A 72089-nucleotide genomic window follows, 5' to 3' on the forward strand; every position below is an offset into this window, starting at 1 on the left:
GAAGGCAAACGCCTTACCTCCATGCTATCTCTCCGGCTCTTCTCACCATTATCCTATGACTGCTTAATGCTGCCAAATTTGGAGAAGTGAGATGCCTGCATCCCCCCCCCCAAATCCAAAACGAAAAAAACCCCAAAAGGACTGAAGTGGTAGCACAGTGGTAGGGTGTTTGCCTTGCATGCAGCTGACCCATGACAGATCCCTGGCATCCCATATAGTCCCTGAGTCTGCCAGGAGCGATTTCTGAGCACAGAGCCAGGTGTAACTCCTGAGTGCTGCCAGGTGTGACCCCCCAAAAAAGGGGGGGAACAGATTTCTCTTTCTTTATGAATCACAGCAGCCCAGTACCACACCCCAAACCCTCTAAGTTGTCTAGATATACAACTTAACCTTATCAAACTGTCAAGTCACCAAATTTATTTCAGATCTATGAGTCCTAAATTGCAGCTGCATGAGACCTCAACATTTTATAGTAGTGTTAGCCCAGTTAGCACAGGAAATCTAATGAGAAAATAAACTACCAAACAATAAACTCAAAGAGTAACACAGAAGGCTTAACTAGCACCAACCACAACTCAGTAAATACTTAGAAACTGACTCTAGTGAACACCATAGAGAGATATAACAATGATCTCAAATTGATTCTTGTTGATCAAAGTTGGGTTTTTCATTTGTTTTTGGGTCACACCTGGCAGTACTCAAGGGTTACTCCTGGCTCTGTACTCAGAGATCATTTCTATTGGTGCTCAGGAGACTGGAGATGCTATGGGGTGCTGGGGATTGAACTCAGGTCAGCCACATGCAAGACCCTACCCATTGTGCTATTGCTCTGGCCCCTGTTAATCTAAGTTTTGATAACTCCATTTTACTCAATGTTCTAACAGTATGAAATAAATTTATTTGTGCCTACAAGAAGGCAGACTATGTGGTGGTTGGGAAACTAGGGACACTAATCAAGGGAAGGGATACTGGTGGTGGGATTAAATGTCTGAATACTTAATGTCTGAAATGACTATTATGAGCAACTTGTTAAATCATGGCTTTATAATAATTTCAAAAATTGGCTGGGTCAACGTAATAGTTAAAAAAAGGGGGAAGCAACTTGTACATCCCCATGTCCACAGGTAGGACAGAAACCCTAAGGCATTCAATAGACTCTCCATGGGCCTTTGATTAAGTCTGAACCAGGGAATGATAGCAGCTCCCTGCTGATTCTGGATTCCACCAGCGCCCCGATCTCCAGTGCTCTGCCCTTGGGAATTTGGTCAGTGTGTGCCCGAGAACTTTTTCCACAGACAAGTCCTTCTGGGCTACAGGGACACCACAGCAGGGTGTGGCACAGGACAGGCAGGGAGCAAAACCTAGGGAACTCGTAAGAAGTTCAGGAACAGAGGCTTTGTTTTCCAGCAAACCTGGGGTACTTCAAAGCCCCCACTTTATTTCTACCCTGCAGAGACCAGTAGGTGTTCATAGATCCCTTTATTTAAACAATTGTGACAATCATGGTAGTATCCCAATTAGAGAGGCCCTACTCCATCTGTAGACAAAGTTAGAGGTGGATGAGGGAGAAAAGCACTGGAGAGTCATAAGTTAAACAGAGAAGGACAAGAATGCCTGAAGTGAAGCAAACCACTGGCAACAGTGGGGAAGTTTTCTGTTTTGAGTCTTCAGGTCAGGGCAGCTCAGTTAGACAATCCAGATGCCTTTTGGGCAGAGACGAAAAGGTTGTGATGCTGTGGAGTTTGGAAAGGTTGGAGAAGAGTACGGCGCCTCCTTAAGGCAGGTGGGTAGGTGACAGTTGTGGCTTCAGTCAGGTCTCATCAGCACTGGCTCTCCCACGGGTTTTGACCTCGCTCAGACTCAGGCACTACCACGCTGTCTCCTCAGCCTCACAAATCGTGCAAGTGGTGAACATCTGTCTGCTCTATGTCTGCATTTTGGATCAGTTCAAACATAAATTTCACTTGGGTCTCGTAGTTTTGGATGGAGATTTTCTCATTGACGCCATGGATCCTGAGGGAGAGATTTGGGGAAAGAGGAGAAAATACGATACTGTAGTACAAGTGTGACACAAATCATCCGCACCCCACATCTACAGCATTGGACTCCCGCATTCCAGGGGGACGAGAGGGTTTCCTGTGACATTTGGTGTCTTTTTAGGATCATCATTGGCAAAGAACGGGACGGGGGGCTACGGAATTAAAACTCTTGGGGAATTCAAACTTTTACTCTGGAATCTGTTTCTTAATGTAGCCTCTCTTCTTAAGCTAGAGTGTTCAGCTAGACCTATCTCTAAAGTCAGCACCCCTAACCTGCTCCCTTAGAGGGCACAAGAGAATTGGGGCAGGGTAGCTGCTCTGGATACTTAGACGCTTTCTAATTCATCTAGGAACTTCACCACCAGCTCTCATGCCCACAAGTCTGTCTCCCCTTAACATCAAAAAACAACAAACCATCTACCTAACCTCAAAGACAAAAGAAAACCATTAGAGACCTGCTCTCCTCACTCTCCAACCCAACTAAAAAGCTCTGAAATTTGCACTGAAGCTCATGTTCAAATTTTCTTTGTTTTGGGGGTCACACCTGGCAGTATGCAGACTATTCTTTGCTCAGTTCCTAGGGCAGGGGTCTGCAGCCTTTAAGACATAAAGAGCCACTTGGACTCGTTTCGGAAGGAAAAAAAAAACCTGGGAGCAGCAAAGCCATTGCAACATTTAAAACAAATATAGCACTGCATACATTGTCTATCTTTTTTTTTTTGGGGGGATGTCACACCCGGTGGTGCTCAGGGATTACTCCTGGCTGTCTGCTCAGAAATAGCTCCTGGCAGGCACGGGGGATCATATGGGACACCGGGATTTGAACCAACCACCTTTGGTCCTGGATCGGCTGCTTGCAAGGCAAACACCGCTGTGCTATCTCTCCGGGCCCATCTATCTTAATACTATTTACAGGATAGTGAAGTTAGCTATTGATCTGAAGAAAAAAAGAACTTTTTCACTTAACAATAGAAAATATGTTTGTGCAAATTAATAGACAATTAAAATATTTAATATACCTGTTTAATGAGATTTTTGCCACACAGCACGGAGGTAAGTGATACCGCTTCCTGCACCCCTGCTATCGGCCTTGTTGTCAGAGCCAGGGCAAAACTTCAGAAGAGCCTCACACTGCTCTGGAGCTGCCAACCCCTGGCCTAGGGGACCTTACAGTACTGGAGATCACACTTGGGCTTCCTACAGGCAAACCTATGCTACAACTCATTGAGCTATCTCTCCAGTCCTGAATATTTCTGGTTTCATTGGAAACCAGGTTTGGATATGATAAGGAGTAGAATAAGAATGCAAATCACCTCAGGATTAAAACGAGTGAAGAAACCACAAGGAAGTCATACAACAGCTAAATCTGGCTATCATCTTTCAGTTTTCTTTAGTGAATTTTCTTTTTTTGGAGGGGGGGGCACACCTGGCGGCATTCAGGGATTATTACTTCTTGCTTTGCTCTCAGAAATTGCCCCTAGCAGGATCTGAGACTGACTGTATGAGATGTCAGGGATCGAACCCAGGTCTATCCTGGATTGGCAGCATGCAAGGCAAATGGCCCTACTACTGTGTATGTCTCACAGACCCCTTTTTAGTGGGTTTTCTTATGAGTATTTGAAGCATGACCCCATTTTTTACTTCAACATGTACCTGTATCTGAATGGGTGGTATTGAGAATTTTGGAGTCTTCTTTTGGCTACTAAGTGAGTCCCAGTGGGTAAACTTTCCCGAAGGGAGAATTGCATCCAATTGAAACATTTCCATTTCTGGGGAGGGGGAGGACAGACTGTCTTGAAGGTGATTTGGTCAGCACGGTCCCCCTTTAGTTTGTGCTAACTCTGACAGGCCCCATTTTGGGACAGCCAGATGAATTGGCTAGAAAAAAGAGGCCAAATGCATCTCCTCTTTCCCCTTTGCTGTTCAGACTTGTTCTGCTCACTCACCTGTTGAAGGCCTCAGATTGTATGTAGATAGGGGTGAACCTGTAGAGGCTCGTGGTGAGGTTCCTAAAGTGGCGGCTGTCTGTGTTGGCGATACAAATACCTAGAAAGGCAAGATCAAGAGGAACAGGTACTTAAGCAAACTTAAGCCCATGGAGTGGGTGGGAGGGTAGTACACTGAGGGTGGAGAGATTTTTGCAGATCCATTCTGGGTCTGCAGGTGGTTACTCATTCTCAAAACCTTCCTAAGACATCACTCAACCCAAAGCATGGCATTAGTGATATCCAGGGACAGTACCTTCATTTCATGCCTATAGCCAGGTTATTTCTGAAATTGTTATTATTGTTGGGTTTTGGCCACACCCAGCAATGCTCAGGACTTACTCCTGGTTCTTACTCACTCCTGGCATTGCTTGGGAGGCTGTATTGGATGCTGATGATTAAATCCTGGATAGCCATGTGCAGAGCAAGTGCTCTACGTGCTGTACTTATCTCTCTGGCCCTACTTCTGAGATGTAAATATCCAGAAGTGCACATATCACTTCTAGAGTGCCTGAGTTCTATAATCCTAAATCAGAAATATATACTTTCAAGGAATTTTACTGTTATAAAACGCATCCTCTCAAAGAACAACAAAATTTCCTGTCTTTCTCATTCTTTGATGGAGAAAACTTATGACACTTCTTTTAGAGTCAAACTTCAGGTTTTCAAAGTCCTGGAACACCCCCTCTCCTTTCCCATCCTGCAGTAACAGTTCTGGGCACTCTGGGCTGGGGCTGCTCCCAGAAGGAGGTTCTTTGGGAAAAGACAGCACAGCAGCCAGTTCAAGTGTGGTGGAACAACATGATATATTGTCTTGTGGCTGGTTCATTTTCCATGGTTGCTTTTAGATGGCTAGCAGGTTCCTTCATTATTCCTTACCTGGGGGAACTCTTCTGCCCTACTCCCCCCAACCCCCAAAGAACTAAAGCAATAAAGAGATTATCTCAGATGTTCAGTAGGGCCAGTAGAGCTGGGGAAATTTGAGGGCTGAGAAAGAAGACTTGGTCTGTGGGAACCAGAGTCCCTGGATGGTGATGCCTAGCGCTGTTTTGTGGTAGGAGTCTGAGGAAAGCCTTAGGGTGCTGTGCTTCGGGAAGAGAGGTCAAGCTCTAGAGTTAAGGATGACACATTTCTGAGGAAATCTAACTGGAAGGGACCTTGTATGTAGAATGATGGCTGATCCTATGCTGCTGCATAAGACCCCAAAACCTGATTCAAAGTGGGGGATGTAGGGCTGTTTGCAGGCCTCAGTTTGCGGCTGAATTTCTGACAAGTTGGTTACTAGGCTATAGATTCCAGAATTCTTTGCAGATTTGTTTAAATCAAATCTGGGGAGTGGGCCCAGGTAATCTGCATTGTAACTGTTTATGGGGTGATTTTCCACATACAAAGTGAGAACCCTTATTAACATTTGAAAGGTTAGCTGAAGGTGTGGGCAAAGGGGTACAAGGTCCTGTTGTACACAGTGATCTGGGCTGGAAGAGTTGAAGGAATAGATGTGAATTGTACTAGCTGGAGGCATTTCTGAGCTGGGAATTCATAACTGCTGCTGACCTGTAATCTTAGAATGGGCCACTAAGAGTGGGAGAAACTTGGGAGTTGTTCTGTATCTCCTGGGTGGGTGGGTGGATTGGTGGGGAGTCTGGAGGGCTTTGTTTCATGCCTAAATTTCTGGTCCAGGTTAAGCAAGGATCCAGCTTCCACTGATCTAATTGATTGTTTGTCTTCCTTTCCTGTTTGCTTTCTCACTTCCACTCTAAGGGGAAAATACAATTCCACTCCCATCAGGAGGGGGAAGCTGACAGCTGTTTCCAGAATGAACAGCTGGGGTGGGGGAAGGGCTGTGGATGCTGATAGGAAACAGTTTTGGGCCTCCCTCCCCCCAGCCGCAGCTGATGAAATCATTACCTGGGACAATAATGTGAAGTTCCGGGAAGACAGATTGTATGGTCTGGTGAAGCAGCTGGTAACCCAAAGCCTGGTCATCAAAGGGACTGGCAGGCTGGGGGTTAAAGGCCTTCAACACATGTATCTGGACCCGGTCATCATCCACAGTGTTTTTGACAAATTCCAGAACCTTGGGGAGAAGCAGTTGCGGTTCTTATTGATCTGCTAACCAAGTGCCACGTGAATTCAAACAGTTCTGATTTCTCTCAGTGAGGCAGAGACCTGGAGTTAACAAGTGACCTTGGTTTCCATGGAGAAGGAGGAGAGACTGGCTGGCCTGCTTGGAATGCAGTCTACAGCCTGGCACAACATTTATAAGGCTGGTTAGATTAGGAAATGAGGGGCTCTTCTCTTGGGGCTGGGAGGTATGAACTCGGAAGAGTTATGACCTGCAGATTTAAGGCGTGTCAGTGTTCTAACCCTCAGTCCAACTGAGGGTCTCAGTGGTACTGAAAGGCCATGCTTCTTCCCCTCTCTGGGCATCCCTGCTTCCTGTTTGTGACCATCCAAACTGGAGCCCGGAAGATGAGCTCAACATAGGCAGCCAGGAATGTGGGACTTAGTATTCAAGTTTTCTCTTTGCCTCCTTTCCTCAGGAAGGAACCTGAGTAAGCTCCTCGAAAATTCAGTCTGAAATGACTAGAGTTGAACTCAGAAATCCTGGTCCCAAGCAGGATGTTGACCAGACCCTGAGAGGTCACATGAAGCTCAGTGGGAAGCTGCCTTAGGGTGTCTCCCAAGTCCACAGCCACCCAGGGAAAACATCTTACATTGGTCTCCACCAAATTGATAAGCAACTACTTTAGAACTATCTGCTCAAAAACAAAATTGGAGTGGATTGTTGTTCATAGGTGCCATCCAATCACCTAAAGAGGGGAATTTACCTCAAGAACATATCTTCTATAGGGTCGGGGAATAAGAGTTCTTGCTTCTGTTTAAGAAACTACTTCTGGGGCCAGAGAGATAGCATGGAGGTAAGGCGTTTGCCTTTCATGCAGAAGGTCATTGGTTCGAATCCCGGCATCCCATATGGTCCCCTGTGCCTGACATGAGCAATTTCTGAGTGTGGAGCCAGGAGTAACCCCTGAGCACTGCTGGGTGTGATCCAAAAACCACAAAAAACAAAAACAAAAACAAAAACAAAAAAACAACTACTTCTGGGGCCGAAGATATAGTTTAATAGGTAGTGCACTTGCCTTGCATGCAGTTGACCCATGATTGATCCTCAGCATCACACATGGTCCCCAAAGCCTGCCAGGAATTATTTCTAAGTGCAGAGCCAGAAAAAAGCCCTGAGCACTGCTGGGTATGGATGGCCCTCTGCTTTTTGGGGAATAAAAATCAACAACAGAATAAACTACTTATTTTTTTTTTTTTTGTGGTTTTTGGGTCACACCCGGCTGTGCTCAGGGGTTTTTCCTGGCTCTGTGCTCAGAAACTGCTCCTGACAGGCACGGGGGACCATATGGGACGCCGGGATTCGAACCGATGACCTTCTGCATGAAAGGTAAACGCCTTACCTCCATGCCATCTCTCCGGCCCCAGAATAAACTACTTATGAAACAAATCAGTTCTCTGTAGTTGGAGAGAAAGGAATCGGCCTCAGTTCACACTTATCAGAGCTTCTCCCTTCAGTAATTCAATTCCAAGTACTCTAGCAGGAATTTACGTAAAAGCTATATATCCTCTACTCCTGGGGAGATTTCTAAAGTCAGTCTTTATAAGACATGTTGGGACTGTCCCTGTCTTCCCTGCTTCAAATGAAAGAAATCTTGTCCCAGAAAATGAAGGTATGAGATGGCAGGCACCCTTTATGAGATGCACTAAGAACTCAATTTCCCACTGGCTTATTTTTACCTCACTTCTGTATTTCCTATTCGGAGACCATGAAAGGCATATAATAAACGTTGGCATATAATAAACGTTGGCTTCATAGAATTGGGAAGATGAGAATTAGTAAAAGTAATGAAAGTTGTCTCTGTTAAGTAAACTTGTGCAAGGCAAGGGCAGAGCACTGAGTAGCAGAGTGCAGCCTATAGAAAACCTGGGTTCCAGCCCTGGTTCTGCCAACAATTACTGAAAGGTAATTGTTTAGGCTGTGGAGGTAGCTCACAGGGTTGCAGTGCATGCTTTGCACACATGAATGAGGCCTGATTTAGGTCCCAGGATACTACTTGGTTCTTTGAACAGTGCCAAAAGCATCTCCTAAGCATCAGCTTTGTGTTCCCAAAGTCCTCCCCTTCCAAATGTCAGGGATGCAGTTAGTATTTCTACATTGAGTGTCTGACTTCAATGGGTGATAATTAAAAAAAATATTTTCTGGGCCAGAGAGATAGTACTGTGGTAGAGCGTTTGCTTTGCACGCAGCCAACCAAGGACGGACAGTGGTTTGAACCCCAGCATCCCATATGGTTCCCCAAGCCTGCCAGGAGCGATTTCTGAGTGCTGAGCCAGGAGTAACCCCTGAATGCCCCCGAGTGTGACCCAAAACACACAAATTTTTTTCTTTTTTTGGTCATACCAGCCAGTACTCAGGGCTTACTCTTGGATCTGCACTCAGGAATTACTCCTGGCAGTGCGTGGAGGATCATATGGGATGTGGAGATCATACCTGGATTGGCTACATGTAAGGCAAACACCCTGCCACTATACTCTGAACTCACTCTGATGCCTAGGATGGTAATTTCTATTTAGAACCAGAAAGGTGATGCTCATTTAAGATAAATTCCCTAGTAAAGAATTGAGTTTGTATTTAAAGGAAGGATATAAACTGTATAAAACTGTATATAAAAAGTATATAAAATGTACTATATATACTCGAGTATAAGCCAAATTTTGTGACAAAAACCCTGAACTCGGCTTATACTCAGGTCATAGAAGTAATCAAATGCACACAGTCTCCAGTCATCTTCTGCTGTCTGTTGGAGGGGGTGGTGCTTCACCTCAGTCCACAAGTCGCTGCTGAGCTGAAGAGGTAGGCAGCTGAACTGAACTGGATGCCACTGAACTATTTAACTCTAAATATTCAATGGCACATTTAATTAAGTAAAAAACCCATTTAAGCAGCAAAGTCATGTAAATAAATGTTTATAAATCCTGAATCCTTATAATCCGGGGTTTTGGAGTATAGGGATTCAGTATTTTTAACCATTTATTTACAATGCTTTACTGTCTTAAATGATTTATTCACTTTATTAAAGTTGCCATTGAATACTATGGTTTAATGTGGTATGCTAATGGTATACAGTATATCAAACAATCATGTATTGTAAATGTAATCATGTATTTGTTTATATATTTACCGATTCCTCAATTATTGTAATTGTTGTGGGTATATATATATATTTTTGTTTTGTTTTGTTTTGTTGTCACATCCAGCATCGTTCAGGGGCTACTCCTGGCTCTACAATCAGAAATCATCCCCGGCAGGCTCGGGGGACCATGTGGGGTGCCAGGATTTGAACCACCATCCTTCTGTATGCAAGGCAAATGCCCTACTGCTGTGCTATCTCTCCAGACCCCTATATTTTTATTTTTGAAATTTACCATTGGCTGCTGCATTTTCCACCTTAGCTTATACTTGAGTCACTAAGTTTTCCCAGTTTTTAGGGTAAAATTAGGAGATTGGCTTATACTCGTGTATATATAGTAAATATAAACCATAAAAATGATACAAATTCAGAGCACAGCAAGAGGCTTTAAACAAAAATTGACACCAGTGCTGTACTTGGGACAGCCACTGGGGTGAGTTCGTCTAATGGGGCATCTATACGATGATGTGGTCATCAGCACTACTGGGATTATTACTTGTTAAGAGACACATCAGTAATACATACATACATACATACATACATACATACATACATACATATGTAGTTATAGTTATGTTTTGTTGTTGAAGCCAAGAACAGGTATTTAAAAACTGGCAAGGGGTCGGAGACATAGCTCAATGGGTGTTTGCATGTAGGAGGCCAGAATTTGATCCCCAGCACCACCTGGTCTCCTGAGCACCACAGGAAGTAATCCAGTTGGGTCTGCCTCTTCTCCCACAGATCAAAACAATCCCTAAACTGTTAAGACTTTTAGGTAGTAAATTCACTTGCATCTTTTAGAGGCTACTCTTTAGAGAACCCATCAACCTGTGTCCCAGTTCTCCCCAGGCTTTTCTCAGTTCTCACATAAGGCCTTCTCAGAGAGGAGCACAGTCAGTGACTTTCTTTAGGGTGGCCCAGCCTGGCCAATTTGTGATGGATTCTCCCAGAAAATTCTTGATTCACTTGTCTTCTAGAAAACTGACTTGTGCTGGAGAGAGAGCTTTATCAGCCTTCTTTGCATGCAAAGAGACATGCAAAGCACATGCTTTGCATTTGAGAAGGTCTTATTTACTGCCAGCAGCACCCTGAATAGCTACTTCACCCCCCCCCCCACACACACACCAATTGGTGTGATCCAAAACAAATTAAAAAAAAACAAAAAAGGTCAGCTTGAGACAGCTCAAAGAGCTGGAGTGCAGGCTTTGCAGGAGATCTGGGTTTAATTCCTGGCATTTCATGTTCACCAAGCCCTACCACGAATGACCTCTGAGTACCAGGCCAGGAGAAGCTACTGGGCACTACAAGCTGTAGCTCCCTAACCAAAACATTAAAATATTTGTTCATTAAATACAAATGTTTTTTTGACCAGCGGCTTTCTAAGTGGTACTCACAGGGTCCAGGTACAACCAGACCAGAGGGTTCAATGGTAGGGCCCAACAATGTGGTGCTGCTCAGGTCCTGCTCTGCCCAGGACCACCAATGTCACATCCAGCAGTGCTCAAAGTTCCCTCCATGGCTGCACATAAGGATGCTTTGAGGTCCATGTTATTCTGGGGATGGAACCTCAATTGGATGCATGGATCCTTGTACCATCTCCCCAACCACTGACCCCAGTTGTCATTGATTTGGTTATTTGCTTCTTGCTCTCTCCTTCCTCCTTGAACATATGTTACATGTTAAAATATGGGCTGTCCTTTTAATTTCCCTCAAGTACTTAGGGCAGTGCTTTTCAAATAGTGGGGTGCCCCCCAGGGGGGCTGCGAGGCTCTGTAAAGGGGGTCGCGTTTGACTTCTGCAAACACTGTCATAACAAGCTAACATGTCATAACAAGACATGTTTATGTCTCTATGTCTCTGAAACTGAGAGTTGCTGTGTCCTGCTTCAAACCCTGCTTCGAAAAGCTATGCATTACAAAACGTGCTCATTGTAGCCATTAATCCAGACATCACGTCTGATTAAAAAATCGGCTCAAATTATTTTATATATTTTTGTTTTGCAAGTTAAAGTTTTTTTAAAGATATTATTTACAGTCGCGCAGGTGCGCAAAAAATGATTTCTTCTTCCTAGGGAGACATGGCAGAAAATAATTGAGAAGCACTGACCTAGGGGAAGTATGTGTAGCTTATTACACACTTAGTGAATGAATGATGGAAACAACCTTTTGAACAAGTGAATTCCAATTCAGAAGAATTCCAACTTCTTTTTATTATTATTATTATTATTATTATTTTGGTTTTTGGGCCACACCCGGCGGTGCTCAGTGGTTACTCCTGGCTATCTGCTCAGAAATAGCTCCTGGCAGGCACGGGGGACCACATGGGACACTGGGATTCGAACCAACCACCTTTGGTCCTGGATTGGCTGCTTGCAAGGCAAACACCGCTGTGCTATCTCTCCGGGCCCAGAATTCCAACTTCTGAGCAGCACTATATTCTAGAAATCTTTTATGTGGAAGTTATGAGGGATCTCCAACTGGCCTTATTTCTGTACTTCGAAATCCTTTCAGAACCAACCCTGCTTTCCAGAGAGCCCATTAGTTTTTTTGTTTGTTTTTTGTTTTTGGGTCACACCTGGCAGCGCTCAGGAGTTACTCCTGGCTCTGCACTTAGAAATCGCTCCTGGCTGACTGGGGGGACCATATGAGTTGACAGGATTTGAACCACTGTCCATTCTGTGTTGGCCATGTGCAAGGCAAATGCCTTACCACTGTGCTATTGTTCCGGCCCGAGAGCCCATTAGTTTTATGAAGATGGTCACTTGTCATAAATAGGTGCTAGAGGCCTGGCTACATCCATAAGACTCAGAGAACATAATGTACTCCTGCCAGGCCAGCCTCAGTTTCTGAATTTGTGGCCCTCAGACCAGAAGGTATGTCTGTAATGTGCAGGAGTTAGCCACAGAGAAGTGAGCAGGACAAGGGGGCACAGAATGGGGGAGGTTTTCCACTTCATACTGTGGAGGTTGATAGGAAGGCATTAGATAGTGCACCTAGCAGTGAGTAAGGAGGAGGGAGGAGAGCCAGAACTTGGGGAGATGAAAGCCCTGCTGGTGGAAAACAGACCATGGAAAAAGCCTTTAGCTGGGAAAAAAACAGTGGAAAGAAGCTCAATGAGGGGAATTTAATGATTTCCTGGCCCCAAGAGTCCCCAGGGAAAGGACAGAGGTTGGCACTGGATAGAAAGCAGCACAGCCCAGGGCTCACATGAGCCCTAACTCCCCATGAATGCTGGGGACTCTGGCAGGCTATTTCCTTTCTCTGCAATGAGGTGGCCTCAGTCCTTGGGAAGCACTTAGGGGGCAGGTCCACCTAATGTATGGACAACCCCACTCTGCTTAACTGTGCAATGTATTGTTCTGCTTAATTTGTTGGATTGCTTCTTCTGATTTTTTTTTGTTTTGTTTTGTTTTTGGGCCACACCCGGCAGTGCTCAGGGGTTACTCCTGGCTGTCTGCTCAGAAATAGCTCCTGGCAGGCACGGGGGACCATATGGGACACCGGGATTCGAACCAACCACCTTTGGTCCTGGATCGGCTGCTTGCAAGGCAAACACCACTGTGCTATCTCTCCGGGCCCTTCTGATTTTTTTTTTAAAAGATTAGATTTACTTTTCAAATGTGTTTGAACTCAAGGTGAGGTTAAACTAAGCTGAACTTTTGAAAGGTGTCAACCATTGTGCAGCTCTGCTCACTTTCTGAGCTCAAAGGCTTCTTCTTTTTTTTTTTTGGTTTTTGGGCCACATCCAGTGACGCTCAGGGGTTACTCCCTGGCTATGCGCTCAGAAGTCGCTCCTGGCTTGGGGGACCATATGGGACGCCGGGGGATCGAACCGCAGTTCGTCCTAGGCTAGCTCAGGCAAGGCAGGCACCTTACCTCTAGCGCCACCGCCCGGCCCCCAAAAGCTTCTTCTTTAGGGAAGCTGAGCCTGACCTCTATGCAGGCCTGGCTCTTTGTTTCACTGCTATCTTGTGGACATTCAGAGCACACACCATGCCTTTGCAACAACACATTCATCTAAAGTTTCATAGTTTGAAGATCATGGCGGACCAGGCCAGGCTTCATCCTTAACCATCTCTCCTAATTTTTTCAGCCTTCCCACAGAACTGTATTGAATAAAGATTTCAAATATGCTGCTAACACTCTAGTCACTCTCTCGTTCGTATACTATCAGCTTCTCACCCTTCCCACACTTCTCTGTGAATTTATTTTCTTGAATTCACAATTGGGTGAAAGCATCAGCACTTGGCCAACTACTTAGGTTTAAAACCTTGGAGTTCTCCTACCTTCCCTTTACTACACACATAAACCACTGAATCCATCTCTCATGCCTCTGGGGTGGCATCTTTTTCCTATGACCTTAGCTTCCATCCTGTGCTTCACCAAAGCCTGTTGTCTGAGATGCTGCCTATTTTCCTTTCCTGTGACTCCTGCTCTAGCACCCTGCAGGTAGTCATCAGCAACACCGACACAAAAGCATGTCTGGCTCTTGTGGAGCTGACAGTCTCTGCCCCATCTCGTCTGACAGACAAGGATGGACACTCACATTGCAGCTCCTTTCCACCTTCCATCACTTCTCAGCTTAATTTACTCTTTAGCCTGACTCTTAATGCCACACTTCTAACAAAGTTCTTTTTGTCCCTTAAGTTCCTGCTGCATTTTTCTGGAGTTCAAAGAAGACTTTCTTATCCTTTGTTGGTCATGTCAGTCTCCATTTCTGAACTGGTTGTATGGTAATCTGCCCCTCCCTCATTATTAGGAACCTGAATTACAAAGGATAAAATCAGACTCTAAATTAGACTCTAGCTGTGTAATACTTCTTGGAAATGTAACTTTCTGTTTAGATATGCCTTAGGCTCGCCAATTAAAAGATAGTACAGTTATTAACTCATGGGGGAGGGTTATGGGGAATAGAGCAGTACCAAGTACACAGCAAATACCAAATACACAGCAAGCACAGTGTATGTTTGCTGTTACATATTGTCTCTCACCATTAGTATCCAAATTCTCCCTAATCAGAAATCTTGTATTGTAGCCAAGGACCTGGTGCATAAGATACCTTTGAAAAATGAAGGGAAGATCAGAGAGTGGGACAGCACTAGGATTGCAAGTAAACATAGACTCCAGTGATACAGCTGCCTGATACTGAACAAGCTGAACTTTTGAAAGGTGTCAACTGTTGAATACAAGGTACATACCTCTTCGACAGTCTGTGATGGGTGGACCCGCAAGTTGACTGTGGCCTGGGCAACTGAGGGGATGGAATTGACCTGGAGAAACATAAACTCAGGCCTGAGTAAATTTCTCTGAACTGATCCCTATCCAGAAAATGCCAAATACTACTAGTAGGGAAAGAGGAGACTGATTTTGACTTATTACAGATCAGGACTTAGTTCTTTGAGTGAGCAGCTAAGTGGTGATAGGAGTTGGAGGTGTGTCTGTTGTAGGTCAGAGATGCCTCATTTTTCTTGGTCTTGGAGAGAAGTGGCTGTGACATTGTCTTGGCTATCGACTCTTTTCTAGATCACCCTCATCAGCGCTGGTGCTCCTCAGTCCAGTGACTCAGAGCCTCTACAGGCTCCTGTCTTGGTGCATGAGCCTGAACAAACCAAGACAGTGGTGGTTTTCATGTTCAGTAGCAAAATCTGACTATCCTTTGCCTGACCAGGAAAATCTCAGTCTATTGGAGAAGAGACAGGGAACAAGGCTTTTCCCCTCAAAGATCAGTCAAATTCCAGCCACCCCTCTTGCCTTGGACTAGTGTGGGGCAAAGCACCTGTCTGGGGACAGAAGAAATGGACATAGCAACTAGGAAGTCTGAAGACTAGTATTATCTCGTTGCCAGAGAGATAGCACAGTAGTAGGGCATTTGCCTTGCTCAGGAAAGATCTGATTCAATCCCGGCATCCCATATGGTCCCCTGAGCTTGCCAGGAGTGATTTCTGAGCTCAAGAGTCAAGAGTACCCCTGAGCAATGCCAGGTGTGGCCCAAAAACCAATTAATAAATAAATAAGTAAAAAAAAAAAACAAACAAAAAGATTGTTATTATCTCTTTGCTCTTCAAATGTATTTGGTGCCATGGCAGTGTAGAAACTGTTATGAGATTACAAATGGGACAGCACTCTGGACAGAGCAAACATTGTCCAGCAGCAAGCAAGGTACTGGTGACCATTGTAGGCAGCTGGTGAGTGGTCTAGCTGATGTGTGAACACACAGTTATTCTAGGAATGAATCCTGAGCAACAATTTATGGCTTTTCCACCTGCCTCCAAAGCACCAGAGCACTTCACGCTGCACCGTCTTCTAGGTGAGCAGTGACCTCTGAATTGTGCTCATGATTCTGGCAGTGTTGGAATGGTCTTGCCCCACCCTTTTAAATCATTGTGAGCTGAGGTTCATGAATGCAGTATTTGAGCACTAATCCTATAGCTTGTGTCCACTTCTCTTCACCAATGTCCCAAGTTGCACCTCCCACCCTTCAGCTTACCTCAATAGCAGATTCTTTTTCTTTTTTTCATTTAGACACTGTGGTTTGCAATAATGTTACTGACAGAAAGTTTCATGCATATCAATTTACCTCCTTTCAGCAGCCAGTTTTCATCCAGAGTCACTGGTATGGTGGTCCCTTTTCCATCCTACCCCCCCTCCTTCCACCATGATAAGCCTCCTACTAAGGACCAGTTCTCTTTCCCCTGCATGCCCCTTAGAGAGGGCAAGTGTGACTCTGGTTTTGGAGAGAGATGCTCCTTAATGGCCAAACTATTTGGAAATAGATGATTTGACTGAAAGTTATTTCTTGAAATAAAAGTTCATCAAACTTGATTTACTGAAACCTATTTATATAAAAATAAACCTCAAATACAATTTATACTTGATAAACTTGCCTAATATTTAATATTTGGGCAAAATGTCAATGTACATATTATAATTGCATTTGAAACAAAGAATTTATAAATGGCAGTAAGTTTCAGGGTAAAAATAGCATTAAATACTCTATTCATTAAGTTTGGTAGGTAAATCTTTCAAAATATAAGAACAAGTAAATACAAAGACTCTTTGACTTGAATAAAAATGGACGATAAGAATCTGTATTGTGTGTGACTCAGATGCTGTATGCTCAATGAGCATTGCCCATAAAACTGTACAAGAATACTTTTCATATTGGTATATGAATTGGTATACTTTTCATATTGGTATAAGCCCAATGAACCCATGGACAACACCTAAATCACACTGGTACCAAATTTGGTCAGGAAGCTCAAGCCTGAGGCTGCCAGTTCTGAGAGTTCCACTGCTGAAGATACAGGTATTTCAGCACCAGGCATTCTTGTAATTCATATTTTAACCAGAGAAGGAAAGAGGGGATCAGGATATAAAGCCAGAGGATGAAGGGGAAGGGAGTGGGCAGCAAGGGAGAGGCAAAGAAGCAGATAGTGTTACCTTGATTCCTGCATTGAACATGGTGAGTGCTGTGGTAGTCCTGATAAATGCATTGGCTACAGGATTCATCTCTATTACCCTAAAGTAAAAAGATATGTTAGGAAGACTTGTCCAATGAGGAGAAAGAGGGTGGAGAAGTTTCTCAAAACTGAATGAAATGCTCTGCATGAGGGAAGAATGGATATGGATTCAAACCCTGTCTACTTGATCCACCAAACTTGCCAGAGCAACACCCCCTCGAGCATGTTATTACTAGCTGTGCCCCGAAACCAACAAAACTTGACAAGGTAAAGGGGGATGTGGATGAGGTTCAATGGTAGAGTATAGAGGCCTTGTGTGTGCGAATCCTTCTATAAGGGACCCTGTGTCTGAATACTTCTATCTGCTGGCTGGACAGGCCCAATTCTGTAAGAAGGGATGGCTAGGGGTGGGTAGGCACTAGGTAGAGGGTATGAGGAAGAAAAAACAAAACTTTACCTGCTTACAAGGGGCCAAAAAAGCCACAGGTTGTTCAGAATGACATCTATCGGAAAGGGGAACTGAAAGGAAATGAGCCAGGTGAAAGTCAATTCTATGCTGCTGGCCAAGGAGCTCTCCTTAGACCTACCACACCTTACCTCAAGATGAATAGGAACCAGCACTGTAGGGAGTGTGTGTGTGTGTGTGTGTGTGTGTGTGTGTGTATGTGTGTGTGTGCGTGTGTGTGATATGTGTGTGAGAAAGAGAGGGGTCTCAAAGCAACACCAACAGCCCTGGGGGAATGATAGACCCTCAATCTTGACCCAGCCACTGAGAGAACGGGGCTGCAATAGGGCCCTTTCACCACAGAAAAGGTGACTTCTTTGTTTCCCTCTCCCCCAGACTCCCACCCCCTCCTGGCTCAGGAGGATGAAGGACTCTGTCCCACACCTCTTTTGCTAGTAGCTGCAGAGTAGTCTTCAGAGTCTCATCTTTAAACACATTTGGCATTGGTGTCTGCTCCAATCTGGAAGGGAAATGGAGTCATTCAAAGACAGATAAAAATTAGTGACCTGGAAGGAGGAAGCCCTTTGCTTTCCACTAGCTCAATCTTTTGACATCTCATATCAGCAGCAGGGTCCCCTTTACTCTGTCTGTAGGAACCTTCTCCATCTGCCAAGTCCCAAGTCAGTGTACCCCTCACTCACAGCACCTCCCAGTCTCCCCACCAAATCCATGAGGCATGGTCAGCCTGGATTTTTCACAATATAAAGCCTTTATCCACTGCATAAAGCTAGCCCATGGCAGACACATAACCATTAAGCTGAATGAGCAGTGCTTTTCAAATTACTTAGAAACCTTTATTTACCTTTATTTATTACTTAGAAGCCTTTATTTACCTTGCCAGGAAGAGAATTGACACACAATCTACCGTTCATTGCCAACTGGTGATTTCTAAGTTCTGCTCTGGACCTTGTACTGCAGCCGCTCCCTGAGGGCAGAGGGCTCTGCCTGTTCTCCCCCCTGGCAGTATGGCCAGGCGTTCTCACCATGCTGTGTCATGACTCTTGCCTTGGTGGCTCTTGTAGCCCCATCATTTTTTCTCCAGCTTCCAGGAAGGAAAGCACCAGGTCTTCCATGCCATTCTGGCCAGGAGGTACTTACCGGCTGACAGCAGCTGCAAGGATGCCGATGCTAGTCTCATCTGGAGGAGCTGAAGAGTGGCCTGGCATCATGTTTACTTGCAGCATGAGATTGAGTATGCCCTTCTCGGAGACTGCAATCCTGGAGGAGGATTAGAAGGGCTTTGATTTCCTCCTTCCCAGTCTGACCTCATAGGCTCATGTGCCTGGTGGGCCAAGTGGTCAGCTTCATGACTTACAAAGAATCTATGTTCAGGGAGGTGGGAGGGATGGAAGTTGAGAGTTCGAAAGAGATGTAGGTACATGTGTGTTGCCAGCCCTTACAGATGGTGCCAAACACACATGTCACCTGCATCATCCCTTTTGAGATGTGAACCTTCATGCTGGAATGGATACTGGGTCAATGGCTGGTCTCTGCTTTTGGAGAAGCCCGTGCTCTTGCTTGAGTGCATTACTCTCTCTCCTTCTCTCCCTCCCCTTCTTCAGAAATTCCAAATAAAACATAATTCTACTTCAGAAAGAGAGAAGAAAGAAAGAAGGAAGGAAGGTAGGAAGGAAGGAAGGAGTATATAACAAAGACACTAGTAGTCTCAATTGAGCAAATTGCTTTACTCACATGGCAATGGGCTCCTTGAGGATGGAAATGATACCGTCCAAGATAAAGCTGCCTTCATCCACGAGGAAGGCCAGCTGGACGCCCCTGGTCTGCAGCAGTGCTGAGATCTTCTTGGCACCGTTCTCCCCATAAACCTGCAACACTGAGTCTGGAGCCACAGGCCTCCGAGACAGCGACCCATTCATATATGCTCAGGGCTCCAGAGCATTCATGCCCAGCTCCTTTTAGGATGGGGTTTTAGGGCTGTCAGTCTTTTAACAGTTCTTCCTTCAGAGCCTTGGACTATCAGAACCAACGGATCCCAGTTCTTCATTTCCCAAGTGAAGAAACTGGGCTCCAGGAGCAGTGATATCTATGGAAACCCCATGCAGTTATCACCTTGTCCCCAACAGGCATTTCAATGTGGTTCAGAACCCCCTGCCTCAAAAGTATCACCAGATTTTATTAAAAATCCTAGTTTAGGGCCAGAGAGATAGTACAGTGGTAGTAAGCTTGCCTGGCAAGTGGCCAATGCAGGTTTTAATCCCTGGCACCTTTATGGCCTGAGCCCCACCAGAGTGATCCCAGTGCACAAACTGAGGGTATTCTCTCAATTCTTGTTTATGATTGGTTGAAAAAGGTCAACCCAGAGGGAATATACACAGTATGACTCTAGCTACACAATATAGCACTCCAGAAATGGTCAATTTATAGAAATAGTACTTAGGTTTCAACTATTGCCAGGAGTTGGAGGAAGGAGAGAGAGGGGTGAATGGAGAAGAAAGGATCTGTGGACATATTCAGGATGAAGTTAATGAATGAGTCCACCTATTCATGGCACAAGCCCAGTGTCAACAGTCAAGTGAACCAGGAATTTCCGTGACAGATGTGTCAGCTAAAGTTCTCATTGTCACACATGTGCATGCTGCTTAGGGGGATTGATCATGAAGGAAGGTTCTCATTGTAATAAGGGAGATCTCTGTACCTTTCTTAGTTTTGTTGTGAATCTAAAATATCTCTTAATTAAAAGTATTTAAAATAGGGCCAGAGGGAGGATTCCTCTGTTGAGTGCAGGGAAAGCATGGTCCCTAGAGCACATAACAGGGAGTAGCCCCTAAGTTCTGCCATGTGTGGTCCAAAATCAGAAGGGAGAATGTTTTTAAAATTTCAGATATAGGGGGTCAGAAATAGTAGGGCTATTGCCTATCTAACTCAGCCAACCCAGGTTTGATCTCTGGCATCTCACATGGTTCCTGCACATTGTCAGGCATGATTCCTCAGTGCAGAGCCAGAAATAAATAACCCTTGAGCATCACTGGGTATGGCCCAAACCAAATAAACAGAAAACAAAAAGTTCAGTACTTAGCACAGAGTCTGAGAATCTATATTGAGGCAAAGTATCTGTGTAAAGTTTTGGCACACAGATACACGGAGAGACAGTGGTCATGTAGCTGGGCAACAAACTGGAGTAAGATGCAGCACCTCCACATGGAAATGGGTATGGGGAGAGATCCTACCTCCTCATCATGGCCCAGAGCAATGAAGAAAGACCTTCGGGGGATATAGTTTCTGATTAGCAGGAACTCCAAAGCTTGCAAGATAGCCTGTGGACACAGAAACATGGAAAGAGAGAGACCAATTACTTTGGTGGGAGCTCAGGGCATAAGAAACACAGTGCATGCAGCAGGATGCTAGAAGTGGGATCTATTCTAAGGGATCTGGTCCTCCAGAGCAGAGTCTGCAATGAAACCTCTACCTAGAGAAAGCACTAAACAGAAATGGCTGAGAAATTAAAGCCCAGAAAAGGCACGTTCCATATTATTGCCTGGAACCCAGTCCTCTGGAGCTAAAGTGGCTTCTACCACAGGTGTCTGTCTCTCCCAGGTCAGTTGGGGCACCCCTATTCTGGGTTGACCATTAGGACCCCAAGGCAAAGGGAATACCACATTTCAGACCATCAAAGAGTGCTTGTTGTCCAGTGTGCCCCGACCATTGATGAAGCCATCACGCTCCAGCCCAGAGAAGGGGGGCACCTCCCAACCTTCTTCAGAGGCTGGTACCACATCTATGTGGGCCATGAGCATGTAGGGCTGCAAGCTGGGATCTGAGCCTTGGATGGTGAACAGGTGGCTGTAATTGCCTACAACTTCATGCTGAATAAAACTGGTGTTGAAGATTGTAGGAAACACTAGAAGCAAAGGGAACAAAAGCTGGAATGGAGGTTTCATTCAGTTTCCTACCACATAAAGAGAGATTCCCATTAAAAAGACATTTAAAACATACAGTGTCCTTCAGGAAATTTCTAGAACAAAATGCAGTTCCTGGCTAGCTCTGAACTCTCTGAACCCTGGCATCTCTAAACTCCTCTCCCCACATTTCAACATGTGATTACTATTCAGTATCATACACTTCAAGACTGCAACAAGAATGCAACAGATCTGGCTCCAAATCTGGCCTGGTATGATCTATAACCTGTGGTAGGCTGTGCAGACTAGAGTTGTATTTAATTTTGGATATGTAAATCCCAGTGTCCAAATCATTTGGACCCAGATACAAACTACATATAAAATAAAACAAAACAACAAATGAGCTTTTTTTTTCTTTTAACAGCATTACTTTTGTTTGCGTTATGTAGAGATAAACTGTTTTATTCAGTAAAAGGTTACACTTGGTGCAGTTGTGGATGTTCCCAGGGTCCGTCACTCAGGTCACAGTTCTTAAAACATGTGGCTTTAGACATTAGAGAAAGAAACTTTATCTAACTTGGGACTTGGTTGGAAATATCCACATACACTTTGGATTCCTGACAACAAAAGATGTAATATGCTTCTCTGCCAGCCAGTTCATCTAGTTCACTGGAATTCTACCTTGATTTCTCTATCTACTCTCTGTACTTCCAGCAAGGCTATGGGAGTGGACACCATATTCAATGGTCTCCCAGAGTATTAGAGATGGGGTTGCTTCCCAGACCATCTTTCCCACCCCAGAAAACTCTGTTGAAGCTGCTTTCTATTGGGTTTTTGAAGGTGATCCACTACTTTTCATGAACAAATAGGAAAGATGTTTACTTTATGTCTAATCAAAGGACACTAATGCTTATGGGTCTCTTTTGGTGGAGCAGAAGTCAGGGAGCATTTTCAATCTTGAGGAAGAGCATTCTCAGTCTTGTCTCTTGTTTTGTCCTAGTGCTCTGTGCTCCATGGTGGTGAGGGTGAGCGGGAAGGACTGATGTAATCAGTTCAAGTTGTAGAAGCTCAAAAATGTGGAACAGGGCTTAAGGGGTAAAAACAAATATTTCTTCTGTGTAAAGCTCCGGGTTTGATTCAACCATTCGTGCTGCTCACCTCACCCCACTACAACACCATTGATTATGGTCTCCACAAGAATTTTTTTTAATTTGTTAGCAGTGAATATGGAGTAGGTCCTAGATAGATAGAGTGTATGTGTATTTTGTCTGCTGTATAGATGTGTTGGAGTAGGAGAGTATGGAGGGGGGGCATGGTTCTAGAAACCTGCTCAGGAAGAAGGAATGCCTGATCTTATAATTATATGATCTTTATAATATTTACTGAGTGTTGATGTTGCAATAATTGTGACAGTTTAAGTTCCAACCCAACTAGGGCTTTGAAGAACCTTATCTATTTTCTCTGCTGTATTCACTCAAACTTCTAGATTCCCCCCTGCCTTCTGCTCTGCCACAAGACATCCATGAGTGTTAGTGTCCTTTGATTAGACATAAAGTAAACATCTTTAACACCTGTGAAATAACATGGTCTCCAGAACGACTTCCCCTGCCCTTTCCCACAGTTTGTATCTGACCTTTGCGAATGAATTCTCCAAACTTAAGTAAGGCTGTGGTGTTGTACTCCCCAGGTGTCAAGGACACTGTTGGAATCTGGATGGCACCTGTCAAGCGAGAGGTACAAGATTATAGATAACAGGTTTTTCCACACTCCTCTGGACATAAAGTCTTTGCATTTATTGTTTCTTGTGGAAGACAAAACTATCTAAAAACTATACATTTTCCCCTAATTCCAAAGGGAAGAAACAAGTTGGGAGAAGTTGATTGAAGTGCTTAAGGTGATCCAGAAACAAGCAGCAGAAGTGAGATGGAAAACCTGGTCTTTAGGATTTTGCTTTTGTTTTTAAAAGTTAATATGGTTCTTAAAATAAAGTGTAAAGAGCTAGAGTATAGGGTTAAGGTGTTTGCCTTGCATGAACCGACCCTGGTTCAATCCCTGGCAGCATGCACTACGACCCTCGAACCACTGCCAGGAGCAATACCTGACCTCTATTTGATATGAACCAGGGCCTCCAGTCCTCCTCAAAGGAAAATGGAGCCTAGAATGGGAGAGTTAATTTTGAATCCTGACCTGGAATGGGAAACTTCTGTAAACCACCTGCTAAGCCACACATGCCTGAGAAACCTTTGCAGTGACTCCCGGAACCAGTCCTGGTTCCAAGTAAATAAAGCTTTGTGTGCGTGGAGCTGGGCTCTTTCCCATGGCAGCCTCATCCAGAGCTCACTGATCTTTCAGCCAAGGCCAGCTTTGGGACACACAAAACAGGTAAGGTGTGAAATAGAAGATTCCAAGTAAGTTCTTCAGTTCTAAATAATTTCATATGCCTCATAGAAAGGCCTCAGTTTCTAAATTCCCTCAAGGTGCATTTTTCTTGATTCTTGAGTTCCCAATTCCTAACAGTTGTTATCAAGTAGAAGGGGAAATAGTAAGGAACTAAGATACCTGGCGGTTCAGGTGAAAGAACCTCTAGGGACAAGCTGACTTTTGCAGCAACTGTGTTCAGGACTAACCCCACAGAAAAGTCTCTCACATAGATGAAAAGGTGGCCTAGGTGGCCCAAAACTCAGTATTGGCCTTGCTCAAAATGCAAAACTTGCTGGAAGGTCCTCCTTTGGGTTCTTGTTCAGCATTTGCTGACTTCTGGGTACACTGTGCCCATTGCTGCTCACATGATATTTATTTTCTGCTTGAAAAGTCCTGCTCCTCTCCTTCCTGTCAGCATGGGCAGTTTATATTCAACCACAGGCTGGCTTTGGGGCCCTTACCTCCCCAACCCCCACACAGTTAAGTAAGCAGGTTTTTTTTTTTTTTTTTTAAGTTGGACAAATCTCCTGGCACTCAGAGGACTTTGTAGTACTAGGGATTGAGCTTTGGGTTCTCATGTGCAAAGCATGCACTCCAGCCCTTTGTGCCATTTTCTGGAGAAAAATGTATTTGGTTTTTCGGTCACACCCAGTGATACTTAAGGTTTAACTACTGGTCCTATGCTGAGGATAAAGTGAGGGTTGGTTGTATGCAAGGTAGGTGACTTACAACCTTAAAAATCAAACAGGCCTATTATAAAGGCAGGCTGGGGCAGGGATAGGTGACATGGAGTGGACAGACTAAGGGAATATTGATGGGGGGATGTTGACACTGGTGGTGGGATTGGTGTTGAAACATTGCATGTCTAAAACCCAACTATGAATAACTTTGTAAATTACAATGGTTTAAATAAAATAATGACAGCCTCCATCCATAGTCTTCTTTTGCTTATTTGTTTTCGGGTCACACCATGATGCTCAGAGTTTACTTCTAGCTCTGCCCTCAGGAATAACTCCTGGCAAATTCAGGAGACTCCCGGATGCTGAGATCCAATCCAGGGTTGGCAGTCGCAAGGTAAATGTTCTACTTGCTATACTATTGCTCTAGTTCTTCTTCTTCCTCCTCCTCCTCCTCCTCCTCCTTCTCCTCCTCCTTTTTTTGGCTTTTGGTTTTTTTTTTTTTTTTTTTTTTTTTTTTGGTTTTTGGGCCACACCCTGTGACGCTCAGGGGTTACTCCTGGCTATGCGCTCAGAAGTTGCTCCTGGCTTCTTGGGGGACCATATGGGACGCCGGGGGATCGAACCGCGGTCCGTCCTAGGCTAGCGCAGGCAAGGCAGGCACCTTACCTCCAGCGCCACCGCCCGGCCCCTGGCTTTTGGTTTTTGAGTCACACCTGGCAGTGCTCAGGGCTTATTCCCGGCTCTATGCTCTGAAACCGCTCCTGGCAGGCTCAGAATCACCGTCCTTCTGCATGCAAGGCAAACGCCCTACATCCATGCTATCTCTCCAGCCCTTAGTTCTACCTCCTTCTATTTCATAGCCTTCTACTCCATTATTGAATAGAGTATTGCATGGAGTAATGAAAGGAATCAGACTGGAGTTAACACCCACATGTAAGGTTATTATTATCCCATAGAATAGTTAGCTCAGGAACTTCTTTTTGTTTCTGGAAAATGCTGGTTTAGGAGCTTTCAGGAGTTTTTGGCCTTAGTTCTTGTTTTGGGTGACCTCTGGAAGTTCTCAGAGGCTACTCCTGCTCTGAGCTTGGGGGTCAATGCTAGAAGTGGTCTTGACTTGTTGTTTGAAGGGAGGGGATCTCTAATGAGGAGAGGAAATTAGAAACAACTCCCAATCAGGACCACCCCTGGGCAGACGTTGCTCCATTTGCTAAGTCTTCTGGAACAAGCTGACCCCCACAGGAGGGGGCTGGATCTTGTCACCAGTGTCAACTTGCACCAATGCAAGTCTGGCTGGGAGGGGGTGGGGGATGTCATCCAGAGTGGGAAGCCTCAGTGTCTCTCTGAGATAAGATTAGGATCATTTAGTCAATCTTAAGATACTGCGGAAACATAGCAGAGGGGAAAACATCCAAAAGTTTAAAGTACAAATCAAGGCTATGGAAATGCTCGAGGCAAGCAGGGCTGGGCAGAGTGGGCGATAGATAGGCCATTAGGGCAACCTTGGAGTTCCTGGCTTGGCGGGGGACATCGAAGTCCCCATCAGCCAGGACTGAACAGGGTTCAAGGTGAGGGGTGAAGGCGACTGGAAGGGCGGAGGTGGTAAGGTGTGGGCTAGAATTCCCTACCAGTGCCAAAAGCGGACTCCAGCGCCAAAATGCGGATCCAGAGGAAAGAAGGTCCCATATATGCGCCCAGGTAACCCAGACTCACCTTTCAGTGCCTCTTTCATCTTGATGAGTTCCTCAGGGTCGAACCGTGGAGAGATTCGCGATGTCCTCTGATACTCTTGGTCCAGTAGGTCCTTCGCTCTGCAGATGCTGGCGATACCCAGCAGCTGCGCAGTTGCCAGGGTCAGCATGCAAATGGACCACCGCGCCATACTTCTCTGTGTGTTACCACGGAACATAAGTTTTGACCTAAATACTTAAATACCTAAGTAACCCAAGTCTTCTTTTTAATTCCCCGCAACTGCTTTAGCCACACCCCATTCTTAGGGTGGCCAATCATGGCCCAGATGACCCCGCCCCTGACCCGCAAAGCCTAGTGGGGATTGTGGTCTTGAGCTGCAGCTTCCAGATGTAGAGCAGGGGTGAAGTAGGGGTCCAGACTACTGTCCTGTCAAGCTTCTAACATTTCTTTATGCTTTGATGTATCTCTCCCCACATGAGGGGCAATAAAAGGAAAAAATAAAACCTTGCCAATCTTAATTTGCTTGAAGTGTAGGATTTGATTACAATTGTTTTGAGATTCTTTGGGGATGGGATGGTAGAACACATTCATAGCATGAGGTTACCATGCTACATGGCTCCTCTTACCCCCGGATGTAGAGTGTGATCATGGTGGCCCCTCATATCCCTTGGAAGTGGCCAGGGAGGCCTGAGAACTGCAGAATGTGGTCCGCTGTGACCACTTCAAATCAAGATTTATTGAGGATTGGGAGCTCTCTTGTACACTGGTGTAACTTAATCTACAGTTGTGATAATATCAAATGTTTACAAATACTTGGCCTTTGGTTATAAAACTGAGATTACTAAGCATTGGGAGAAGTGGGCAAGAGGCAGAGATGAGTTAGAAATGACACAAGGATAGTGGAGGTGAAGGTGCAGTAACTTTGTATATGTACATCACTTAACACATGTATAGAAATGTCACCTAACTTACCTATTTGAAACATGTTACCTAAACTACAATGAATTAAAAAGTTAATGTTGGAATAATATTGCCCTGTCTAAAGATATTTCTTTGACATATCAGCCCAGGGCAGGAGAGATAGTACAAGGGGCTATATACTTAGCTTGCGTGAGACAAGCTCTTTTCAATCTCTACACTGTAGAATCTCCTGGCACAGAGCCAGTAAACCCTGAGCACTTCTGGGTATGAGTCCCATCTCTCTCTCTCTCTCTCTCTCTCTCTCTCTCTCTCTCTCTCTCTCTCTCTCACACACACACACACACACACACAGAGCTCAGAATGTTTGCTCCATAGAGGATTTTTTTGAGTGTTCGTGTTAACAGTAGATTTTTGTAATCCTAGGCAAATAAATGAAAGAGGTTTTAGAAAAATTATGTACAAATAATTTTGAAGTATCCACAAGCTAAACTATTCAAAATAGATCTTTGGGGGGGTATTTGTGTCACACCCAGTGACACAAATACCTCTGAGTGACACTCAGAGGTTACTCCTGGCTATGCACTCAGAAATTGCTACTGGCTCAGGGGACTATATGGGGTGCTAGAGATTGAACCCAGGTCCTCCTGGGTCAGCTGTGTCGAATAGATTCTTTTTGAAAGAACAACAAAAATACATCTTAGGACACTAGGAAGATAACATAAAGGACTAGAGAGTATGATTTTATGTTGGAACCACAGATTTTAACTCTGTTACCACATTGTTCCCTGAGTACTGAGAAGAGAGCAGTTCCTCAAGGTTACTGTTGTACTTCGCCACAAACACAAAGGGAAGGATCTCACTCGGGACACAGAGACATACATACTAGATTACTTATAGCCAGAAGAAGCTTTTCATTCCACATTTCCTGGTACAATAGACTCTGCCATTTAAAAAATACAATTTGGAGGGGGGGGGATTCTCTAGAGAAGTGCCATATAGTACGTAGGAGGGTCACATAGTTACTTGTAACAAGAACCACATTGTATTGTGCCACAGTCATGTGCCAACATTTTTCAAAGTTCAGAGTGAATGTTTTGTTCTTTTACTAATCCTTAATTTAAACACCATCACACAAGTGAAAAACTACACTTAAAAGCAGTATTACAAATTCCTCCATATATAGAAAGGAGTACAAATAATAAGGGCTGGGAATGTGGCTTGGCGGTACCACATGTATGACACCCCAGGTTTGATTCCTGACACTGGTTTCTGAAGCCAAACACCAGCTTGTTTGGTCTCCTGCTCAGTTGAGTCCAAGTGGTGCTGGGCCAGATATCACCAAAGAGTGGCTTTGGAGACAGATAATAATATACATTGCATTTATGTATTTATCACCCTCTTTAAAATATTAAATATAATTGAGTTGAGTTTAAAGTGTGAATATTAGTCAGAGATTTGCAGACTGAACACATGATTTGCATAGTAGACACATTTGATTTTCAATGCTTTCTGCCAGGAGTGAACCCTGGGCACCAGGATTAGTTTCTGAGAACCACTGGGTATGTTATCTAAACCAAATCAAACCAAACCAAACAATGCTCATTACTATGGCTGGGGAGATAGCACAATGAGTTGGAGTTCATGCTTCACTTGCCAGAACTTATGTTCTATCTCTGTTTCTCCCACTATGAAGTCCTCCTGAGAGCAACTCTCAAACACTGCACCAGAAGTAGGCCCAAAGACTACAAGATGTATCCCCTAAAGCAAAAAAAAAAAAAAAAAAAAAAAGTTCAGCATCATTTATTATCAGAACAGTGAAAATAAATATTAAAAGTTGGGCCAAAGGGATAGTCCAAAGGAAAGGGGTATAATTTGCATGTGAGAGGCTCATGTTTGATCCCTGGCACCAAATGTAACTTGAGTAGCATGGGCACAACCCAAAATTAAAATAACAAACTAAAATGGGATGTTATTTCACATATACCTGTAAGTGTTGGCAAGGATATGGTGTAAGTATATTACCTCCTTCATTGTTGGGATATAGATGGGTCTAATCTCTATGAAAATAAGAAGGAAAGTTTTTCATGATACTAAAAATGACATACAATATACAATCAGCAATTCCACTCCTACTGCTGTTTATTTGGAGAACACAAAAGCACTACTGTTTTAAAAATGTATATTCATTGCAGTGAACACCCAGCATCTTTTTTATTTTTTTTAATTTTTATTTTGATCATATTGGCTTACATATCTTTCACAGCAGTATTTTAGGTACATATTAACATTGAGTCAGGAGAATACCCACCACCAACTTTGTCCTTCCCCCTTCCCCATTCCCTTTCTGCAAACCATATCCCCCACCATCACCCCCTGGGCTGCTAGAGTAGGTGGTCCCCTCTTTGTCTAGCTTATTATCAGTGATCATACATCTGTTTGGTCCCTTGTTTCTCCCTCTATTTGGGAGGCTAAGCTAGATAAATAGAGTTATGTGGTTTTGCTTGAAGGAAAGAAAAGCAATAGAATGGGATAAAAAACAATCAAATAAGCTGAAAATGGGCGGAGTCCTTCAAGAGGCTTTCAACCTCAGTTTGAGAGAGGACATGAAAAAGGTAATTGAAACACCACAATAATACAGAAAGAAATATCAAATTAAATATCCAGTGAGCACTACATCAATAAAGACAAGCACCACACAATAGTCTCAGTCCTGAAATCAAACCATGCCAGAGTGCAAAAAGAAAGATAAAGATAAAATAAAATAAAATTGGAAACATCAACTTCAATAAATATATATGTGGATAAAATGATTATTTTGTGCTTTTTTTTTCTCCCCCCTCTCCTGCATAGGCACAGTAACTATTGGGGATAATATAGAGGGAATTCCCTTGGCCTAGAGATACAAGGTTTCTCCACCCCTGAAGTATGCTGTCATGGGATTAACTATAGACTCCTTGCAAGATCATTTACTCTCCCCTTGGTGCTTTTGTGGTGTATGGAAGACTTCTGCTTTGTCATGGATGGTAAAATCAGACCTCTGTATCTAGATATCTAGGTGTCTGTACAGCTCAAGGAATGGCGCTTATGATGAAGTCTTTCTTTGTGGTTCTAGCAGTTATGCTTCTTCAGTGTCTGTAGTTGGTGGTCTTGGTCATTATGCTGCTCCTAGGATGGAGCCTTGGATAGAATCTTTCGTTATGTTCCCAGAAGACCTGTTCAGTTGCGATTGTCTCAGTCAGACCTCTGGAATTGGAGATCTTGTTTGTTGAACAGATCGTAGACCAAAAGCTAGGCTAGAGCTTTTTGTTGTTGTTGTTGTTGTTGTTGGTGGTGGTGGTGGTGGTGGTGGTGATCCCGGGATGAGTACTGTCCAGTCCTTGTTGTAACAACTAGTCATCTGTAGATAGCGATCTTGGCTTTTGCACAGATCAAAGGGTGACATACATGTCTTCTGATTTTGTCTTATCGTTGGCTGGTGAGGAAGGACAACTTGCTCTTAGATCAAGTTGTTCCCATTTTCTCGTTGTCAGATTATCAATTTAGAACTGGCACATGTTGGTGTCAGAGCAGCATTATGGGTGATGCCCTGGAGGGAATTTGGTTCCTGGAGCTGTTGTGGAGAACTCTGTCGTTTCTATGTCTGGGATCCAGGAATAAGGCTGGACGGTCAGTGCCTAATTCCCTGGGGTCTAAGTTGGTTCCACATGACATACATTCAAGGAGGTAGATGCCCCTGTGTTGTAAAAAAGTATGAGTTCTTATCCCTAGTAGATAAGAGCTTGTTTTTTTTTTTTTTTTTTTGGTTTTTTTTTTTTTTTGGTTTTGGTTTTGGTTTTTGGGCCACACCCGGTGATGCTCAGGGGTTACTCCTGGCTGTCTGCTCAGAAATAGCTCCTGGCAGGCACGAGGGACCATATGGGACACCGGGATTCGAACCAACAACCTTTGGTCCGGGATCGGCTGCTTGCAAGGCAAACTCCGCTGTGCTATCTCTCCGGGCCCAAGAGCTTGTTTTTATTCGTAAAATTTCCTTCTTTTTTTAAATATGCCTTTGCAGGAAGAAGTGGTGCTACATTATATTGCTGGTGGATTTGGGGGTGGAGAGAGAAGAAAACAGACACACGACAAAAACTAAAAATATATATACTCACACATATCTAAAGAAAAAAGTTTCTTTAAAAAAAATCAAATAAAAGACATAATTAAAGGAATAAAGTGGGGCCGGGAGAGATAGCATGGAGGCAAGGCGTCTGTCCTTCCTGCAGATGGACAGTGGCTCAAATCCCTCGGCATCCCACCTGGTCCCCCGTGCCCACCAGGGGCGACCTCCGAGCATAAAGCCAGGAGCACCCTCGGAGCGCCTCCAGATGTGACCCAAAAGAAGCAAAAACAAATCAAATCAAAAAACAAAAACTAAAATGAAACAAACAAAACAAAACAAACAAACAAACGAACAAGAAAATAAAAAAAAAAACAAAGAAAAAGGGAGAAAGTGATACAGGAGATTACTTTACATTTGGGGAAAAACAGGATAAGAAATAGTGTTATATAGGTCTATACTTATGATGAAAGTGTAGGCTTCCCCATTGTCTTTTGAGATTTCCTTGTGTGGTGTGGGCTTTAGGCAGGGAGTTCTTGGGTAGAGTTCTTGCAGTGGGGGTTCTTTTGGAGCTAGGTCTGGTATCAAGCCACACTCCACATTAGGGAGAGGTGATAGGAGGGTCACACTGTATGAATCAGTCGGGGTGTTGGTTGTATTTTCTTGCAGAACACCCAGCACCTTTTGATGTTACCGGGTGAGGCTGGACTCTGATGAGGATCCCAGATTCCTGTCTGGACAGCACTCACCTGTGGAAACCAACTCTTAAAGAGAACAAATACAGGACTTGTTTGTTAGACAGGTATGAGCTGTGATAGTACAGCAAGTAGGGTGCTTGCCTCACACACAGCTGACCCAGGTTTGATTCCCAGCATTCCATATTGTCACCCAAGCACCACCGAGGTAATTTTTGAGTGCAGATCCAGAAGTACCCCCTGAATATTATTGGGTGTGGCTCCCAAACAAACAAGCCAACAAAATACCAGCAAAAATGAATGAAAATCATCTATATAGTTAAGTTTTTACTGGGTTTATATAAATTAACTAGCCATGTTGTTGATTTGCTACTGCAATTATTGTTATTTTAGGAGATTGTGATCATATCCAGGAGCTATCCTAGGCTCTGTGTTCAGGAGTGACCTCATTCCCCAGCCCTTGGGCAGTATCCCAGGTATTATAGTAGATTAACTGGGAGTGAACTAAGGTCAGCCTAAAGCCACTATTTCAGGTACTCTTTCTCTAGCCTAATTGAATTTACTAAAATAAGGTGAAGATATAGAAAAATGTATTTCAGTAATATGCTTTCTGTGTTAAAGTTTTCTGAAAGAATGCTTTCAATTGCTTAGTTGACTTACATTGACAAAAGCTTGAGACTTTTCTTTTCTTTCTTTTTTTTATTTTTTTATTTATTTTTTTTATTTTTGGGTCACACCTGGCAGCGCTCAGTGGTTACTCCTGGCTCTATGCTCAAAAATCGCTCCTGACAGGCTCGGGGGACCATATGGGATGCAGGAATTCGAACCACTGATCTTCTGCATGTAAGGCAAATGCCTTACCTCCATGCTATCTCTCCGGCCCCAGAGACTTTTCTTTTCTAAGGAGCATGCAAACTGGGAATAAGGAAGTTTGTCAGAACCACAGGAAGGCTGATGTTTCTGTATGTTTTGCATGGGCAATACGACTTTTTGTTTTCTTTTATTTTGTTTCATTTTTTAATTTTTGCCATACCTGGTGGTGCTCAGGAATTATTCCTGGTTCTTTGCTCAGGAATCATTCTTGGTGGTGCTTAGGAGTCCAAATGGGATGCCAGGGAATGAACCTGGGTCAACCATGTGCAAGGCAAGTGCCCCAATCATGTACCATTGCTTTGGACCCAACCTTAGTAATAATACTAAACCAGCTGCAGCTCCATCCAATCAAGTCTCCACAGGATTGGTGTTTTCTATAAGGGACAGGGCTGACTTTGTCACTCTCCCTAAGTCTGAACATAGTCAGTGTGGGGGCCTCCACCTCCATCTCACCCCAAGCAATCAAAGACCAAACAGCCATCTAATATGCTTCGTGGTTCTAATAAGTATCTGGGTACAAATGAAAAGGTGTTGGTATCTATCTCTTCCCTGTACCTCTCTGTTCCTTTCCTCAGTTGGCTGATATAGACAAGAAAAGTTGAGATCCTATTTAGCTTGCTTTGCCAGAGATTTGAGTCATCCATGCTATGAAAATATCAATCACACTTCGCTGCATGTGTTTGGCACTGATAGCAGTCCTTTGTTCAGAGAGAAAATTCTCTCCTGGATTTAGAATTTGCTACCTTGTCTCAGCATAGAGAGTAACAGATGACACATGATGCCCCCATATTCCAGAAGATTCAGGAATAAATATCTCTCAGAGGGGAGTCTGTTAGTGTTTTGTTATCTTATAATTGTGAAGCAGGTAGATAGATAGGGAAGGGTCCCTCATGATGGTGAGTTCTTGGGATATAATAAGTTCTTGGCACATAATAAAACCAGGAGATGAATTTCAAGAAGTTACTCTTGTCCTAGCCCTAACTCTGCCAGGACACGTTTTGTGGATACTGGAACTAAGAGAATCTACAGCAGGAATGAAACCCAGGAAAGGAAAGTAATAAAAGATCAAATGATCCCAACCCTTCTCCCTGGAAACCACAACAGGACTCTTCTTTAGGCAGAAAGCCTCATGTAGGACAGATTGAGAGAAACCCCGTATAAGCCAAATTGAAACAAAGGGTCCCTGCATGCACCTATTGCTGCATTTACCCTCTCAAGATGTGGACTTTCCTACTTTCATTCAGGGACAAGTATGGGGTTGTACTAGAACTCTCTTCATCTTTGGAGAAGCCTCCACTCTTTCTTGAGCCCATTACTCTCTCCCTTTCTTCTCTCTCCCCTTCCTCAGACTTTCCAAATAAAACCTGTTTTTACTTCACTTCTCATCTCCCCTTGAAATTCTTTTTTTTTTGTTTTTGTTTTTGCGCCACACCCGGCGGTGCTCAGGGGTTACTCCTGGCTGTCTGCTCAGAAATAGCTCCTGGCAGGCACGGGGGACCATATGGGACACTGGGATTCGAACCAACCATCTTTGGTCCTGGATTGGCTGCTTGAAAAGCAAACGCCGCTGTGCTATCTCTCCGGGCCCGAAATTCTTTTCTGTGATGGAAAACGATGGACCTGAAAGCCAGAACAAGGAAGTCACCCAGGAACCTCCACCAGGCATCAGTTGTTAAGAGAGTTAAATATTCTTTTAAGTTAATTATTCAGGGGCCCTACAAATAGTGGGGAGTGCAATTAGGGCAGAGAAGGGACCACTGACAATGATACTTAGAAATGATTGCTCTGGTCAAGAACTGGGTGCTGAAAGTGATATGCATGATATACATGATACCCCTTCAGTAACAATATTGCAAACCATATTGTTTAAAAGAAAAAGGGGGAAGAGAGACAGAGACAGGGAGAGAAAGGGAGAGAGAGGGAGAAAGAAGAAAGGAAGAAGATGCATGGAGAGGAAGGGAAGGAGGGAGAGGAAAGAAGGGAGAGGGAGGGAGAGGAAGGGATGGAGAGGGAAGGAGAGGAAAGGAGGGAGAAGGAGGAAGAGAAAAGGAGGGAGAGGAAGGGAGGGATGGAAGAAAAGGAGAAAGGGAGGAAGAGGAAGTGGGAGGGAGAGAGGGAGGAAGAAAAAGTGGGAAGGAGAGAGGGAGAGAGAAAGAGGGAGGGAGAGAGAGGGAGGTAGGGATGCCGAGATAGAGGGAGAGAGAAAGGGAGGGAAGGAGGGAGAGAGGGAGAGAGATTGGGAGAGAAGAAAGGGAAGGAGAGATGAAGAGAGGGAGGGACAATTAGCAGCAGGAGGAAAACTGGAGCCATTGGTGGGGGAAATGTGCACTGGTGAAGGGTGTTGGACATTGGGTCTGTGGGGAGGGGTGGAGCCAAGTTGGGGTGGCTGGAAGACCCCTCTCCTTTGCCTGGTGCTTCTCCCTTGGGGCATACAACTGGGGTGAAAATGGCTCTTCTGAGTCAAAGAGGCCCTGTTGTCAGTCTGCCTGCCTCCGTTTTCTTGGGACCTATTCTGTGTCACTATTTTGCTTCCTGAAATTCTTTTCTGTGAAAGGACCTAGAATACCAGTACTGGTGGGAGTATTTATATTGTGTAGGTGTTTGTTCTTAGTTGTCTTTACCAGCACTAACCTACACAGGAATTTTTAGGTGGCAGGTGCAGAGAGGTGGAGACTTATTATTATTATTTGAGGCTAACTTCTTTTACCCAAGTCACCTGCAACAGAGGCATTTTTGATATCATTCCAAAAGCCATACTGCTTTTGGTATCACTGTAAAAGTATCAGTTTTTGTTGTGTATTTGTATTTAGTGACCATGCCCAGTGTTTTCAGAGCTTACTCTGGACTCTGTGCTCAGGGATCACTCGTGGCAGTGCTTTGGCAACCATAGGTGACAGAATCTGGGTCAACTACAGAGAAAGCAAGTGCTTTGTTCATTCTCTAGCCCACTATAATCTTTGAAAGCTTAATAAGTGATTTTTCTAGCTATGATAATCAGCATATATAACAGTTTTAGCTAAACATTGGATCTCTTGAAGACTGTGATTAGACCGAAGAATCATCTGTGCTTTAGCTTTTCCTTCCTATTATTAATAATAGAAAAGATAGAGCTTAGATCTCAGAGCACATAAAAACAAAGATTCAAGTGTGAAAAGAAAAACCTTTTCAATCCTTAGATTCACAAATATTAAAATCACAACATTCAACATAAGAATTGAATAAAACGTAGCATTTTTATAAAGACATGGAAGATTATTGGCTGGATAGGAGAACTCAAACTTTTCTAGCAAGGTGCTAGAAAAATCCTAAGGGACACCTAAGTCTTTGGAATTACTAGATTACACAATGATTTATTCAATCATGTTTGATAGTTACTTAAACCAAATATGAGCATGATGGTTTTTACTTTAGTCTATAAAAATGGTTTTAACCTTCCAAAAGGCTTACAAAGTGGTAAAATATATTTTAAATCAGAGTTTCCAAGGCCAGTATGATAGCATGTAGGGTGCTTGCCTTGCTGACTCAGGTTTGATTCTCAGCGTCTGATCTGATCCCCCAAGCACCACCAGGAATAATTCTTCTTATTATTTTTTTGTTTTGTTTTTGGGCCACACCTGGCAGTGCTCAGGGGTTACTCCTGGCTATTTGCTCAGAAATAGCACCTGGCAGGCACAGGGGACCATATGGGACTCTGGGATTCGAACCAACCACCTTAGGTCCTGGATCGGCTGCTTGCAAGGTAAACGCCGCTGTGTCATCTCACCGGCCCTGACCAGGAATAACTCTTAAGTGTAGAGCCAGGAGTTACCTCTGAGTATGCCAGATATGATCCAAAAGAAAAATATAAGAATTTTCATTATTCAGTACAATTTCCCTCTTTCTAGAAAATAATAGATGGAAATGGACACAGACAGCAGATGGATAAGTGCATGTATCTGGAATTATTCCTACTCCTATAATTTTTCCCACATAGAAAAATGGGGGCTAGGGGCCGGGTGGTGGCGCTAGAGGTAAGGTGCGCTAGCCTTGGACGGACCGAGGTTCGATCCCCCGGCGTCCCATATGGTCCCCCAAGTCAGGAGCGACTTCTGAGTGGATAGCCAGGAGTAACCCCTGCACATCACCGGGTGTGGCCCAAAAACCAAAAACAAACAAACAAACAAACAAAAAAAACAACAACAAAAAAAGAAAAATTGGGGCTAAAAGAAAGTGACTTTCCACATTCACAGATACAGAAACAGCTTCACACTAAGGTTGTTAGATAAGGTAGTTCAGATAACTTCTTTGACTTTTGGGGACTGTTATGAACTGGGAAAGAGGGACAGTCTTAGGGCTCTGTCCTAAGACTTGAAAGTCTTTGTATTTGATGTCAGCTTACCCTTGAAGACTCTACTCCAGGTTGGCGGCACCAAATTGTAACTATAAATATTTAATTCCACTGTTCCTTGAAGGTCAATCACACCGGGGCATAGGTTGAGAAAGAGACTTCTTGGTAATAAATGTCAGGTTAAAAGATGGGTTACTCATGTCCTCAAAACAATCCTCTTGTCTAAATGGTCACAAGAAGAGGTTATTAAAATTTTTTAAGACATTGTGATTTACAAAGTTATTCATAGTTGCGTATTGTATACTATGTTCCAACATCAGTTCTATCACCAGTCATTTTTCCCCTTATCAGTGTACTCAAGCTCCTTCCCTTCTCTCCCAGCCTGTCTCATTGACAGGCACGTTTTAAAGTTTTGTTGTTGTGAGTTGGATCTTCTGCTTTCAGTGACTTTATGGTTTGGATATAAAGCAAGATCACACCCTTATACAATCCATGTGTTGAGGCCCTTGACCCCTACCCCCATTACTTCCTAATTCCTTCCTTTTGATTTCTTTCCCTCACTGTTTTTCTTCTTATATTCTTTTTTTTCTTCTTCTGTTTTTTGGGTCACACCCAGCAACGCTCTACGCTCAGAAATCGCTCCTGGCAGGCTCGGGGGACCATATGGGATGCCGAGATTCAAACCACCGACCTTCTGCATGCAAGGCTAATGCCTTACCTCCATGCTATCTCTCCGGCCCCGTTTCTTCTTTTATTCTGAGATCAAGAGTTATTGAGTTATCTTCCCCCCTTTGCATTGCCTCACAGTTATTTCTTATACCACAGAGAAGTGAGCTTATCCTATTTCTGTTATTTTTCTGGCTTATTTCATTTAATGTGATACTCTCCAATTTCATGCAAGTTGGGAAAATTGCATGACTGTCATTCATTGCAGCTTCAAGTATTCAATTATCTGTCTACTATCTATCTATCTATCTATCTATCTATCTATCTATCTATCTATCTATCATCTATTTATTTGTCTATCTAAACCATAACCTCACAAACCACTCATCTGTCATTGGACAACTAGATTGATTGCATCTTTTAGCTATTTTACTCAGTGCTGTAATGAATGGAAGTTTTTGTGTCCTAGGAGCAGAAATATAGAAATAGAATTTCTGGGTCATATGATAGTTCAAGTTTTAATTTACTTAGAAATATTCATAATATTTTCCATAGGCAATGAACTAAGCATGCACACCAGCAGTAGATATGAGTTTTATTTTCACCACATTCTTCTGACATAGTTCCCAGTGTTTTTCACATGTGCCATTCTCAGTGGTATGAGATGATTATATTGTCCTAATAATAAGTGATGTTAAGCACTTTTTTATGTGCCTATTGGCCAACTTCATTGTCTTCTTCAGAGAATTATCTTTTCCAGAGAAGTGCCAATTCATTTCTTCTCTCCATTTTTTGATAGGGTTTTGGAATTTTTTGTTGTTGATTTTTGTAAGTACTTTATATATCCTTGATATCAATACTTTTCATTGTTAGTTGAAAATATTTTCTCCCATTCAATTAAGCATCGTTTAGGTTTAGCTTTTATTTCTTTTGCAGTGCAGAAACTCTTTAATTTTATGTAGTGATATGTATTTATTTTTATTTTGGGGTCTTTACTAATAACATTATACCATTAAAGACCACTTTGAAGTTCATGTCTTGCAGTGGTCTACCTATATTTTCTTCAATGTAATTTTTAGATTCTGGTATAATCTCAAGGTCTCTGGTTCACTTTGTAACGTTTGAAATATAGATCACTATTTTCATATGGCAGAATACAAAGAAGGCCCTAAAAAGTCCACAGAAAAGCTCCCAGAAACAATAAACCAATAAAGCAAAGTAAATGGCTACAAAGTCAATACACAAAAGTCAGTCACATGCTTAGATGTAAATAATGAGCCAGAGAGTAAAACAATAAAAGAATCTATCCTATTCAAAAATAGTATCTAAAAACATCAAGTATATAATAATCAATTTAACAAAAGACATTGGAGATCTATACCATGAAAACTTTAAATCTCTTAAGAACGAGATAGATGATCTTAGGAAATAAAAAAAATATTTCGGGCCCGGAGAGATAGCACAGTGGTGTTTGCCTTGCAAACAGCCGACCCAGGACCAAAGGTGGTTGGTTCGAATCCCGGTGTCCCATATGGTCTCCTGTGCCTGCCAGGAGCTATTTCTGAGCAGACAGCCAGGAGTCACCCCTGAGCAACGCCGGGTGTGACCCCCCCAAAAAAAAAATTCATGCTCATAGATAGGAAGAATCAATATTGTCAACATGACTATCTCAATAAATTATCCTAATAAATTATTGTCAAAATGACTATTCTAATAAATTATTATATTTATAATGCAGCTCTATCTAAATTCATATAACATTCACCAAAGATCTAAAAAAGTCAATAACAAAGTTTGTTTGGACTCAGAAGAGACCTTGAGTAACCAAAATCATCCTGAAAAAGAAGAGACTAGAAGATATCTCATGACCTAACCTGAAACAATACTATAATGTTACAGTGATCAAAACAACATGGTACTGTATCAATGGTTATTACTATATTAAGATTCCTTCATCTCTATTTTTTAATAATAAATGGATATTGGTTCTTGTCCAAAGATTTCCCTGCATTTATTAATAAAATTATATTATTTTTATTTTGACAAATATGGTATATAAAATGGATTAAAATTGCATATATTGAATCATCTTCATATCCTGGAATAAATCCCATTTGATTGGGATATATTATTTTTGATATGTTGTTGGATTTAATTATCTAAGATTTTGTTAAGAATTTTTGCATCAATGTTTATTAGGGCAATTCATCTAAATTTTTCTTTTCTAGAATATATCTGTCTGCTTTGTGTATTATTGTGATGTTAATTAATATAATTTTCAACAGGATTTCTATTTCGTGAATATTTTGGAAGAGTTTCAGAAGTAAAGAAAGTGCATCTTCTCTGTTTGATAGAATTCACCAGTGAATCTATCTTGTTTTTGTTTTTGTTTTGACCAAGATTTTTATTATTGGGAAGGTTCTTAATTACTGTTTCTTTTTTTATTTTATATATCTTTATTTAAACAGCTTGATTTAATTACTGTTTCAATTTCCTTGCATGTGATAGGCTTGTTCAGAGTTTCTACTTCTTTCTCACTCAGTTTTGTGAGATTACATGATTCTAAGAATCTTCTCCTTCCTTCTGTGTTCTTTGGCTTAATAGCATAAAGCTGTTCATAGTAACTAATTGTTATATAATAAAAAATTTCTGAGGAACTGTTGTAATTTCTCCCCTTTCACTCTGATCTGATTTACATGAACATTTACTCTTTTTTTTCCTTATGAGTCTAGCTAAAGATTTGTTTATCTTATGTATTCTTTTGAAGACTCAGCTCTTGGTTTAATTGCCTCTTTGCATTGCTTTCTTGGTTTCTATATTTTTGTCTAGCTTTTATTATTTCCCTCCTTCTATAATATTTGGGTAATGTTTTGTTACTTTCCAGATGCTTTGTGGTGTGTGTGTGTGTGTTTGTGTGTGTGTCCGCGCATGCCAGATCTGATGATGCTCAAGGATTATTCCTGGCTCTGTGCATGAAGTGGCTAAGTTATTTTCCAAATGGCCCTTTGTTTTTAACAGGTTGCTTTCAGTATTTCTTGTAAGATTGGTTTAGTTTGCACAAATGTTGCAAGCTCCTGACCCTCATCTCTATTGTCTCTGGATATTATTACAATAGTATCTTTTTTTATATCTCACGAATAACTGAGATTATTCTATATCTATTACTCTCCCTCTAAATCATTTTGCTCTACATAATACTCTATATATCCATCCATGTATGAGCAAATTTTATGACTTCATTTTTCCTGCATAGTATTCCATTGTGTAGCTGTACCACAGTTTTTTTTCTAGCCACTCAATGTTCTCTGAAACTTGGATTGTTTCCAAATTCTGGCTCTTAAACACGAGAGTACAGAGGATTTCCTGCATTAGTTTTTGAGTTCTAGGGTAGATTCCTAGGAGTGGTATTTCTAGTTAATATGAAAGCTCAAGTTATAGTTTTTTGAGAAATATCTATATTGTTTTCCAAAATGGCTTGGCCAGTTGACATTCCTACCAACAGTGAGTGAGAGTCCCTTTCTTCCTGCATCTATGCCACCACTGGTTTCTTTTGTTCTTTGTGATGTATTCCAGTCTCTGTGGTATTAGGCGATATCTCATTGTTTTGATTGCATCTCCCTGTTTATTAATAATGTAGAGTATTTTTTTCATGTGTCTTTTGGCCATCTGTATTTTTTCTTTGAAGAAATGTCTGTTCATTTATTCTCCCCCTTTTTTATGTTTTATTTCTCTTGCTAAGTTCTACCAGTGCTTTGTATATTTTTTTACTTTGTATATTTTTAATATTAACCTTTTATCAGATGGATATTGGTTGAATAATTTTTCCAATTCTGTGGATAGTATTTATAATCCATTCACTGTTTCCTTTGAGGTCTAGAAGCTTCTTAGTTTTATGTAGCCTCATTAAAAAAAATATCTCCTTTCATTTGTTTGGCCATTGGTATTTCATACTTGAAGATGCCTTTAGATTCAATGTTATGTAGCATTCTGCTTCTAGATCTCAAAGGAAACTGCTAATAGACATAAAGAAAGACATCAATAGCAACATTATTGTAGCAACACTACTATTGTAGTGGGAGACTCCAATCTTTGGGTCATCTCCAAATAATTGATTTGGTTTAGATGTGGCTTCAGCTTCTGCAGTGTTGGGGTACATTCAATGGTGGGGCACCACTGGCCTCCCCTAGTACAGATTGGGAGAAAATTGGGTCATTAAGTCATTGGCATAAAGTTTAGTAAATTTTTGTTGCTAGCTGATGATTGTAATGGCAGTGCTGTATTTCCACTCAGGGAAAGTGGGTCTGGAGCAAGGGCTGCTGCAGAAAACAATTCAAAACTGATAGTGAAATATGAATGGCAGAGGAGCAATCTGTTTTGTCAAACTGAGAGAGAGCTGCCTGCCAGAACTGCAGTTTTTGTAAAGTACAGAGACCACCCCTGGTTGGGGGAATGAGCACAGAAGGCCTATCCTGAGCCAATCCCACCCAGGTTTTCTTGAGACATGTAAAATATGGTAAGTAGGATAATCTCTAAATTGGGTGAAACCAAGTTATAAACAAACAGATACAAAGAAACCAGGGATGATCTCTGTTTTGGGTGGAACCAAGTTGTAAATTGTAAACCAACAATTCCCTCATTTATAGTTACTGACAAGCAGAAAATATAAGATAAAACAAAATATATCATGTTCTTCTAAAGTTTTAGAACTTTAAAATGGGAGGTTTGAAGGAGAACCCTCAAATAGGAGCTGTAAAAATGTCTTTTAATCTGCCTAAGTAAAAAGGTAAAAACTAGGGAAAAAAAAAAAAAGAAAAAAACCTTAAGCCTAGATTGAGGGAGGGTGGCCTTTCCCAGGAAGCATTTGGTCAGTCATACATTCCAACTGTAGGCTTTCAGGGGTCTCAAACTCACGGCCCGTGGTCCCTTTGCGGCCCTCCGTACAATATTTTGTGGTTCTGCCCTAAGGAATCTTTTTTTGTTTTGTTTTGTTTTGTTTTAGTTCAGGGGTCTCAAACTCAATTTACCTGGGAGCCGCAGGAGGCAAAGTCGGGATGAGGCAGGGCCGCATAAAGGATTTCGCTTACCGAATATTCGCAATAAAAAATCGCATTAGTAAGAAAAAAAATCGCAAAAAGTTGATTAAACATTTGCATACCCCAAATGGAACTGCTCGGGGTATGCGAATGTTTAATGTGATTTTTTTCTTACTAATGCAATTTTTATTGCGATCATTCGGTAAGCGAATAATCGCGAATACTGCGATATTTGAAGGCCAGCCGCGGGCCACAAAATGTTGTATGGAGGGCCGCAAACGGCCCGCGGGCCGCGAGTTTGAGACCCCTGTAGTTGTTTGAGTCACACCCCGCAATGTTCAAGGCTTACTACTGACTTTGCACTCAAGGATCACCCGGACTTTGCCTCCTGCGGCCTGCAGGTAAATTGAGTTTGAGACCCCTGATAGTTTTGCTTAACCCCAGAGTCTTTCTTCTAGGTTCTGAGAAAAGTTCTCATGGCAGCTGTCATTGTAGGTATAGTGCTAGAGTCCTTGAGCTTTCACAAGTCCTATGTCATTGTCAGGGCATCACAAAGCATGCCCGGGTTTACAAGTTGTTGCCAGAGAGTCCCAAAAGATGCCTGGGTTTGCAAGTCATTGCCAGGGTGGCTTGAAGCCTGTCTCTAGATTCCTCATTGTCAGGGTGGTACAAAACCTGGTTTTGTCCCAGTTAGGGGACCCAAAGATTGCAGCCAATCTCAGAACAATTGAAGCTTAAGACAAGTCAATATGACAAATGTTCAGGGTAAAAGGCCCACCTACAGTATATAAATTTTGAAGTTCCTATCTCTAATAGAAAAAACTCCTCCCTTACATAATATTTCCCTATTTTACTAGGTCTATGCAAAAAGCAAAAGGATAATGCCACAAAGTACTATTGGGGCACCAGGGGACTCTGGCTAGGTTGTAGTATCTATACACCAGTTAATGTCATTCTCTATAATTACTGATACATAGTAAATAACAACACTGTTCCCCAAGAAATACTTAAAGAAATACATATACCTCCTATTTTCTTCTGTACAAGTCCAAAGGAGCAATACTGTTGCTCAATAAAGAAATGCACATAAGAAATACACATATCCCCCATGGTCTGTTAAATATGTCCAAGGTGGTTAGAGTCTATACTACTGCATCAGCTAATGAGCTAGTATGTTGGTTGATGGCAGTCAAGGAGACGATGAAAATGTCCTGCAGTTGCTGGGTAGAGTTACAGACTGAGATCAGTTCCTCGGTGATGATATAATGGCAGTTGGACTTGGACATGCCCCTTGGATTCCCCCACTGTAATGACAGTTGAACTTTGGACACATCTTCTTGTCATGCTGGGTATAAAAGGAAAAACTTGGATCATTTGGGGGAGGGGAGAACAAGTATTGGTGAGAAGCTGCCTGCAGCCGTGGGCCTCTGCAGCATGCAGCCTTGTAGCCCTGACAGCTTTGGGCTTCTGCAGCCTTGCCGCAGCTGAGCAGCAGGCAGTCTTGCAGCTCATTGAAGTAATTTTCAGGAGCCTTGACAATCTTGTAGATAATCGCAGTAATCTGCCTGTTAAAACTGCGGTGATGATAACAAAAATTAAAAAAAAAGAAAAGAAAAAGAAAACAGTGGTGATGATTCTACAACATTCTACAAAATGGCACCCTTATCAAGTCAAGTGAACTCTTGATTCTACAAGGATTTCAAAAAACAATAAGGAAAAAAGTCAGTAAAAAGATGAATTTTGAAAAGAGAGAAATTGAATGAATGAAGGAGAAATGACAGTAAAAGAGAGGTATGATTAAAAGAGAGAGAAAAGAGAAAAAACAAAAGAAAGAAAAGATTTATTGTACAGCTGTATCATTGCTATAGATTGCACTGAAGTATAAAATAGGATTTTTATATGTGAAGATTTCACAGAGGAGGGGGATATCCAAAACTTCGAGAACTTCGTGATCATCGAACATTTTTTTTTTTGGTCACACTGGTGACACTCAGGGGTGACTCTTGGCTATGCGCTCAGAAATTGCTCCTGGCTTGGGGGACCATATGGGACGCCAGGGGATCAAACCATGGTTCGTCCTAGGCTAGCGCAGGGAAGGCAGATGTCTTACCACTTGCGCCACCGCTCCAGCCTCCGTGATTACCGAACTTAAATCAGCCTTGTCTCACTGCATTTTTTACAGTAGGCAGTGTAATGACTTCTATTTCACCATAATTTTTTTTGTCTTTGTTTGTTTGTTTGTTTAGGGGTTACACCAAGCGGTGCTCAGAGGTTTCTCCTGGTTCTGTACTCAGAAGTTGCTCCTGGCAGGTTCTGGGGAACCACATAATGATTTGAAACAGGAAATAAGTTATACTTTTTCAAGTTGTTCTTAAAATCAATAACATTGTGACAAGTCAAGGTTTCTTTTTTCTTTTTCTTTTAAAAAACTTTATTTTTTTATTATAAATATTTAAACACCATGATTACGAGCATATTTGTAGTTGGATATCAGTCATAAACAGAATGCCCCCTTCTCCAGTGCAACACTCCCACCACCAATGCCCCCGTAATCCCCCACCCCTGCCTGTGTTCAGGACAGGCATTCTACTTCTCTCATTCTTTAACATTGTCATGCTAGCTGTTAGTGTAGTTATTTCCCTAACAACGTTCACCCTTTTTTTGTGGTAAGCTTCAAATTGTGAGCTGGTCCTTCCTGCCTTTCCATCCCTTAACTCTATTGTCTCCGGACAATAATTTTTATTTTATTAAAACCAATAAATGAGTGAGACTATTCTATGTCTATCTCTCTCCCTCTGACTTATTTCACTCAACATAATAGATTCCATGTACATCCATGTATAGGAAAATTTCATAACTTCATTCTCTTGACAGTTGCATAATATTTCATTGTGTATATGTACCACAGTTTCTTTAGCCATTCATCTGTTGAAGGTCATCTTGGTTTCCAGAGTCTGGCTATTGTAAATAGCGCTGAAATGAATATAGGTGTGAGGAAGGAATTTTGTATTTCATTTTTGTGTTCCTAGGGTATATCCCTAAGAGTGGAATAGTGGATCATATGAGAGTTCAATTTCAGTTTTTTGAGGAATCTCCATATTGCTTTCCATAAAGGTTATACTAGACGGCATTCCCACACAGTAAATAAGAGTTCCTTTCTCTCCACATCCTCGCCAGCACTTATTGTTCCTGGTTTTTGTTTGTTTGTTTGTTTTTTGTGATGTATGCCAGTCTCTGTGGTGTGAGATGGTGACTCATTGTAGTTTTGATATGCATCTTCCTGATGATTTTTTTTTTTTGGTTTTTCGGGCCACACCCATTTGATGCTCAGGGGTTACTCCTGGCTAAGCGCTCAGAAATTGCCCCTGGCTTGGGGGGACCATATGGGACACCGGGGGATCGAACCGCAGTCCTTCCTTGGCTAGCGCTTGCAAGGCAGACACCTTACCTCTAGCGCCACCTCGCCAGCCCCCTCCCTGATGATTATTGATGTGGGACATTTTTTCATGTGACTTTTGGCCATTTGTTTTTCTTCTTTGAAGAGTGTCTGTTCTTTATTCTCCCCATTTTTTGGTGGAGCTATATGGTTTTTCCTTATTAAGTTCTGTCAGTACCTTGTATATTTTGGATATTAGCCCCCTGTCTGCTGGGTATTGGGTGAATAATTTCTCTCATTTTGTGGGTGGCTCTTATATCTTAGGTACTATTTCCTTCGAGGTGCAGAAGCTTCTCAGCTTAATATAGTCCCATCTGTTTATCTTGACTTCCACTTGTTTGGAGAGTGCTGTTTTCTCCTTGAAGTTGCCTTTAGTCTCAGTGTCATAAAGTGTTGTTCTATATACTTTATGGTTTCAGGCCTGATATCAAGGTCTTTAATCCATTTGGATTTGATCTTTGTGCATAGTGTTAGATGGGGGTCTGAGTTCACCTTTTTTTTGCAAGTGGCTAACCAATTGTGCCAACACCATTTGTTGAAGAGGCTTTCCTTGCTCCATTTTGGATTTCTTGCCTCTTTATCAAAAATTAGTTCATTGTATGCCTGGGGAACATTCTCTGAATACTCAAATATATTCCACTGATTTGAGGATATGTCTTTACTCCAATACCATGCTGTTTTGATAACTATTGCTTTGTAATACAGTTTAAAATTGTAGAAAGTAATGCCTCCCATATTATTCCTTTTCCCAAGGATTGCTTTAGCTATTTGTGGGTGTTTATTATTCCAAATAAATTTCAGGAGTGTTTGATCCACTTCTTTGAAGAATGTTATAGGTATCATTAGTGGGATCACATTAAATCTGTAAAATGCTTTGAGAAGTATTACCATTTTAGTGATATTAATTATGCCAATCCATGAGCAGGATATGTGTTTTTATTTCCTTGTGATCACTCTTATTTCTTGAAGCAGGCTTTTGTAGTTTTCTTTGTATAGGTTCTTTACCTCTTTAGTTAAGTTGACCCCAACATATTTGAGTTTGTGAGGCACTAATGTGAGTGGGATTTTTTTATTGTCCATTTCTTCTCTATCATTATTGGTGTATAAAAAGGCCATTGCCTTTTGCGTGTTAATTTTGTAGCCTGCCACTTTGTTATGTGAATCTATTGTTTCTAAAAGCTTTTTGGTGGAGTCTTTAGGATTTTATAAATATATTATCATGTCATCTGCAAACAGTGAGAGCTTGACTTCTTCCTTACCTATCTGGATGCCTTTGATATCTTTTTCTTGCCTAATCGCTATGGCAAGCACTTCTAGTGCTATGTTGAATAGGAGTGGTGAAAGAGGGCAGCCTTGTCTTGTACCAGATTTTAGGGGAAAGGCTTTTAGTTTATTTCCATTGATAATAATATTTGCAATTGGCTTGTGGTAGATGGCCTTGAGTATATATATAGAAAAGTTCCTTTTATTCCCATCTTGATGAGAGGTTTTTTTTTTTTTTTGTAATCAAGAATGGGTGTTGGACCTTATAGAATGCTTTCTCTGCATACATTGATATGATAATATTATTTTTTCTTTTTGTTGATATGGTATATTATGTTGATTGATTTACTGATATTAAATCATCCTTGCGGGCCCGGAGAGATAGCACAGCGGCGTTTGCCTTGCAAGCAGCCGATCCAGGACCAAAGGTGGTTGGTTCGAATCCCGGTGTCCCATATGGTCCCCGGTGCCTGCCAGGAGCTATTTCTTTTTTTTTTTATCTTTTATATATTACTTTTTATCTTCATTTATTATTATTATTTTTTTTATTTAAACACCTTGATTACATACATGATTGTGTTTGGGTTTCAGTCATGTAAAGAACACCACCCATCACCAGTGCAACATTCCCATCACCAATGCCCCAAGTCTCCCTCCTCCTCACCTGACCCCCGCCTGTACTCTAAACAGGCTCTCCATTTCCCTCATACATTCTCATTATTAGGACAGTTCAAAATGTAGTTATTTCTCTAACTAAACTCATCACTCTTTGTGGTGAGCTTCCTGAGGTGAGCTGGAACTTCCAGCTCTTTTCGCCAGGAGCTATTTCTGAGCAGCCAGCCAGGAGTAACCCCTGAGCACCGCTGGGTGTGGCCCAAAAACCAAAAAAAAAAAAAAAAAAAAAATCATCCTTGTAATCCTGGGATGAAACCTACTTAGTCGTGGTGAGTGACTTACTTGATGATGCATTGGATGCTATTTGCCAGAATTTTGTTGAGGATCTTTGCATTTGTGTTCATCAGGGATATTGGCCTGTAATTTTCTTTTCTGGCAGCATCTCTGTCTGGTTTTGGTATCAAGGTGATGTTAGCTTCATAGAAACTGTTTAGAAGTGTTCCTGTTTCTTCCATTTTATAAAAGAGCCTTAAAAGGATTGGTAGAAATTCCTATTGAAAAGTTTGAAAGAAAAAAAAAAAAGAAAAGTTTGAAAGAATTCATTAGTAAACCCATCTGGATCTGGGCTTTTGTTTTTGGGAAGATTTTTGATCACCATTTTATATAGTTTTTTGTTTGTTTGTTTTGTTTTATTTTGGGGGGGGTCACACCCGGCAGTGCTCAGGAGTTACTGCTGGCTGTACACTCAGAAATTGCCCCTGGCAGGTTCGGGGGACCATATGGGATGCCGGGATTTGAACCACTGTCCTTCTGAATGCAAGGCAAAAGCCTTACCTCCATTCTATCTCTCCATCCTCCACCATTTTAATTTCCTCAATAGTGATGGGGTTGTTTAGATAAGCTACCTCATCCTTATTTAACTGTGGAAGGTTATAAGAGTCCAAGAATTTATCCATTTCTGCCGGGTTTTCGTGTTTCGTGGCATAAAGTTTCTCAAAGAAGTCTCTGATTACTCTTTGAATCTCTGCAGTATCTGTAGTGATCTCCCTCTTTTAATTTCTAATGTGGTTTATCAAGTTTCTCTCCTCAATTTCTTTGTGAGTTTTGCCAATAGTTTATCAATCTTGTTTATTTTTCAAAGAACCAACTTTTGCTTTCGTTGATCTTTGCGATTGTTTTTTTGATTTCCACTTCATTGATTTCTGCTCTAAGCTTTGTTATTTCCTCTTGTCTACCTATTTTTGGTTCCATTTGTTGATGATTTTCTAATTTTATAAGCTGTTTCATTAAGCTGTTCATGTAAGTCCCTTCTTCCTTCCTGATGTGTGCTTGCAAAGCTATAAAATTTCCTCTCAGTACCGCTTTTGCTGTGTCCCATAAATTCTGATAATTTGTATCTTTATTGTCATTTGTTCCCATGAATGTTTTGATTTTTCTTTGATTTCATCTCTGACCCACTGGTTGTTCAGTAGTGAGCTGTTTAATTTCTACATGTCAAAATTTTTCTTCTGTGTTCTTTTGTAGTTCACGTCTAATTTCAGTGCCTTGAGATCAGTGAAGGTAGCCTGCATGATTTCTATCCTCTTGATTTTATGGAGATATGTTTTATGGGCCAGCATGTGGTTTATCCTGGAGAATGACCCATGTGCATTGGAGAAGAATGTATATCCAGGTTTCTGGGAATGGAGTGCTCTATATATATCTATTAGCCCACTCTCTTCCACTTCTCTTTTCAGTGCTAGTATATTTTTGTTGGTTTTCAGTCTGGTTAACCTATCAAGGGGTGACAGGGCAGGTCTTCAACAAATATTGTGTTGTTTTTGGTATATTTATTCAGATTTTTCAACAATTGTATTAAAAAATTTGCTGGTCCCTCATTGGGTGCTTATATGTTTAGGAGTGTGATTTCTTTCTGTTGTACATATTCCTTGATTAGTACAAAATGTCGATCTTTGTGCCTTACAACTTTTCTGAGTGTAAAGTTTGTGTCATCTGATAGTATGTACACTCTAGCTACTTTGGGGGGGGTTGGGTCACACCCAGCAGGGCTCAGGGGTTACTCCTAGCTCTATGCTCAGAAATCGTTCCTGGCAGGCTCGGGGGACCATATGGGATGCCAGGATTTGAACCACCATCCTGCATGCAAGGCACATGCCCTACCTCCATGCTATCTATCCAACCCCACTCCAGCTTTTTTTTTTTTGGTCACACCCAGCAAAGCTCAGGGGTTACTCTTGGCTCTGTGCTCAGAAATTGCTCTGGGGACCATATGGGATGCCGGGATTCGAAACACTGTCCTTTTGCATGCAAGGCAAACGCCTTACCTCCATGCTATCTCTCTGGCCCCCCACTCCTGCTTTTTTGTTTGTTTGTTTATTTTTGTTTGTTTTTGTTTTTGGGCCACACCCATTTGATGCTCAGGGGTTATTCCTGGCTAAGTGCTCAGAAATTGCCCCTGGCTTGGAGGACCATATGGGATGCTGGGGGATTGAACCGCGTCCGTCCTACGCTAGCGCTTGCAAGGCAGACACCTTACCTCTAGCGCCACCTTCCCGGCCCCCCAGCTTTTTTTTTTATTGTAAGAATTTATTTAAGAGACAAAATTGATTAACATATTGAGGTAAACTGACATAACATAATATAGTAACATAACATAACATAACATAACATATAATTAATATAATATAATAATACATGTAAGTCAAAGAACATTTCTAAACAAAACACTTTTTTTTTTTGGTTTTTGGGCCACACCTGGCATTGCTCAGGGGTTACTCCTGGCTGTCTGCTCAGAAATAGCTCCTGGCAGGCACGGGGGATCATATGGGACACCGGGATTCGAATCAACCACCTTTGGTCCTGGATCAGCTGCTTGCAAGGCAAATGCCGCTGTGCTATCTCTCCAGGCCCAAAATACAATTTTTTATTATAATGACTTACATATCTTTCACAGGAGTATTTTAGGTACATATTAACATTGAATCAGGGGAATATCCATCACCCCCAGTGTTGTCCTCCCTTCATTTCTGTTCCCAAGCATATATCCCTTTCTCCCTCCTTTATCTCCCAGAATGCTAGTTTAACTAAAAGCATATATGTTAACACAATATAAACCTTTTTTTTTTGCAGTTCCAGATATTTTAGTGGTTTCTTAAAGGTTTAGAGTCAAAGGAGCACTGTGTAAACAATGTTAGAGTGGCAATTATTGTTTGCATGGGCCCACCAAAGTATGGGGGTCATGGAAAGGAAAAACTTCTGGCCTAAGTACAAGGAGACCTTACCCCTGAAGTTTCCTGACATAAGACAATTTCTAGGCTCCAGGCAAACTAGTTTGTTCAATCCTGGTCATTGTCTGTAGTGCCCATACAGTTATATTTTTCACAGTCTCTGTTGTTGGTATCCTGTTTCTGTATTGAAGAGCCTGGAATCTGTATGTCCTACATTGAAGTCAGGATGGTGTGGAGCAATGTCTAATTTCAACTCAGAATTAAAGGGCAATGCAGAAAGCCCTGTCAAGTATGCAGGTCGCTGTTGTTGTTTAAATCTTCTCAGTGTTAAGAGAAGACTCTTTTGAGTAAATCGATGTTAGAGCAGCAGTAGAGTCTTCCCTGGTAGAGAATTGCTTCAGGTGATGTCATAGACAACTTTGGATGTTTCGTAGATGACTTCCCTGGTTCAGGGGTGGCTGGAAAATGTCCAAACCTCTGAGGCCTGTGCCAGGTCATCATGTCAATGTTCAGGCTGTAAGGTTCCATTGCACCACTAGATTTGTATGTTCCTATCTCTATTAGATAAGAACTTATTTGTATGTATAGTATTTTTCATTTTAATGTGCCCATGAAAACAAGGAATAATGCCACCTGGCATTATCAGTGCATAAGGGGGCTGCATGAACAAGTCCAACAATTCCCGTGACCTGGTTCAAACATAAACATTAAACTGAGGGACTCTTTCACCAACATTCCTTATTGAACAGCTCACAAAGAGAAAAAAAAAAAAGATAAAAAGTGGGGAAAATAAACTATCTAACTTAAGACAGTGGACACAATTGTCACCGTTTAATAAAATTTGTGTGTTCTCATCTCTATAAGAATGTGTTTGTATATAATTTCCCATTTTAATGTGCCTATGCAAAGGAAGAACAGTATCACATGACAAGATTGGTGTCTATGGGGATGCTAGAACGAATCCAACAATCCAATTGACTTGGTTCTTATATAAACATTAAATGGAGGGACACTTCTACAAACTTCCTTATTTAACAAATAGCAAAGGGAAGAAAAGATGGAGAGGGACTCTTTAACCAAAATACCTTATTGAACAGTTCACATAGAGGAGAAAAGATAAAAAGTGGGGAAAATAAACAATCTATCTTAAGACAGTGGACTCAATTGTCACTGTTTATAGGAACTAATCAGAAACCTAGTATGGTAGCAACCACAGTTACACAATAAAAGAAGGAAGAGGCCAAAAGGCCATTGAGAGTAAACAAGTAGGTAAAGAGTACTGGCCTCTTCCCAGCCTGAGAGTCCATCCCCTCATTTTTATTTTGAAAATATATGGTACACCTACCCGAAATGGTCTCTTCCCAAACTAAAAGTCCATTCTCTCATTTTATTTTAAATATATATGGTATGCGCGGGGGCACTAGCCCCTGCACGGTTTTTGAAATGGAGACCAATGAGAAAAAAAATACCAGTGAATGTCACGATGTAATGTCCCAACATACACCAGTGCTGCATCGGCTGCCATCCACCCCATGTGTCCCCCACTTAGTGTCGGGAGAGAAAGGGGGAAAGCCTGAGGACCACGATAGAGTCCACCTGGGCCGGCAGCCAGGGAAGACCTGGAGTAGGAGAGGAAATAGGGGAATGGCTGGAGGCCTGCCAAGCCTCCCAGCACCCCCCAAGCTAGGGAAAATGACTGTGGTCTGGGGTGTCCTCTAACCCCATACTTGGGAAGAGCCGGCCTCCAGGATCAAAGCACCAGAAGCCAGCTATCTGCCAGCCCCCTCCCTCTGCTCCTCCTCCCTAGAGTAGGGAGGAAGAGAAGCCTGGAGACCCCTAATAGAGTCCACCTGGAACCCAGAGCAGGCCATCCTAGTTGGCACTCAGGCCAAGCCTAGAGTCCAGGGGGAAATAGGGGAATGGCTGGAGGCCTGCCAAGCCTCCCAGCACCCCCAAGCTAGGGAAAATGCCTGTGGTCTGAGGTGTCCCCTAACCCCATACCTGGGAAGAGCCGGCCTCCAGGATCAAAAGCCTCCAGCATTTTTTAAGGTATTTTTTTGCTTGGATGATTTTCCTCTAGCCTTTGATTTTGAGTCTATGTATTTTCTGACTATTCAGGTGTGCTTCTTTTAGGCAATGGAAGGTTTGATTTAGTGTTTTGATCCATTTAGCCACTCTGTGTCTCTTAACTAGTGCATTTAGTCCATTGACATTGAGAGAGAAAATTGTTATGGGATTTAGTGCCATATTTGTATAGAAGTTTGGTGTGTATCTTGGTCAGTCTTGTCTTAAAGTAGACCTTTTAGTATTTCTTTTTTGTTTTTGTTTTTTGTTTTTGGGCCATACCCGGCAGTGCTCAGGGGTTACTCCTGGCTGTCTGCTCAGAAATAGCTCCTGGCAGGCACGGGGGACCATATGGGACACCGGGATTCGAACCAACCACCTTTGGTCCTGAATCGGCTGCTTGCAAGGCAAACACCGCTGTGCTATCTCTCCGGGCCCTTAGTATTTCTTTTAAGGCTGGTTTTGTGTCTGCAAAGTTTCTGAGCTGTTGTTTATCTGTGAACCTATGTATACTTCCTTCAAACCTGAAAGTGAGTCTTGCTGGGTGCAGTATTCTAGGTAAAACATTTATTTCATTGAGGTTTTTTCACTATGTCCCACCACTGTCTTCTGGCCTTGAAGGTTTCTTGTGACAGGTCTGCTGTAAATCATAAGGATGTTCTCTTGAATGTAATTTCCCTTTTTGATCTTGCTGCTTTTAGAATTTTATCCCTATCTGTGGGATTCATCATTGTGACTAGGATGTGTCTTGGGGTGTTTTTCCTTGGGTCTCTTTTAGCTGATACTCTTTGCATATGCAATATTTGGTTACATGTAGTCTTCAGCTCTGGTATTTCTGTAATTATGTCCTTGACTGTTGATTCTTCCTGGAGATTTTCTCCCTGGGCCTCTGGGACGCCAGTGATTCTTAAGTTGCTTCTGTTGAGCTTATTAAAGATTTATATTTTATCTGTTTACATTCTTTGAGTAATTTTTCCATTGTCTGATCATTTGCTTTAAGGCTTTTTTCCAATCTCTTCTGCTGTATGGAGTTGGTATGCAACTCATCTTCAGCTCACTGATTCTATCCTCAGCTGCTCTTACTCTGTTGGAGAAGCTTTCCATTGAGGTTTTAATTTGCCTACTGAGTTTTTCAAACCTGTTCTTTCAGTTTGGAGTTTTCTGATTTCTATCTTCATATCCTCTTGAATCTTATTTGTGTTCCTTCCAACTCAATCCATGCTTTCTTTGAGTTCAGTGAACATCCTCCATATTTTTTCTCTAAACTTCATTCCTGAGAGACTAACTAGGTGGTTGGCCATTTTTGGGTCATCACAGATGCCATCTTCATTCTCTATGCCTGGTGTTGACCTGAATTGTTTCCCCATTGTCTCACTTGTATTGTGGGTTTTTCTATGTGTTGTGGTGGTATTCATTGGCTAGATGATGCACAAGGCCGCAGAGTGGCTGCACTCCAATGTCTGTGGGTGGAACTACTCATCTCTGAAGGAGACAAGCTCTCAGGAAAGAATGCCAAAAATGATCAAATCTCAGGCTGAAGCAAGCAGAGAAATGGCCCCAAGACAAGGTTTTCTAAGAATATGTCTATACAGGTCTGTAATTTTTGCTTTAACCTGCCCTCATAGGAAAAACATTTCTAATATATTATAAGCACAGATGGTATTTCCAAATGTCTTTTTTAGAGAATTCTGCTGAACTCTGCAGTGCCTGCAATAAAACCTGTTGTTGTCTGTCGGTTTTTACTTCTTTGGAAAATAACTTGAGGCATTACTGGAGTGTACATTTGCTTGTGGATACTAGTGGCAGAGATAGAGGTATAAAAGTATTAAACCTTTCTGTGACATGTGAGGCACCAAACTGTGGATTTGAATTGGATTTGGAAAAGTGTAACAGTAATATACTCATTGAGTCACTTGTGTCTGCAAAGCATGCTCTTCAGCTTTCAAGTCATTGAGATGATCATTATTTTCCTCTTTATGTCTTTTCTTTCTATCAGCTTTATTCAGATCTTCACAGAGATCATTCATCAGAAATAGTAGTAGCTCATGTGAATCTTGTTGGCTGTGGCATACAAACTGGTCATTAATCTTCCCTTTGGTTATCTTAAAGTTTATAGGCTGATATGCCTGTGCTGTCCTCCCCAAAGGGCTTTCATAATTAGGTCAAATTCGTTTGCAATTTTACCATTATGCCTCAACGGATTTGACCTGTTAATATAATACTGGTAATGGTTTCAGTAGAAATAATCAGCCAAGCATGGAACATTACACAGGCTGTATAATATTGAGTTTATGAAACAAGTGTTTCCTAAGTTACAAAGTCCAGGATTTGGCTCCAGGTACCTGTAAATTATGTACATGTGACATACAGTTCAAGTGGCTAGTTCCACTCGTTGGATGGACTTATAATTTGTAGGCACTGTTGTGGTCAATGAGGGGCCAGTGATACCACCTTTTTCTGATGAAAAGTCATCTATATAAAATACTGGAGTAACAGGAATAGTAGAGGAACTGATTAGAGAAGAAACTATAAAAGGCATCTTCCTGAAAAAAAAAAAAAAAAAAACCAACTCAGGCTTTTCCAGCTGGATATTGGCAGGAAATTTCTCCTGAGAAATCAGCTAAGGTTCTTTGAAGAGCCTCACTGAGAGGCATATTGGATTCAATTTCCATTTTAAGAATAGGCAAGACAATGACATGGGGTTTATAATCAATAGGGCATATGCCTACAGTCTCCCTTTAATTACCATAGCTACTATCAATTCTAAATATGGCACAAGGGTCAGAGGCTATTTTTGTTTAAGTAAAGCCATTATAATGGGCCAGATTATTGGGCTACAGTGGCAATTGTTGATTGGGGTGTAGCAAAAATCAGCAGCCATACATTTTCTTCTTACGAGAGATATAAGATTTCTTGAACTGCACCAAAATTTTTTAATTCCTTTTGACCTTGAGATGTTAGTTTCCTTGTAAGATTCAGAGCAAATTTCCCCTCCAAGGTGAGAAATATATTACTGACCTTACAGTTGGGACTTACAGGGGATGGCCTGAACCAATTAATGTCTCCCAGCATTTTTAGGGTCATTAAGAGTTATGAGATCTTTCTAGTAAATGGAGATATTCTGGGGACACACTGTTGTATGTTCCAGAACATAGCCCAAATATTCATATTGGGCAGCATCTGAATTTTCTCTGTGGCAATCTGTAAATCTGCCCCTGGCAAGTATGTCATCACATCCTCATATAATTTCTAAAGCTCTCTGTCATTAGAACATGCAAGGAAGATATCATCCATACAGGATGACTAAGATGTGGAGTTTAGTCCTACTCTCATCACTAAGCCACATCTTCCACTACCAAAATTGCTAAGGATTCAGGCAGGTCCTAGCTATTGTATGAAAATCCTGAGGAGTCCAAAGCACACACTCACTCAGCCAGTAAAGAACTCAACACAATACAGGGATGTTGGTCCATATGAGGTGAAGGCCTTTTTGAACTGGCTAAGTAAGGTCATGGATTCATGAGGCCTAGATGTATCTACTAAGCCACTTTCAGCCTCTCAGTCTGAAAGGGCAGTAGCTGCTTTGTTCTGGATCTCTCCCTTGCTCAAGGCACTAGATCTAGCAGATGGCGATTTCTCCAGGTTAATGACAGTGGTGAGCAACGAATTGTTGGCTCTGGAATGGCTTCTTTTAAGAACACATCATTACTGGGAAGGCACTTTTACTCCCTAATATAGAAGATATTTCAGCTGACGACATTTTAAAACATCTAATTTGCTATTGCCCTGAATACTGACACTTTTATCAGTGGCTTGTTGACCCCAGGAAATCTCTGCCATGTACCACAAATAATGAAAGAACAAAGGGACAGCACTGGGCATTCCTGATGTCGTGGGTAATTTGGCCTCCCCTCTCCCTGACACCTGAACCTCAGCAGTCTCAGGAGGAAAGAAATGGTGGAAAGATAAGGGAGCCTGAAAACACTGAGGGATGGCTTGTCTTAGTCTTCAGGCTCCTCCTACCCAGAGACAGCAATTCAAAACCACAAGGCTCTACTTGGGAAGTGAACTTAGAAGGGACAATTCCTTGAGTTTTTGTCAAGAACTATTTACTCGACATCAAATGAGTTGTCAAGCTTGACACTGTGTACCCTCAGTTACCCTCAGAAAGGCAGATCCCTCTCCTAACACAAGTCCCCAAAAGAGAGTGCTGTGCCCTGGCGAGACTAACCAGTGGTTTCTTGCCTGCTCTCCTTTCCCAGTTTGCAATGTAGCTACCAATCTTTGCAGAAACCTTCCTGGCATGGAGAGAAGCCTTACCCTCAGACCACAGCTTTGCACTCCAACAGAAAAGACACCTGAGGTTGCCAAAATCTTCTCAAGGAGATGAATCCCAGACTTCGGCACCTGAAACCATACAAAGTGACAATAAGCCTCCTTAGTTTGTTAGTTCTCACAGATAGGGTGGCAAAGGTCTTGAGAACTGTTTCCTATTGCATCTCCTGGAGATCTCAGCGGTTCTTCAAGAGGTGGAAAAGATAAACCAGACTCTAGAAAAGACCCTGAGAAAAAACTTCTCAGGAAACTTTTCAGTGCTGGCTGGAGCTTCCACCCTTTTTCCTCTGTAAGGGGTTGATCCATCTGAGCACTCAGCTGAACCCCAGCACCTTTAAGCAACTCCATGGGAGACCCCTTTTCCACATACCTATTCATAGGCCAGGGGCCAGCCATTCTGCTCTCAAATGTAATAACTTGTAGATGGGTCTAGCAGGGCTTCAGGTCAATATTATTAGGTCACAGAATTATCTTAAAATTAATTAGCCAGGAGACCCAGTGATTCCTGATCTGGAAAGATGGATTTCACTTAAACCTTTTTGGGAAGGTGATCTCACTGTTCTTCAGTCCCACAGCAGATAAGATCATGGAAGTTACAAGCTCCCCACTCAGCCCTGGGATGGAGACATACAATGGAGACAACAGTAGCAGGAGTGAGTTTGCTAAAGTCCTTCTCTGCAAGAAGAAAGCACACAGTTAATTCACCTGCGAGTTGTTCTTTAGAAACAAAGCCAATTTCTTCCTCCAGAAGTTCCCTTAAGACATGCTGGTCATGTTATAGGGGTACCCTGACCTTGCTTCAGAGAGCTAGGATTTATGGACCCAGTGGAGCAAACGACCCTACTCAGCCAGAGGCAGCTTGAGGAAATGGTTGTATCCATTGCCCCCAGAACATTCAGAATATCAGACCCCTGAATATTGGAATGATCAGGTAGTTAGGTGGGAGTGGAGGTGAAGGGAGGAGAAGGAGATAATAAGCAACATCTGGACTTTTTAGCTACTAAGGCCTTGTAATCAAGTGTAGTAAAACAGATTAATTATGGAGTTCTGGATGGTGATGGATGGTGATGGGATGGAGGGTGAAGCCTTTCTTTGCCAGCCTGGGCCATGCACCTGCAACCCCCTCCTTTCAGCTGGCAGGTCTTAGGGTGGTGGGAAGAAATGGTCCACAGACAGTCAGGTTTCAGAAAACATCAGCTTTATTCAAGCCCTAGCCAACAAGTATGGCCTATAAACTTAAACCTATTTAAGCATGTTCTCTTCAACTGTCCAGCATCTCAACTCATCTCTATCCCTCCATCTTGCCAGCACCCTTCTCCTTCTCTCTTGCTAAATCTCTCCATCAATTCCTTTCTGGCCCCTAAGGCAATCCTTTTGTTACCAAGGGACCTCCCAGAAATGTCCAGGTCTTACCATCAGATAAGGTTATGCAGAAAATGGGGTTGGGATGACAATCAAGTACCTTATTAGGTGGTTCAAGGGTTCAGTGGCAGCTTTCCCTTTAGCTCACTCTTTATAAAAAATTCTTGTCAGAAACCCTATGTGCAACTTTCCTTGGAAAGCTGGCACACTCAGCTTGGGTATGTCTCTCTGTAATAAATCTTGATTATATTATCTACATTATCTTGTCCTTAAATTATTTTTCTAACAAATACAACAAACAAACAAACAAACAAACAAAAAACAAAAAAAGACCCCCTCATCTCTTTTTTCTTCCATAACACTTCCTGTGGAGCCCTGCCTGGAGCTGTGCATCCCTCTTCCTCCCTGATACCATAACACATGGGACCTTAGAAACTACTCTGCACTCACATCCATCTTACAAGAGTTGGATGCTAATCTCCTGGGGCACACTTGTTCAGTGGAAATGTGAGTTCTGATGAAATGTTCTCCATATATCTGAGATGCCTCTCATAGGATGCCAGGGAAGGCTCAGTGAGCTGGAGCAGTTACACATTATTGGATTCCCTTCATTTCTACCCCATTTCATGCCTTTTGACTTATACACCCTAAAATCATTTCCAAGATACTTGTACGAAAGTTTTTTTTTTTTTAATTTCAGAGTCTTTTATTTTTTGATTAAAATTAGAGTAACTTGGGGCCCGGAGAGATAGCACAGCGGCGTTTGCCTTGCAAGCAGCCGATCCAGGACCAAAGGTGGTTGGTTCGAATCCCGGTGTCCCATATGGTCCCCCATGCCGGCCAGGAGCTATTTCTGAGCAGACAGCCAGGAGTAACCCCTGAGCACTGCCGGGTGTGACCCAAAAACCAAAAAAAAAAAAAATTAGAGTAACTTAATTGGCAAATGTTTATAATTAAATTACAAGTAAATTAGCAAATATTTGTAAGGATCCTTAAATTAAAAAATTAAACCCCACCATGAAACCAAAATGGGATCTGAATAGAAGTTTTTCTGCTCTGTTTCCTAGGCTAGAAAATCAAATGACTCAGCCAAGACTTAAGACCAGGCTGAAATTCAACTCAGAGCACACTTGTGTCAGTCTCGATTTTCTGCTCATTGACAACAGAATTTTGTGAGGGTGGGGAGTTGGGAATGTAAGGTTGGGCCACACCCTGCAATGGTCAGGATATTCTTGGCTTTTGCTCAGTAGTGAGCCCTGACATTGCTAGGAGGGAGTATATACAGTGTCAGGGATCATATCAGGGTCCACTACATGCAAGGCGAGTCTTGTGATATCTTCCTAGTCCACATATATACATCTCTGATCTCATATTCTTTGTAGTATTGTCTCACATATTCTATGCAGGGGTGCATAGAATTGAATTGAGTGCTCCCCCAAGTTAAGGATTAAAAATCAAATTTCATCCAAAAGGACATATAAACACTATTATTCACTGCAGCACTGAGTATTATAGCTAAATATGGAGTCAACCTAGGTGTCCAATGACAGATGAATGAATTATGAAGATGTGGTATATATACATAAAGGGAAAAAATGCAGCTTCAAGGAAGGAGGAAATCAGACAATTTGCTGCAACCTGAATGGAGCTGTTGAGTGAATGTTGAGTGAAGTCAGATAAAGGACAAACACAGGATGATCTCACTTATCTGTGGCCTATGGAATAACTGGACAAGTGAATTCAGTGTACTATAGGACGAATGCCTAGATCTCCCATGAATCCAGAGTATAAGGAGAATGACAGAGAAGGAAAGAAATAATAGGTGGGGGAGAGGAGTAAAGGAAGTAATGGGGGAACAGAGGTCAGGGGCTTTGGGTAAACTGGTAATGCTAGGAAATGATATAGATATATATTCAAACTATAGACTTAACAACACTTAAAAGATGAGATGTAAACTACAACAACCAAACTTTTAAAAAGTCAAGGTGACAGGCTGGAATGGTAGAGATGGTCAGGAACTTGGGTATGCTGATAGAGAGAAATGGACACTGGTGGTGGGTTTGGTGCTGAAACATACATCTGAAGCTCAACTATCAGGGTTGGAGAGATAGCACAGATTAGGAAGGCTCTTATCTTGCAAGTGACTGACCCAGGTTCAATATATGCAACCCCATATAGTTCCTCTAGTACTACCAGGAGTAATTCCTGAGCATAGAACCAAGAGTAAGCCCTGAATATCTCTGGGTGTGGCCCCCAAACCAAACCAACCAACCAAACAAACAAAATAATGTACACACAAAACAAAACAAAGCTCAGCTATTAATAACTTTGTAAATAATTAAAAAAAATGAGTTTGGGGGCCAGAGTGGTGGTGCAAGCAGTAAGGCACCTGCCTTGTGCTTGCTAGCCTAGGACAGACTGCGGTTTGATCTCCCGGCATCCCATATGGTCCCCCAAGCCAAGAGCGATTTCTGAGCGCATAGCCAGGAGTAACCCCTGAGCATCACTGGGTGTGGCACAAAAACCAAAAACCAAACCAAAACAAAAACCTTAACTAAAAAAAAATGAGTTTGACTAATTCCCTCTACCAAGCTTGAATGAACAGGGCTTCCTTTCCTCTCCAGTTTTCACTCAGTCTCCTTCTGGATTCCAGTGCCAGCACTGTTCTATCTGTCCTTTGGAGCCAGCCAGGTTGGTGCTGGGGAAGGAATAGGGAATCTCACTCCTTAATCCCTTCCACCAAATGCAAATGGGGCTGTTTTTTGGGGGTCTTTCCCAGCATCCTTCCTTCCTTCCTTCTCATCAGTCTTCACTTTTTCAAACTGCTTGTGCATCCGTGAGAAGTAATTTCAATTTATATCATCAACTTTCTGGCAGATTGGATCTAGTATTTCTTTCAACAGCCTGAGAAATTCAGCACTCTAAATCACTAAATGCAAAGTTTAATGGGGAAGCTAAAGAAGACATCTATCTACTCTTGGGGATACAGAGAGAAATCCTGGCAAATCTTTAAATCCATCCAAATGTCTGAATCTTATAGATGAGGACCTAAAATCAACACGTAATGGTTTAGCAATAGAAATCAAGGAGTCACTAGCCTGAAATTAAGAAATTTATAGATGAACAATTCAACCAACTCAAAGAAGAGCTATTTCAGAAGATGAGAGAAACCACACAAATGGAACTGAAGGAACTATAAAACATAATAGTAGAATTACATAGGTGGAGAATCACATAGAGAAACTTGAAGACAAATTATAAGCCAGCTGAAAATAAGAACTCAAAAAAGAAAGGAGAGACAAAACCTTGGAAGAAAATGTAAGGAACTTTATTTATTTATTTATTTATTTATTTATTTATTTTTGATTTTTGGGTCACACCCAGCAGCACTCAGGTGTTACTCCTGACTCCATGCTCAGAAATCACTCCTGGCAGGCTAGAGGGACCATATGGGATGCCGGGATTCGAACCAATGACCTTCTGCATGAAAGGCAAATGCCTTACCTCCATGCTATCTCTCCAGCCCCAAATGTAAGGCACTTAATGAACAAAGATAGGAGAAATAATTTTCGAATTATAGGAATTCCAGAAAGGGAAGAAAACGGGAAAGGGGAAGAGCAAGCAGTGAGGGAGGTAATAGCAGAGAACTTCCCCACCTTTGGGAAAGAGGTTTCTCTACAAATCCAGGAGACAAAAAAGAGTGCCAAACAAAATAGACCATAACAGAACAACACCAAGACATTTGGTAATCCAAATAGCAAAAAAACAAAGATTGATTCTTTAGAGCAGTAAGAGAGGAAAAAACCCTCAAATATAAAGTAAATAACCTAAGGATTAAACCAGATCTTCCATTTGAAACAATCCAGGCAAGAAATAAGTGGAATGGCATATTTACACTACTGAATGAAAGAAACTTTCAACCTAGTCAACTACCCAGTGAAACTCTCATTTACATGGGAGGGAGGGTTAAAAACATTCTTAGACAAACAGACCAGAGCAATAGCACAGCGGTAGAGTGTTTGCCTTGCACATGCTGATCCAGGACAGACCTGGTTCAATACCCAGCGTCCCATATGGTCCCCCTAGCCAGGAGCAATTTATAAGCGCATAGCCAGGAGTAACTCCTGAGCATCAACGGGTATGGCCCAAAAATGAAAACAAAACAAGACAAAAAAGAACTTTTGATTTTTGTGCTAACCAAACTAACCCTAAGTGGGCTCCTGAAAGAGAAATTAAACAAACCAAATCCCCAATTGTAATAACAACCACCCTACACAATATAATGGCACAATAGTCCTTTCTGTCAATAGTTCCTTAAATGTCAATGGATTAAACTCTCCCATCAAGGGATCAGAGCAGTGGTGCTAGAGGTAAGGCGTCTACCTTGCAAGCGTTAGCCTAGGACTGACTGCGGTTCGATCCCCTGGCATCCCATATGGTCCCCCAAGCCAGGAGAGATTTCTTTTTTTTCCTTTTTTGGGCCACACCAGTTTGACGCTCAGGGGTTACTCCTGGCTATGTGCTCAGAAATTGCCCCTGGCTTGGGGGGACCATATGGGTCCGCGGTTCGTCCTATGCTAGTGCTTGCAAGGCAGACATCTTATCTCTAGCGCCACCTTCCCGGCCCCGTCCAGGAGAGATTTCTGAGCTCATAGCCAGGAGTAACCCTTGAGCATCAACGGGTGTGCTCACCAAAAAAAACCTCTCCCACCAAGAACAGATATGGCTATTTAATTTGAGCAGGTGTCTAATCAACTGATCTTTATAGATATCTATAATAATATTCTAATGTTTTTATCACAGAAACGAGTGCAGAATGCATTTGGAAGCCATAGACAGTGCTCTCTACAAGTAGCTTGTTTCAGTCATGTAAAGAACAGCCCCCTTCATCAGTGCAACATTCCATCACCAATGTCCCAAATCTCCCTTCTCCCACCCCACCCCCACCTGCACTTGAGACAGGCTTTCTACTTCCTACTTTCTCATTCATTCACATTGTTATGATAGTTCTCATTGTAGTTATTTCTATAACTGTACTAGTGTTCTGTCCCATTTCACCTGGGTCAGCTTTTCTTTTCTTTTTTTTTTTTAATATATTTTTTTATTTAAGTAACATGATCATAGTTGGGTTACAGTCATAACCAGAACACCCCCCCTTCACCAGTGTAACATTACCCCCTCCCCCATTCCCATCCCCTGCCTGTATTCAAGACAGGTATTCTACTACAGTTATTTTTTAAGTTCAGTAAGTTGTATTTTTTTTCCTTAAAGGATAAGAGTAAAAAAATATAGTAAGGGTGTGATAGTGGCAATCGCCGTTGTTTGCATAGGTCCAGAAAAATGGGGAAAATGGAAAAAAAATCCTTGACCTGATTACAAAAAGGCCTCACCACAGAAGTTTATTGGCATAAGACCGACTCTGGGTTCCAGGCATACCAGTCGGTCCAACTCGAGTCATTCTCCATGGTCCCGGTGAAACTTTTTCACACTTTAGCTATTGTTGGTATCAGATCCTTATATTTAAAGACTCTGGATTCTGTGCATTTCTTTCATCGATGTCAGGCTGATGTGGAGCATCCTCTAGTTTCAGCATACCATTAAATGTGGAGCAATCTGCCCTGCATGCAAACTGTTGCTGAGTCGTCTGGGTGTGGGAGCACTCTTTGGAGTAAGTCAATCCCAAAGCAGTGGTAGGTCTTCCCTGGTAGAGGCTTGGATCTTGGTAATGTTAAAGACAATTGTGGTTGTTTCCTTAGATGCTATCCATCGTTCAGGTGTGTGTGGGCGATGCCCATTCTTCTGAGGCCTGAGCCAAATCATTATGCCAATGTTTAGGGTAAAAGGCCTAATTATATTACCAAATTTGTGTTCCCATCTCTATTAGATAAGAACTTGTTTGCATATGTATTATTTTCCATTTTAATGTGCCTATGCAAAAGAGAAGCAATGCCACAAGATATTGTTGGTGCATCTGGGGGCCGACGAATAAAGTCCAACATTCCCCGTAACTTGGTACTTACATGAAATCTATACAGAGATACTCTTCTACCAGTATTGCTTATAAAACAGATCTCAAAGGGGGAAAATCAAACAATGAAATAACAAATTCAGTAGGCAAGATTGTCACTATATGAGGATATTCGAAAAGAGTAATAGATGTTAAGGGAATACATCTGAGATATACAAAGGAGATACACGTGACCCTTTTATGTTTTAAAAATAGTCAAGAGGGAGGGGAGTGTTTCCGAGACACCACTTTGGTCTGTGATTTGGACAAGCAAAGAGAGCATGGAGCGGGCCCGGAGAGATAGCACAGCGGTGTTTGCCTTGCGAGCAGCGGATCCAGGACCAAAGGTGGTTGGTTCGAATCCCGGTGTCCCATATGGTCCCCCGTGCCTGCCAGGAGCTATTTCTGAGCAGACAGCCAGGAGTAACCCCTGAGCACCGCCGGGTGTGGCCCAAAAACAAAAACAAAACAAAACAAAAAAAGAGAGAGCATGGAGCCATGTCCTCCCCTTGTTGCCTGCTGAAGCTTCTGACTCCCCGAGAGGCGTTTCCTTCCTAATTGCTGGAAGTTGAAAGTTCAGCAGTTTCTTCCCAGCCCTTTGCAGGAACAAGGAAGCCTGGGGTCTCTTTTAAATTGCACCTCACGGGAACCCACTTGCTGGGACCCTGAGCAGTTGTCCGGGAGTAACCCTGGGGACGGGAAGGAAGGAGAGAGAAGGCTGTGGGGGGCAGTCGAGGCTGCATCTTCACCTTATCTTGGCAAAAAAGCCTACAATATGGAACCTTGCCGTGACGCGTTGCCTGCTGAAGCTTCAGACTCCACCCAAAAAATTACTGTGAAAGATATGTAATCCACCTTGGCCAAAACAAAAATCATTAGTACAGAAAAATGGTTAAATGTGGGGTAAAAAGAGATGGAGTGAGGGAGTAAAGGAATAAAACGAGTGCCTGGACGGCGTTCAGATAATGACAAGCAGATGAAAAAAAATGATATTCATATATTTCTCATAAGCCCTGGAGTACCGGAGGAAGGAGGTAGAGGGGTGCTGGGGTGACCCATGTCCCGCACCTCTTCCTAGGCCTGGTCACAGAGGCCTTTGGCATGGCTGAGGACTGCCAAACGCCATGCTGGCAGGACCTCCTGGTTCGGCTCCCAGGAAGGAAAGAGATCCTTCCGGAGCCAGAAGGCCGGAAGGTCAGAGCCCCCACCCCATACCCTCCCTTTGGAGCTGGGAGGGAAATGGGGAAAGCCTAGGAAAACCAATAAACTTCTCCAAGGGACCCACCTCGCTGGTTTGCCCAGCCATGTAGCCAGGCAAAGCCCTGGAGTACCGAAGGAAGGAGGTAGAGGGGTGCTGGGGTGACCCATGTCCAGCACTCCTTCCTAGGCCTGGTTACAGAGGCCTTTGGCATGGCGGAGGGCTGCCAAACGCCATACTGGCAGGACCTCCTGGCCGGGTCAGCTTTTCAACTGCAACCATGGATTGATCCTCAGTGTCTGTCTATGTGTGCATATGAGTGTATGTGTTGGCCTCAATGTCTGTCTAATGGCCGTATGTAATATATATCCATCTGTATAAATATGTCTGTGTTATATATTGTCCTTCCCTCCATCATGTATAACTCATCTTTCCCCCTTTGCTTACGCCCTTACAAATTCTTTTCTAGTCCTTCACTCTCTCATCCCGAATCTGTTATTTCTCCCCATTTAACCCTTCTTATCCTCAGTTCTTAACTCCTCACAAAGCAGAACATTTTCCCCACCCCAGCCAGCTGCCAACCAGCTCCCAAAATGAAAAGATAGATGCTCTGCTGCTATTTCTTTGCTCCCTGCAGCCTCTTTTCCCCCCACCTTTCTTCATTGTGAACTTTTGCTTGCTACCAGAGTCAGTTTCTTTTCTTTTCTTTTCTTCTTCTTCTTTTTTTTTTGGGGGGGGGTCACACCCGGCAGCGCTCAGGGGCTACTCCTGGCTCTATGCTCAGAAATCACCCTGGCAGGCACGGGGACCATATGGGATGCCAGGATTTGAACCACCATCCTTCTGAATGGAAGGCAGGCACCTTACCTCCAGGCTCTCTCCAGCTCCCAGAGTCAGTTTCTGAGAAGCACTCAGCTTGAGGACATTTCCTGATATGTGACTGCTGGCAGCCATTTTTTAGACTCCATAAGACCATATCACAGGTTGAAGCTGGGCCTGGATTTCCCCTCCCCCGAAACTATTTCAAAAGGCTTAAAGGGGACATGCATATCTCCTTTGAATATGTCTGTAGATGTATTTCTTAAATAGGTATAACAGTTATTGGATATCTTATGTAGTGGTAGCTTCCCCCATTTTTGGGGATTTGTTTAGTAGAGAATTATAGCAGATAAATTTCTCTAGTGGTTAGAGTTCATATTAGAACCAGGTTATGGGGATTGTTGGGCTTGTTACTTCTGCCCCCATATGCACCAGTAATACCTTGTGGCATTGTTACTTTTTACATAGGCATATTAAAATGAAAACATGTGTGCAAACAAGTTCTTATCTAATAGAGATAGGAACACATAAATTTTATACTGCAGTGGGGCCTTACACCCTGAACACTTGACATAGTGACTTGGCTTAGGCTTCAGAAGATCGGACATTGACCATTCACTCCTGAACCTTGAATACCATCTATGGAAACAACCACAGTTTTCTACACCATCACCAGGAATTGAATTTCAACCAGGGAAGGCCCTACAGCTAACCTGGCATTGACTTACTCCAAAGAGGGTTCTTATGGCACCCTAATGACTTGTTAACAGCAACAATCTGCTTTTAGGGTTCTCTGCATTGCCACCTAATGGTGAGATGAAACTAGAAGATGCTCCATGTCACCCTGACTTAGACATAGGATCTGTACTGAAACCAGGATCTCTAACTACAGAAACCTGACGGCAACAACTGTAATTGTGAAAAGCTTTTTACTGGGACCACAGGGAAAGACTTTGGAGTTTTTTATGTCAAATTGTGTCCAGAGAGTGGACAGTGTGGCCCATATTCTCCTCAAGGTCTTTCAATGTTTTCCTCAATCCTCTGTACTCCCTTAGGATCTGTGAACTCTTAGACCCTTGAACACACACACCATCGCTCCTGGAGCCCCAACTGCAGGCCACTGTGCAGGACAATGCCTTTTTTTTTTTTTTTTTTTTTTTTTTTTGGTTTTTGGTTTTTGGGCCATACCCGGCGGTGCTCAGGGGTTACTCCTGGCTGTCTGCTCAGAAATAGCTCCTGGCAGGCACGGGGGACCATATGGGACACCGGGATTCGAACCAACCACCTTTGGTCCTGGATCGGCTGCTTGCGAGGCAAACGCTACTGTGCTATCTCTCCGGGCCCAGGACAATGCCCTTGAGGTCAGACTTTGTAGGGATGAACAGCCTCTTTGCCAGGTCTCCAGGGGGGAGCATATGGGATGTTGGGGGTTGAACACAGGTTGGTGGCATGCAAGGCAAATGCTTTTACAAGGCAAATACTATTGCTCTGGCCTATTTTGTCTGTCTGTCTGTCTTTTGTTTGTTTGTTTGTTTTTGGGCCACACCCAGCAGTGCTCAGGGGTTGCTTCTAGCTCTGTGCTCAGAAATCACTTCTGGCAGGTTGGGGGACCATATGGGATGCTAGGGATTGAAACTAGATTTGCCCCGGGTTGTCCGCATGCAAGGCAAACACTCTACCACTATGTTATTACTCTAGCCCCTGTTTTGTCTCTTTTTAAAATCACCCAAACAGGGGTTAGAGAGATAGCACAGCGTTAGGGCGTTTCCCTTGCATGCAGCCAATCCAGATCCAACGATGATTCATATCCCAGCATCCCATAAGATCTCCTGAGCTGCCAGGAATAACTTCTGAGTGCAGAGCCAGGAGTAACCCCTGAGGACTGCCGGATGTGACCCAAAAGCCAAAACCAAACAAACAAATTCACCCAAACACACATATTTATTTATATTTGAAAAACCACTTTATTAACAAAATGAACAAAAGGAAAATGGTGTTTAAATTAAATAAATTATACAAGCACTCAAGAACCCTGGTCTTCCCAGGGAACCACAGGTTAATATCATGAAGAACATTCAAAAGTATTGAAATTCTGGAGTTTTTCATGTCAAATTGTGTTCAGAGAGTGAACAGTGTGGCCTATATTCTCCTCAAGGTCTTTCAATGTTTCCCTCTATCCTCCATGCTTCCTTAGGATCTGTGATCTCTTAGACCCTTGGACACACACACCATCCCTCCTGGAGTCCCAACTGCAGGCCACTGTGCAGGATGATGCCCTTGAGGTCAGGCTTTGTAGGGATGAACAGCCTCTTTGCCAGGTCTCCAGGGGCCCAGACACTTGGTTCAAAGAGAACTTCTCACTTGGGTTGTCCACAGGCTCTCTGACCTTCCCTATCCATTAGGTCTGAGCTGGACTTTGAAGGAGGTGGAGTAGGGGAGGGTGGTTTGTCATTGGCTAAGGTTCTTGTCTTCCTGGAATTTGGCACTTGGTGCTGAGCACAGTGAATCCAGATAACATTGTCTTCTGCCTTCCACTGACAGCCAGATGAATTCACAAAGAAGCAATACGCATGGCCAAGAATCTGCAGGCTCCTTGCCAGCACCTTGTCCTTTAACTCTAAGAAGACTGGCTAAGCTGCACACAGACATTCAGTGCAGGTCAGGTATAGTGGGGGAGTTTGGGAGTTTCTCAGGCGGGGCCAGCCCAACCTGTGGGCAGGGTTCAATAAATGAAAGAAGCTTGGGAGAGGCTAAGAGGTTTTATGTGCATTTCCACAGAAAATTTCCAGAATCATTGCCTTTGGACCCATTTATTTTCAAGTCAGAAGTAGGGCTCCTTGTGCTGGAGAGATAGTGCAGCAGGTAGGGCACTTGTCTTGCACATAATTGGCCCCAGGTTGATCCCTGGCATCCCATATGGTCCCCTGAGCACCACTAGAAGTAATTCCTGAGTGCAGAGCCAAGTGTAAACCCTGAGCATCACCAGGTGTGGTTCCAAAACAAAACAAAGAAGTGGGGGTTCTGTAGTTATTTCCATCTACATGGAGAATTAACCCCCACTTTCCTATTCTCATCTTTCCTAGACACTGGCCTTGCATTCTGAGCTGATTAGGGAAGCTGAATCAGGAAGACATTGCTGCAGTGATTTCCCTGGGATATGGGCCAGGTACAGCTGGTTCTGGGGGTCTCCTTCCTCCTTCCTTTGTCCAATGAAGAATGTAGGCTGAGATGGGAAAATTAAAATCCTTTTGCAAGGAAGAAGAACAAAGCAGATCTCTCAAGTGTGAAGCAATTTTCTGGAAGAGCTCTGGATGAGTTTGGGGGGCATCAGACATAACCCAGGCCCCTCCAGTTTGCTCCTGGTTGGTGCTAGTACCAACCCCTCCAAGCTTCCTGTACAGAAGGGTTTGCCAATACTTGGTGTAGAATAACTACTAGGAAATGATATGTTTCCAGAGGAATCTTCCTGCTACTTCCCTATTCCTTTGGGATTCCCACCCAGAGAAAATAGAAGGGAGCACAGTCCCTGCAGGTAGGAGGGTATGATGTCTGAGGTCTGAGGAAGCTGAGCTGCTCATGGGTCGACTGCCCCTGTGGAGATATCTGTGGTGGCCTTAGGGCTTGCCACTCCCCAGGACCAACTTTGAGGTGCTGAATAGCCCTGGAACCTCAGCATCTAGAGATATGGAAAGAAGGGAGTTCCAGTACCAAGACTGAGATTCTTGGATGCTTGGCTACCAGGGACAATTGGGGCAGCTGGAGAGGACCAGTGACAGAATTCCAAGCAAGGAAGCCCTGTGTTCTGTGACACGTGGAAGCCACCAGGCAGTGGTGCCCTCCTTCCCTTGCTTTTCAGCATTCTCATTCCTGCATGGCTGTTGGCTGACAAGCAAGGCATGAAGGCCACCAGATCGGGGCAGGGTAGATGTGCTGGCTCTAGAGATGAGGATAGGAGAAGACTATCAGGAGAGTCCCCTCCCCACACTGCCTGTCTGTCCAGCCTCCTCCTTTCTGGAAGTCCCAGTTGGCTTGGTGTTCAGTGGGGCAACATGGGGCCCAGCTGGGTCATCACAGGGCGGTCAGGGTTTCGGCATGAAACATGCTCCCAAACATATCCTACATGGAAAGGGGAGAGAAGTGTTAGGTCTGTCACATCAGAGTGGCTGTAGTTGGTGGGCCTATGGACTGTATGTGGGAGTCTATGAACCCCAGCTAGAAAGGAACACCTTGAGTGTGTGAGGAAACAGGGCAGAAGCTGACTCATCCTAAGAAAGTTCCAGAAGTATTTGGAGAAGACGCCAGAAAGCTCACCTTTGTCCCTAAGGTGAGACAAGGGTAAGGCTGTCCTAGAGCTGATTTGGACTTATCCAGGGGCTGAGAATTCCACAGGGATCCAGGGATCTACTGAATCTTAGCAACACCAGTTTTATTTCCTGATGTACACATGCTCCACTTATTCTCAGGGATGTGTCCAGAGGACCCGTGGAGCTCAAGACCAAAAGTTATGGGACAAATGGGGAGATTTCTCTTCAACCCAACTTCCTCTAAAACTTCAACTTCAACTTCCTCTAAAACTAATGTCTAGCTCCTTCTAATTATGACCATTCTGGCAGGATTGCCTTTCCTGACAGGACCTTAGAACACAAGGGGGATAAAAGTCCTCCATCATCACAGCTCTTTGCTCTAAGGTCTGTACCCATAGAACATGCACCCTCTAGAACTGATCTGAGCATTGAACATCTCAGGGCACTAATGCATCTGTTCACTGATATGTAGTTCCCTGGAACTGTAGCAGGGTGCTACAACCACTCAATACATACAGCCACTCCACACATACAGTTACTTCATGCATACAGCCACTCCTTATATTCACTCCATGCATGCAACCATCCATGCATTACAGCCATTCCATACATATAGCCACTCCATACATACAATCACTCCTTATATACAGTCACTCTATACATACCTGAAGCGTCAGTGTAAGAACAAATAAACCCCCTGCTCTTCTGATGCGACAGAGGGACAGGTGTTGCCCTATTTCCCTTATATTACAGTGATAAGAACTGGAACCTCATGTGTTATGTGGCTTACCCAAGATCATGTGAAATGTGCTTGAGTTAAGAATAGCTGTTAGTTCTCTAGGACTTGTTCCAGTATCTCCCTTCCCCCATGGTGCCATTCAGGGGCAGAGAAGAATTAAGCTCTGCTATTAAAAGAAAGATGTTGTCTCCTTCAAGGTGACTGCTCTGGCTT

General features: G+C 42.7%; 2 protein-coding genes across 2 annotated transcripts in view; both read right to left on the reverse strand.

Moving 5' to 3' along the window:
- Positions 1-1806: 1806 nt before the first annotated feature.
- Positions 1807-26083, reverse strand: PM20D1 (peptidase M20 domain containing 1). The gene is made up of 13 exons (XM_049771008.1): positions 25915-26083; positions 22737-22823; positions 20873-21105; positions 20435-20521; positions 18939-19072; positions 18345-18464; positions 17631-17706; positions 17199-17260; positions 16722-16800; positions 14480-14551; positions 5933-6101; positions 3986-4085; positions 1807-2013 (listed from the first exon to the last, which is right to left on the reverse strand). Exons 1-13 carry the CDS (start codon positions 26081-26083, stop codon positions 1890-1892), a joined length of 1512 nt encoding a protein of 503 aa, XP_049626965.1. The 3' UTR covers positions 1807-1889.
- A 44818-nt stretch (positions 26084-70901) lies between these two features.
- The window catches only part of SLC26A9 (solute carrier family 26 member 9), a 20295-nt gene continuing 19107 nt past the window's right edge, over positions 70902-72089 (reverse strand). The window contains exon 20 of the mRNA XM_049770943.1: positions 70902-70949. Within this exon, the coding sequence (XP_049626900.1) occupies positions 70902-70949 (48 nt within the window). The remainder of the gene's footprint in view (positions 70950-72089) is intronic.

This window comes from Suncus etruscus, chromosome 3, assembly GCF_024139225.1.
Source record: "Suncus etruscus isolate mSunEtr1 chromosome 3, mSunEtr1.pri.cur, whole genome shotgun sequence".
NCBI lineage: Eukaryota > Metazoa > Chordata > Mammalia > Eulipotyphla > Soricidae > Suncus > Suncus etruscus.

Coding starts and splice junctions, on each gene's coding strand:
- PM20D1 (XM_049771008.1), bottom strand. CDS start 26,083: ATGGCGCGGTGGTCCATTTGCATGCTGACCCTGGCAACTGCGCAGCTG. Junction 18,465..18,938: donor CTCAAGGAGCCCATTGCCAT/GTGAGTAAAGCA, acceptor ATCCTCCTCCAG/GATTGCAGTCTCCGAGAAGG. Junction 16,801..17,198: donor TTTTGGCCCCTTGTAAGCAG/GTAAAGTTTTGT, acceptor TTTTTACTTTAG/GGTAATAGAGATGAATCCTG.